Source organism: Cupressus sempervirens, chromosome 4, assembly GCF_028749045.1.
Source record: "Cupressus sempervirens isolate cs-2001-9-10 chromosome 4, ASM2874904v1, whole genome shotgun sequence".
Taxonomy (NCBI): domain Eukaryota; kingdom Viridiplantae; phylum Streptophyta; class Pinopsida; order Cupressales; family Cupressaceae; genus Cupressus; species Cupressus sempervirens.
In genome coordinates, this window is record NC_143121.1 from 39,634,404 (window position 1) to 39,706,492 (window position 72,089).

The window sequence follows — 72,089 nt, forward strand, 5'->3', positions numbered from 1 at the left end:
ATAATTATAGCGACATAGCGAGTTGGGCCCGCCGCCTTCCCTCTTAAGAAGCCCTATAGCATATCTTTCGATCATTTTCGGATCAGATCAACGATTATCGCCGCTTCCCTATGGCAAGGTGCTCGTTCTTTATGCATAACGAAGTAGCGATGTGCTGACACGTGTTATCAGTCGTCAGTGGGTCCAAATATAAGCGCCATCAAAGAAAGAATTCTGTACATGGCAAGTTCTCACTGGGTAAAATAACTGACATGGCAAATACAACTCCTAGTTTTTCTCTCTGCACCACATGATCGTAGGATCTTTGAAGATCGATGACGCAGTTTTAAATGAAAAATGTAGTGCCACTCTCTGTATTAATTAGACAAGAAAGCTTTGTCCGTAAGGAAAAACAGAGTATAATACAGAGAGATTTCATCAGTTTCATCTCACGCGAGCAAAGATTTGGAGCCATTCTTGTGCAGAAGCCATTACTGAAAGAAAAGCGTGCCAAGGTCTGATAAAATTGTCAAGTTGTCTGTTCGCTAAAAATTTGCAGGAATACAGAGGAAAACAGAGAAAAAATTCAAGTAAGTAATACTACCATAATCTTCGTAAGTTTTTAAGTTCTAAAAAGATAGCCCAAGATGCCTCCGAAGAAGGGATTTTCAGGTGCAATAAACTACTTGGATAGAAGTGTCCATGATGATTTGCTTGAGTTGTTTCCTGAGTCTACTGTAGAAACAGTGCAAGTTAAGAGGTTAACCTCACTGAACCCTAAGCTAAGGATAGCTGATGGATTGTATGATAAGGGTAATTGGGTTCAGGATGCTCAAACTTCTCAAACTGGTTTGATTTTATTTTTAAAATGGTTTGCAGAAAGGAAGTTATATGCCCCTCATGCCAATATATGGAATTTTGATCTTGGAAAGCTTGTTGTCCCCAGTGTGTTTATGGATTTTGACCTGCTTGAAGCTATAGAAAAAAATTATGACCAAGCCACTAAGGTAGTGAGAAGAATGGATGGTGAGGCTTTAGTTACCATCAGTCCCGAGGAGATTAGGAAGGTTTTCAGTCTGGGACCTCTCACTATGTATCATGTGCCCATTAATTTGATAGAGTTAGAAAAAGAATATATGTCCAAAAGGGATGTAGTTAGATCAGGTGCACTAAAAGCCCACATAGGTCGGATTGGAGGCCTCCCAACCATAAGATCATCTTCTAAAGAACCATTCAAGAAATCATGTTTTAATGCCAGGGCAGTAGAGATATATAGGACCCTGTGCAAAGTCTTCGGAGAGGGCGAAGAAGATTTTATTCCGGTGAGCTTCATGTATATGATCACCCAAATCTCCTCTTTTGGTGTGGAAATAATTTTTGATTTTGCATCTTACTTGGCTAATGAGATTCACCAGGGATTGGTGGGGATTGCAAAGGGCAAGGTGGAAAAGGTTTGGGGTCAGTACTCCCTATTGATGCATATGTTTCTTTTTAAAGGGGCCACTTATTTTGGTAAAGAAATGGTTTTAAATAGGGAACAAGAGGGGGAGGCACTGCCAGTCCAATTATGGAGTGCAGACATGACTTGGGAAGCAGAAAATGCTAGCTTTGTTAGATTTGATAGGCACTCTGCCTCCAAACTAAGATGCCTCATATTGAGTGATAATCCCAGAATTCCTAAGGCACTAATGCATCTTGTTAGGCCTATGGACAAACCCCATAGTCTAAAAGTTTCACATAATTGGGGAGATATTATCCCATATTCAGTTTCAACTGTCATTAGGGTCTATGGATTCAAAGGAACACCCCATGTACTACCCTATCAGGTACCTTTAAAGGTAGGGATAGCTGAATTTTTGTGGGAGTTGGGAGGAGTGGAGGAGGCCTTTTTGCACAAAAGGGGAACAGGATCAATTTTTCCTACTTGCACTATAGCCCACCAATTTGTGATAACTAAAGAAGGGTGGATCTTTCTCCACAAAATTTTGGATCAATATAAGATGGCAGTGTCTCATGCTCGTTTTTGTGATACAGAAGGTTTCTTTAACTCTGCTCTTAGACTTAGAATCAAGCTTCGTCCAGTTCAGCATGAATTCTATTTTCCTGAAGATATAATAAGAAATGAATATTCTCTCCATGAGAAAGAAATAAAGAAAGAAAAATGGAGATTCTATTCAAAAATTTTGGGGTTTATTAATTGTTTTGACAAAGATTACAGTCCTCTTAGTAATGCTGCAACCAATGCAGATAACATAAATAAGCTCATGAGTACTTTCTCTGAGATAATAGAAGTAATGAATGAGAAGAAACAGCATTTTATTGATTCTTTTCCAGACAAAGCCAGAGAGGTTATGAGAAAATTGGGTTTCACTCCCAACATTGGAATGGGTCCACTGGTGGTACGAAAGAAGACAGGATACACTATTGTTTGGCAGCAGATGCCCATTGTACACAAAGAAAAACAGGTAGTTGAATCTACCAGTACTGTCCTAGAAGAAAGCCCCCTGAACCTTCTCCCAAAAGAAGAAAAATAATAAGGGAAGAAGAATCCCCTGATGAAGATTACTCACCTTCTCAAACTCCAATAAGAATTGAGGAAGAGCAGCTCACCAATGAGCAATTTGAACAAATGGGGTCACAAGGAGAAATTTTTGTTACACAAGCAGAAATTGATGAAGGGAACCCCCAGGAACCTCCTATGCCAAGTTTTGAATTAACTATAGCAGATTTCAGAGGAAGGGAATTGGACCCTATTTTGGAACAAGCCAGTCAGCATTTTTTGTCTGATAACAGTTTTGTAAGATCTACTGCTTTCCATCAATTTGCATGGAGGGTAAACATGCACATTTTTGAGCAAAGGTGTAAAAATATGAAAACAAAACATCCAGAAATGGATGAGGCCTCCATTCAAAATTAAATAAAGGAACAAATGATGCAAGAGTTCCAGAATATAACCCCTGATGAGGGTAGACAGATGGTAAAAAATGCAAATGTTTTATTATTGCCCAATTGGGATGTTGTTGATGCATTAATTTTTAATTCTCTATCAAATAATTTAGGACTACAGGATCTAAATAAAGAAGAATTCTTGGGTACAGCATTCAGCAATGATCAAGTTGCCCTTGTTATGTGGTCCCTGAGAAGAGGATCCAGGACTACTTCATCACAGCCTGATGATTCAGGACTAACAGGGAGTATCATTGTAAGGAGAGTTGTTGATACATCAAATGTACAGGCAGCCCACATGAATGTGGATTATTCTAAATTTGCCTTGGCCACTGCAGAAAGAGAAGAGAAGGAAATGATTGATATGCACAGTAAATATGAAATAGTGGTGGATGCTTATAATCAAGAGGTAAAAAGGAGAATTGAGATGGAAAAAAGGGTATCTCAATTGGAGAAGATACTTGGAAAAAGGAAAGTGGGAGAATCCAGTACACTGAGAATTGCATATCCTCCACAGTCATCTGTTGGATTAACCCCTATCATTGAAATACCTAACACCCCTGAAAGACCCCAATTCTATACTGCAGAGGAATTTGAAGCAGAAAAAACCAAATTACATGAGTGGCAGATAGAATTTAGAAATCAGCAGGAAGAAAAATGGAAGCAGGGTGTGACATATTTGAGGGATAAAATACAATGGTCAACTTTTTATGATCAGTTGACAAGGATTGTAACCCTCATGGATGAGTTGAATAAAGAAAAGGATGGACTAAAATCTCTTGCACAGAAATGGAGATAGAGAAATAATGATATTACAATTATATGTATATCTGCAGTCCAAATGCCTTATCATCAAGTTGAAAAGATTTTTGATTTATTGAATAAGTAAGAAAATTTTGAGAATGAAAGAGATTCTTTACAGAGAAGATTGATACTCTGTTTTTCAAAATATCTTGCTGAAAAATTCACCCTATTTCCTTGTGCTTTAGAATCTGTTGATACAGTAAAGGAAAAAGAAAAATGGAAAAAGGAAATGGATGAATTATTCGGTAACAGAATAATAAACATCATCAGTGAGACTGGCCATTGGTTTTGGGTAAAGACAAACGAGGAGCTGGTAAAAGTACAATTGTATTATACTGCTATGATAAAAGAATTTGATGATTTAGAGGAAAATGCAAATTCTTTAATAAAGATACAAAGAGAAACTCTAAGTTTTGATTGGCCAGATGATGATACTTTTAACGAGTGGAAAAATTAGTTTAGTGAACTGATGTCAGGAGACAATGAGGAAGAAGATGCAAAAGTAATAGTTACCCTTGTAATCAGCAATGATGACATGGAAAATCCCTAGGTTAAAGTGAGTTTGCAAGTAACAGAAGATGATACATCACTTACAGACCTCATGGGTATGTACTCCGAAAGTGAAGAATGACTACAAGGTTAGATCATGCTCTTGTCTCAACAATTCAGAAGCATAACAGAAAGGGACCCGCCAAGAAATGTTGTTAATCTTTTTGTTATTTTGTTTTTGTCTTTCTTTTGAAAGGACACCTGTCACCTTCTTTAGCCTGAAGCTTGTTGCATCTCACACTATTTAAGTGAGATCCCAAGGCTAAAGAATGGTCTGAATTCTGTTTTTACTAAGTATTGTGCTTAGTCCTGTTTTTGGTCCAAACATTTGGAAAGCAAGTTTGTAGTATACTTTTCTGTCAAAATTTCTGAGAATACATGAATGTAGAAAGAACTGTGCTTCTTTTCTGAAGGTCTTTCTGGGTCTATTGTAAAGGATATACCATTTTCAAAGGAAATGAATACAAATTATGAACTGTCCCCATATCAGTTCTTTCTGAATTGTGTCTCCTTTTAAATACTTAGCTACCTTGATGTTGTGTGAGTAAAAGCTTATGCAATTGATTGTTATCTAGTAGGGTTGTACATCCATTTATTATTGCTGTTAATTCAATGGGTTAAATAAGGGCTCTGATGAATGTGATGAGATTGCTTAGGTATTGAAAAGGATTTTTGAATGATAAATTCTGATAAGAATTGCTGATAAGAATTTGTTGCAAAGCAATAAATTAGATCTAAGAATTTACTATAGACTCTGAACCCCAATGGATTAGGCACTGATCGAAAGTTTTTTTCAGCCAAAAGAGAAGTATATTATGACTGGTTTTTTCAAAATACATCATAAAATCAAATTTTACTTTTATTTCCTGTAAGATATTCAAAGTTGGCCAGCACTTGCCTGCATGGAATTTTTTAGCTTCATTTAGCCATTGCTGTTAAAAACATCTGCAAATCTATAGAAGATTTCTTGGCCATATCTGTTCAAGGGATGTGTTTACCAATTTGGTAAGAGTTATGTATATGTTTGAGGATTTAAAAATGAGAATCAAAATGAAACTAAGAATAATTCTCATACAATTGTTCCATTTTTGAACCATCCCCGAGTACACCTGCCCTGGTTTTTACAGAGCCAAAAGAGTAGAAAACCGTCTGAGGTTTTGTTGAAGTTGGGTCCTAGTACTTTGCATAGGCAAGTGACAATGAGAATTGGCTATTCTTTAGGTTGTGTATGTACTGATATCTAGGTATTAAGCCTTTTGTCACTTAGTAGTTTTAGCACTGTTTTAACATTTTCAAACACCAACAAAATGGCGACTCTGCTCGGGAATGTCTACCACATCTGTAAAAAAAAAAGTACTGCAGTTGTCTTTAGTCCTATTGTGTACGTGTGTGTCGTGTGATCTTTATTTTTCCCGTGGCTATAAGGGAATCTTTAGTGTCAAACCTTGAAGATTCATAGAAGATATAACCCAAGTACCATTGCTACACACTGACGCATCCAGCTTATCCAAGTGTCTTATCTAACAAGCAAGAATTGCAGTCTTACAACATCAGTGATTGGTCTGTCTGTGCCGTATTTTTGTTCCTACTTGTGTATTGTTTTCTTTCTGTCAATAAAAGTGTTATTATATTTTTTCCCAAAAGAGGGTGGTGACTCAGTCAAGGTTTTGAAGCTAGTGCTTATTGTAACAAAAGAAGAATATGGCTGACAAGAGAAAAAACACAAGGGCTTACATTAGAGCCAATCCCGATGTATCAATGTATACTAATCTACCCCAAGGTGGTAGGAAGAACCAAAATAAGAAAAGAACAGATCCAAATCCTACTTGGAAGCCTAGAGGTAATGCCTCTGTAAATTCCCATTATCAACCAGTAATAGGAAGAGAGTCATCTTCGCTTAGCTCTGAATCCGAAACTACAAGACTCTTAGGAGGTATTTTTCAGTACCCCATTACCGGATGAGAGAGTTTTTCAAGACAAGGACGTATCTACTATGGGAATTGCTTCATTAAGACCAGAGCCTGTAGCGGATATAAATTGTAGGCTTGGATTTAGGAGTTCACCTGATAATCCTTTTAATCCCAGAGTAGCCCCTTATATGGAACCAAACCTTATAGATCTGGATGACCCTGCTGATTCCGAGGCAACCTCTGCAGACTCTAAAGAAGTGCAATCTGAAATAGGATTTTTGAAGAAATGGATTGCTGAGGAAGAAGCTAAATGCATTCGTCTTGAAAAGGAGAGGGAACGAGCCACTTTGGATGCAATAATAGAAAGAGATACTCTGCTAAGAAGGATGGTTGTTTTGAAAGAGCAAAATAAAAAATTAGAAGAGAATACCACAACTCTCCATAAGGATGTCTTTGGAGATGTTGATAATCTAAGAGCTAAAGTTCAACAATAGGAGAAACGCCTAAATCAGAGGCAAGAACCAATTATTGCTCAAGTTCAAGCTTATAAACCCATTCAAGTTGATCCAGTAGAGCCCACTGGAACAGTTCCAGATAAAGGGAAAGGCAAGGCTATAGGAATCCAAATAAATGAGCCTCAAGCTATACCGAGCAAACCTATACAATCCCCCATATCTAAATTAGATCTAGATCTAGAGAAGGCTTGAAAAGAGAGGGAAGACCTTGCTAAAGAACTTGAGAAGGTTGAGAATGAAGCTCAGGCTGCAGAAACTAGAAGGAAAATCCAATTCATAAAGTCTAATTCTGCATTGAATTCATGGCCTAGTTTGTCTATCCCACCTACAAACCCTGCACCAGTTAGTGGTCCCATAATCCCGACTCAGACAGTACCCCAATCTGCTCCTACCTCATCTTCCAATATTGGCACTCAAGTCCCATTTGTCCCACCACAGCTGTCCCAAGTTGCTCCCCTGAGTCAAGCTAATACAGCTAGTACTTCTAATGTTCCTGGTTTCCAGAAGAAACCTATATACCTCGAAAAATATAGACAAATATCATTTGCCAGTATTCCTGGTGCCCCCCATCCCATATCTTTTGATTTAAGGGATAAAGTGGTTAAGTTTTCTGGAAATAATGTTGTTACTGGTGAAGAACATTTGAGGATTTTCATTGACATGCTGAATGATTATGAAGTTGAGCATGAGGACATGGTGATGAAATTATTTGTGCATTCACTAACAGAGGATGCAAGGGATTGGTTCAGGAGGTTGCCTGATGATAGTATTACTTCATGGAGTGATTCGGAGAAATTGTTCAAAGAGCAATATGGGGACAATACTAATGCAGGATTCATGTTGAATGAGTTCAACAATATCAAGAAGAATCCAAATGAATCCACATTTGATTTCAATGTGAGATTTCAAAAGGGGATGTACAAACTTTTTCAGTTTATGAGGTTAAATGAAGACGTCTGTCTCACAACCTATTTCAATGCTTTTGATAGCAAAATGGCCTATCAACTGAGAGATAAGGATCCTAAAACTTTAAGAGATGCCTATAGAGTTGCAGTGAATATAGAAAATAATAGAAAGGCATCTGGAAAACTAGGGAGGAGGGATGATCCTAAGCTTTTTAATCCTAAGAATAATAATAAAAGGGAGGGTGACAAAACTCCCATAGGAAAAAAGCCTGAAGAACCTACTATAGGCCATGTTTTAGAAATGCTCAAGAAGATGAATCCCACTATTTTCAATAAGCCAAATGCTGCTGAGAGAACCCCTGTGAATAACAACAATTTCAATAGACAGCCTAGGATGCAGAATTACCCTTACACCACTCAGTGGAAAGATGGTAAACCAGTTCCCAACCAGACCCAAAATATGAAAGATAAGGCTACTCCAGACCCCCTGCAAAGGAACACTGTAAATATGAATGATGATGTACCATGGTGCATTATATGCCAATCACCTCATTCTGTTGATTATTGTGTTGTTGCCCAGTCGTTCGCCCAAGCTCAAGGAGTGCAAGCAGAAGAAGAAACTGAAGAGAAAAACCATGATGATATAAGCTGCAATATGGTGAACACATGTGATGATTTGATAGATTCTGATTCAGAAGAACCTGAGAATGATGTTGCTAGCCAGAGAATTGCTTACCAGTTACATCATCAGCAAATATTTTCAGATGATGAAGAGAATGATACAGATAAGGTATGCAATACATTTTCTGACATAGGTCTCACAAATTTAAGAATCCCCTCCAAGGAGGAAATTGATAGAATTACAGCCGAAATGATTTCACAAGTCCATAGTAATTATAATTTGAGAAATAGAGCAATAAATAATGATGCAGGAAGGCCATCTAGTGTGCTCATCAAAGACACCACTCGTAAGATAAATGATCAACACAAGAAAGTCAGTATAGATGTGCCTAAGATCAAGGAGAACAAGGGTCAGAAATGGGAACCAAAGAAGAAGGTTCAATTTCAAATAGGTGGAGCAACAAAAACAATAGTGCAACTAGAGAAATCAGTACCGGATGTTGTCAAGCAAAAAGTGGTGCTTACTACTCAAAAGACTTCGATTCTAGGTACTATTGTAAAACCTACTGTGGTTGAACCTGTTGATATGATTTCCATGTTATCTCAAATTACTGTAAAAGTGCCCTTGTCTGAGCTTTTTAGAATTGAAGAGCATAAGAATAAGGCTTTGTCATGGTTGGGTGGAATAGCAAAGAACAATATTATTGATGATCAAGCTGTAGCCCAGCAGACCCCATTAATAATAAAGGACAGTGGTATTATATCCCAGATTCCTCAGATGTTTTTAGATGATTCATCAGTTGCGTTCATAGAAGATATTGATCCTTTTTTCCTTAGTCTAATCATAAAAGGGAAAACCTTAAAAAATTGTATGATAGACTCTGGAGCTTCCAACACTATAATGCCTTTCAAAGTAATGGAAGCCCTAGGATTGAAGGTGGATACTAAGCAAGGCAGATGCCGAGGGATGGATGCTAGAGAGGTTCCAGTAATAGGTACTATAAATGCCTTACCATTCAAACTGGCTACATTTCCTGAGGTAGAGTTAACCATGTCTGTCCTTGTGGTAGATATACCTCCACACTATGGGATGCTACTTTCCAGAAAATGGAGTGCTGCCATGGGGGGGAGCCTACAATGTGACCTTACTCATGCCACCTTCCATATAGGGGACAAAGCTGTCAGGGTAAATAGGGAACCAAGGGTTAACCACATCTTAGGTGAAGAAATTGACAAAGATACCACTTGTTTCCTAGACACTGGGATTAATGCTTTCAGGGCTGAATTAATTATTTAGGAAGTGGAAAACTTGTCTGCTATCATTGAAAATGAGGTTGAATGTTGCATGAATTCACCAAAATTATGGACAATGTTCTTTGATGGGGCTAGTTCTAAAGAGGGTGCAGGGGCAGGTGTAGTCTTTGTGTCCCCTGAAAATAACACCTTCAGGTATTCATTCACCTTGAAGTTTGCCTGCACTAATAACATCGCTGAATATGAAGCATTGCTGCTAGGACTCAAAGTGGCCACACACCACAAAATTAAGAAATTGTGTGTCATAGGAGATTCTGAACTAATCATCTCTCAGATCAAAGGAACCTACTCCTCAAAAAATAGGAGATTAAAACAATATAGAAATGCAGTCTGGGATCAAATAGAATTCTTTGATGCATTTGGGATCTCATGGAGAGATAGGACCCAGAATAAGATGGCTGATCTTCTGGCAAATGTAGCCATCAAACCAAAAGAAATATCATTTGCAGGAATCTCCCATATTGAGGTCCAAAACAGACCTTCTATACCTGACAACATTGAAAATTGGCAGGTGTTTGAAGATGACAAAGATATTATAAATTTTTTGCTAAATGAAGACAAGTACCATGGTCAGGAGATGGACTGCAATGGACTGATTGAAACCATAAATGGGAAGGAAACCATTTTTGGTCAAGAAATAATGCAATTAAAAACAAATAAGATGCCGAAGGGATTGGTAGTCTTGGAAAATATTTTTGATAGCCAAGACAGAGTAAAATCGGGAGTAAATGACCCCAAACCCCAGGAGCTAGAAGAAATAAATTTGGGTACGGATGAAATTCCTAAAAGGGTTTACATTGGCCAAGGTTTGCCTGTTGAAATCAGAAAAGCATTGATTGACCTACTTAGAAAGTACAGGCATGTTTTTGCTTGGTCATATGATAACCTTAAGGTTTATAGGGAGGATCTTTTCCAGCATCTCATATCGTTGAAGGAAAATGTAAGACCTTTTAGGCAAAAACAGAGGCCAATCAATCCTACCCTTGCCCCAAAAATGCAGGAAGAACTGACATAACTGAGAGATGGTGGAATAATCAAACCAATTAGGCATTCCACTTGGGTTTCAAACTTGGTTCCTGTGAGAAAAAAGAATGGAGATATTAGGCTTTGTGTTGATTTTAGAAATCTAAACATTGCATCTCTAAAAGATAATTATGGCTTACTTAATATGGAAGCCATGTTACAACAAGTGACCGGCTCTGAATTGATGTCAATGATGGATGGCTTTTCTGGATATAATCAAGTTCTGGTAAAAGAAAGTGAACAGTTCAAAATAGCCTTCACAACCCCTTGGGGAACATATGTGTATGTGAGGATGCCTTTTGGCTTGATTAATGCAGGAGCTACTTTCCAAAGAGCCATGGATGTAGCATTTCATGAGTATATTGACAAATTTATGGTTGTGTACCAGGATGATCTTACAGCGTATTCTAACAAGGTTAAAGATCACTGCAAACACTTGGAAAAAAATTTATGAAAGCCCTGGAATATGGAGTATCTTTAAACCCAAAGAAATGCTCATTTGGGGTCACAGAAGGAAAGTTATTAGTACACATAGTGTCTAAGGATGGGGTAAAAATAGACCCAAAAAGGGTAATAGCTATTGATAAAATCCCCAAACCTAAAAATGTGAAAGGTATACAGTCCTTTTTTGGCCAGGTTAATTTTCTGAGGAGGTTTGTTACCAATTTCGCTGAAATTAGTAGACCCATTTCAAAAATGCTCAAGAAAGGAGCTGTCATAGATTGGAATGGTGAACCTTCACAGGCATTCCAGGATATAAAAACTGCAATAAAGAATGCTCCAGTGTTGAGGACCCCAGATTATGCAAAACCCATGCATATTTTTTCGTTTGCATCATTCCATACTGTAGCTGCAGTTTTATTACAGAAAAATCAAGAAGGATATGAGCAGCCTATTGCCTTTTTCAGCAAATCCCTGCAACATGCTGAGCTGAAGTATGAAATAAATGAAAAACAAGCATATGCTTTGGTAAAGGCTCTAAAAGCATTCAGAAGTTATTTGGTAGGTGCTACTATTATTGCTTTTGTACCTAGTGCTGCAGTTAAGGATATATTCTCTCAACAGGAAGTGTCAGGAAGGAGATGTAGATGGATCAATAGAATCCAAGAATTTAACATTGATATGCAGATAACTAAGTTAGTAAGAGGTCAAGGTTTGGCCAAACTCATGGCCAAAACTAACCTAGAAGCTAATCAGATAAACCTGGTAAATGATGATCTCAGAGTTGACTTCTGCGACATGGACCAGTGTGACTGGTACACCAATGTTATACATTACTTGCAACATATGGAAGTTCCTTCCCATCTGCCTGATAATGAAAAAAGGAATACTAAATTGCAAGCCATCAGGTATGTAATGGTTCAAAATAACTTATGGTGGAGAAACTTTGAGGGAGTTCTGTTGAAATGTGTTGACAAAGAAAGGGCAAAAGAGATTTTGAAAGAAATGCATGCTGGAGTATGTGGAGGACATTGCATGGCCAAAACTACTGCGCATAAGATAATGAGGGTTGGATTCTGGTGGCCTTCTTTGTTCAAAGATGCTCAAGTAATGGTTAAGAAATGTGATCCTTGTCAGAGGTTTGCTAGAAAGCTGAAATTCTCAGGAAATACTCCACTGAAGCCAGTTGAAACTCAAGCACCTTTTCAACAATGGGGTCTGGACTTCATAGGAGAAATTTTCCCCAAGTCTAGCACTGGCTATTCTTGGATTCTGGTTGCTACTAACTACTTTACAAAATGGGTAGAGGCTATCCCTACCAGAAATGCAACAAGTAAAGTGGTAAATAATTTCCTATTGAATAATATTATTTCTAGATTTGGATGTCCACAGAGAATTGTCACAGATAATGCTATGTGTTTTAGGTCTGAGGAGTTCATCAAGTTTTGTGATAAATATGGAATGACAAGATCATCATCTGCTTCGTATCATCCACAAGGGAATGGACAAGCTGAGTCTACAAATAAAAGCCTGTTGAAAATCATTAAGAGAACCTTGGATGATAATAAAAGGGCATGGGATTCCAAGTTACAGTTGGCAATATGGGCTGACAGAGTAACTGTAAAGAAGGCAATTGGGGTAGCTCCATTTGATTTAGTGTATGGAATTCAAGCTAGAATGCCCCAGAACAACTTGATGGGACTATACAATTACATCCAATCATATGATGAAGATACTACTGATGAAATGAAACAAAGAATGGATGAATTGGTAGGATTGACCGAAGCCAGAAGAGAAGCATCTCTGAGGAACCAAAAGTTGCAGTTGCAAGTCAAAACACTCTATGATAAAAGAACTGTAAACAAGAAATTTGAAAATGGAGACCTAGTCTTAATGTGGAATGTCAGAATTGAAGATAAAGGAAAACATGGCAAATTTGATCCCATTTGGTTAGGCCCATATCTCATTCAGAATGCTTGGGGTGAAGATTCTTACATAATCAAAGATATATTTGATAATATTATTGAATTGCAAGTTCATGGACAGTTTTTGAAGAGGTATTTTTCTTGAAAAAATACTTATTTTCTTCCATGAACAGTAGCTTTAGGCTTTCCTGTCGTCTTGTTTTCTGTAAATCCTTGTACAGTCTGGATCTTTGTTTTTGTGTGTTGCCTTGTGCTCTCTGAAGAAGTTGTCACCTTACCGGATGTGTGGTCTGCTCTCCCATAGATTCTGAATTCTTGCATAGACTCAAGTAGTCTATCATCCCCAGACAGAGCCACTGTTGGTCTGACTTTTTGTGTAGTAGAAGTTTTCTGTTAAATCATAGAAAAGTCAAATGTTATATTCCTAAGTGAAGCATAGGGTTTTGGATAATCCATCCATAAGAAATAATCATCATGTAAACCCTATTTCATCTCTATTCATAAATTGTCGGGCGCGAAATTTTGAATTTTCAAAAGAGACGAATATGCTGTCATATTCCTTTTCCTTTCCTCCCGGGTTACCTTTCTTCCTATTTGTCCCAACCGTCAGATCCGACTAGATCTACCGTTGTCGTTACCTCGCTATGACAAGTTGCATGCTTATTAAGTATGGCGAGGTAACGAGTGTTGAGTATTTTAAGAGGCGCGACCGTAAAGTGAAGATACGGCGATCGGAGATTTGCTTATTAAATGATTTATTGTGCAGGTACACTTTGCAAGTTACCGTCCAAAAAGGATAGGGACCCACTAGAATATCTGACATCAGAGCCGGAATGATGGTTTTACCGGACGTTCCGCCACCTCGCTATCGGAAAAATCAGGCACTTCGTCGTTAGCGAAGTAGCGAGGCCACATGAAAATCTGAAGATGATGACATTGCATCTTGCTTGTATCATAATTACACTAGGTGGCATGACCAGTCATAAATACCGTTGTCAGAATCAGTTTTAATTGACAGAAGTGATTACTGGGTAACCCTTGCATTTTTCGGCACGGAATCCTTTTAAGTGTCGGAGCTCGCTACCTCGCTATCGGAAAATTCAGGTGCTTCACTGTTAGCGAGTTAGCGAGGCCCCGTAAAATGGTAAAAGATCGACAAGATCTTTGGTGACGTGGAATGATAAATGACTATGGTAAATTTTGACATGTGCCAACTATGCAGAGATCCGATTCTCATTAATGCCTATCTGACTGAATGTACAAAAAATCCTGAACGTCAGCTTGAAGTGGATCAACGGAGCTCGCTACCTCGCTATGACAAGTTGCATGCTTGTTAAGCCATGCGACATAGCAAATATAAATCAGGAGATCCTGTGTTTTTTCTTCACCTTTGATTTGGTAAGTGATCAACGGCTGTCGTCTCCTCGCTATGAAGAGTTGCAAGGGAGATAATTATAGCGACATAGCGAGTTGGGCCCGCCGCCTTCCCTCTTAAGAAGCTTTGTAGCATATCTTTCGATCATTTCCGGATCAGATCAACGATTGTCGCCGCTTCGCTATGGCAAGGTGCTCGTTCTTTATGCATAACGAAGTAGCGATGTGCTGACACGTGTTATCAGTCATCAGTGGATCCAAATATAAGCGCCATCAAAGAAAGAATTATGTACGTGGCAAGTTCTCATTGGGTAAAATAACTGACATGGCAAATACAACTCCTAGTTTTTCTCTCTGCACCACATGATCGTAGGATCTTTGAAGATCGACGACGCAGTTTTAAATGAAAAATGTAGTGCCACTCTCTGTATTAATTAGACAAGAAAGCTTTGTCCGTAAGGAAAAACAGAGTATAATACAGAGAGATTTCATCAGTTTCATCTCACACGAGCAAAGATTTGGAGCCATTCTTGTGCAGAAGCCATTACTGAAAGAAAAGCGTGCCAAGGTCTGATAAAATTGTCAAGTTGTCTGTTCGCTGAAAATTTGCAGGAATACAGAGGAAAACAGAGAAAAAATTCAAGTAATACTACCATAATCTTCGTAAGTTTTTAAGTTCTAAAAAGATAGCCCAAGATGCCTCCGAAGAAGGGATTTTCAGGTGCAATAAACTACTTGGATAGAAGTGTCCATGATGATTTGCTTGAGTTGTTTCCTGAGTCTACTGTAGAAACAGTGCAAGTTAAGAGGTTAACCTCACTGAACCCTAAGCTAAGGATAGCTGATGGATTGTATGATAAGGGTAATTGGGTTCAGGATGCTCAAACTTCTCAAACTGGTTTGATTTTATTTTAAAAATGGTTTGCAGAAAGGAAGTTATATGCCCCTCATGCCAATATATGAAATTTTGATCTTGGAAAGCTTGTTGTCCCCAGTGTGTTTATGGATTTTGACCTGCTTGAAGCTATAGCGAAAAATTATGACCAAGCCACTAAGGTAGTGAGAAGAATGGATGGTGAGGCTTTAGTTACCATCAGTCCCGAGGAGATTAGGAAGGTTTTCAGTCTGGGACCTCTCACTATGTATCATGTGCCCATTAATTTGATAGAGTTAGAAAAAGAATATATGTCCAAAAGGGATGTAGTTAGATCAGGTGCACTGAAAGCCCGCATAGGTCGGATTGGAGGCCTCCCAACCATAACATCGTCTTCTAAAGAACCATTCAAGAAATCATGTTTTAATGCCAGGGCAGTAGAGATATATAGGACCCTGTGCAAAGTCTTCGGAGAGGGCGAAGAAGATTTTATTCCGGTGAGCTTCATGTATATGATCACCCAAATCTCCTCTTTTGGTGTGGAAATAATTTTTGATTTTGCATCTTACTTGGCTAATGAGATTCACCAGGGATTGGTGGGGATTGCAAAGGGCAAGGTGGAAAAGGTTTGGGGTCAGTACTCCCTATTGATGCATATGTTTCTTTTTAAAGGGGCCACTTATTTTGGTAAAGAAATGGTTTTAAATAGGGAACAAGAGGGGGAGGCACTGCCAGTCCAATTATGGAGTGCAGACATGACTTGGGAAGCAGAAAATGCTAGCTTTGTTAGATTTGATAGGCACTCTGCCTCCAAACTAAGATGCCTCATATTGAGTGATAATCTCAGAATTCCTAAGGCACTAATGCATCTTGTTAGGCCTATGGACAAACCCCATAGTCTAAAAGTTTCACATAATTGGGGAGATATTATCCCATATTCAGTTTCAACTGTCATTAGGGTCTATGGATTCAAAGGAACACCCCATGTACTACCCTATCAGGTACCTTTAAAGGTAGGGATAGCTGAATTTTTGTGGGAGTTGGGAGGAGTGGAGGAGGCCTTTTTGCACAAAAGGGGAACAGGATCAATTTTTCCTACTTGCACTATAGCCCACCAATTTGTGATAACTAAAGAAGGGTGGATCTTTCTCCACAAAATTTTGGATCAATATAAGATGGCAGTGTCTCATGCTCATTTTTGTGATACATAAGGTTTCTTTAACTCTGCTCTTAGACTTAGAATCAAGCTTCGTCCAGTTCAGCATGAATTCTATTTTCCTGAAGATATAATAAGAAATGAATATTCTCTCCATGAGAAAGAAATAAAGAAAGAAAAATGGAGAGTCTATTCAAAAATTTTGGAGTTTATTAATTGTTTTGACAAAGATTACAATCCTCTTAGTAATGCTGCAACCAATGCAGATAAGATAAATAATCTCATGAGTACTTTCTCTGAGATAATGGAAGTAATGAATGAGAAGAAACAGCATTTTATTGATTCTTTTCCAGACAAAGCCAGAGAGGTTATGAGAAAATTGGGTTTCACTCCCAACATTGGAATGGGTCCACTGGTGGTACGAAAGAAGACAGGATACACTATTGTTCGGCAACAGATGCCCATTGTACACAAAGAAAAACAGGTAGTTGAATCTACCAGTACTGTCCTGGAAGAAAGACCCCCTGAACCTTCTCCCAAAAGAAGAAAAATAATAAGGGAAGAAGAATCCCCTGATGAAGATTACTCACCTTCTCAAACTCCAATAAGAATTGAGGAAGAGCAGCTCACCAATGAGCAATTTGAACAAATGGGGTCACAAGGAGAAATTTTTGTTACACAAGCAGAAATTGATGAAGGGAACCCCCAGGAACCTCCTGTGCCAAGTTTTGAATTAACTATAGCAGATTTCAGAGGAAGGGAATTGGACCCTGTTTTGGAACAAGTCAGTCAACATTTTTTGTCTGATAACAGTTTTGTAAGATCTAGGGCTTTCCATCAGTTTGCATGGAGGGTAAACATGCACATTTTTGAGAAAAGGTGTAAAAATATGAAAACAGAACATCCAGAAATGGATGAGGCCTCCATTCAAAATCAAATAAAGGAACAAATGATGCAAGAGTTCCAGAATATAACCCCTGATGAGGGTAGACAGATGGTAAAAAATGCAAATGTTTTATTATTGCCCAATTGGGATATTGCTGATGCATTAATTTTTAATTCTGTATCAAATAATTTAGGACTACAAGATCCAAATAAAGAGGAATTCTTGGGTACAGCATTCAGCAATGATCAAGCTGCCCTTGTTATGTGGTCCCTGAGAAGAGGATCCAGGACTACTTCATCACAGCCTGATGATTCAGGACTAACAGGGAGTATCATTGTAAGGAGAGTTGCTGATACTTCAAATGTACAGGCAGCCCACATGAATGTGGATTATTCTAAATTTGCCTTGGCCACTGCAGAAAGAGAAGAGAAAGAAATGATTGATATGCACAGTAAATATGAAATAGTGGTGGATGCTTATAATCAAGAGGTAAAAAGGAGAATTGAGCTGGAAAAAAGGGTATCTCAATTGGAGAAGATACTTGGAAAAAGGAAAGTGGGAGAATCCAGTACACTGAGAATTGCATATCCTCCACAGTCATCTGTTGGATTAACCCCTATCATTGAAATACCTAACACCCCTGAAAGACCCCAATTCTATACTGCAGAGGAATTTGAAGCAGAAAAAACCAAATTACATGAGTGGCAGATAGAATTTAGAAATCAGCAGGAAGAAAAATGGAAGCAGGGTGTGACATATTTGAGGGATAAAATACAATGGTCAACTTTTTATGATCAGTTGACAAGGATTGTAACCCTCATGGATGAGTTGAATAAAGAAAAGGATGGACTAAAATCTCTTGCACAGAAATGGAGACAGAGAAATAATGATATTACAATTATATGTATATCTGCAGTCCAAATGCCTTATCATCAAGTTGAAAAGATTTTTGATTTATTGAATAAGTTAGAAAATTTTGAGAATGAAAGAGATTCTTTATAGAGAAGATTGATACTCTGTTTTTCAAAATATCTTGCTGAAAAATTCACCCTATTTCCTTGTGCTTTAGAATCTATTGATACAGTAAAGGAAAAAGAAAAATGGAAAAAAGAAATAGATGAATTATTCGATAACAGAATAATAAACATCATCAGTGAGACTGGCCATTGGTTTTGGGTAAAGACAAACGAGGAGCTGGTAAAAGTACAATTGTATTATACTGCTATGATAAAAGAATTTGATGATTTAGAGGAAAATGCAAATTCTTTAATAAAGATACAAAGAGAAACTCTAAGTTTTGATTGGCCAGATGATGATACTTTTAACGAGTGAAAAAATCAATTTAGTGAACTGATGTCAGGAGACAATGAGGAAGAAGATGCAAAAGTAATAGTTACCCTTGTAATCAACAATGATGACATGGAAAATCCCCAGGTTAAAGTGAGTTTGCAAGTAACAGAAGATGATACATCACTTACAGACCTCATGGGTATGTACTTCGAAAGTGAAGAATGACTACAAGGTCAGATCGTGCTCTTGTCTCAACAATTCAGAAGCATAACAGAAAGGGACCCGCCAAGAAATGTTGTTAATCTTTCTGTTATTTTGTTTTTGTCTTTCTTTTAAAAGGACACCTGTCACCTTCTTTAGCCTGAAGCTTGTTGCATCTCACACTATTTAAGTGAGATCCCAAGGCTAAAGAATGGTCCGAATTCTGTTTTTACTAAGTATTGTGCTTAGTCATGTTTTTGGTCCAAACATTTGGAAAGCAAGTTTGTAGTATACTTTTCTGTCAAAATTTCTGAGAATACATGAATGTAGAAAGAACTGTGCTTCTTTTCTGAAGGTCTTTCTGGGTCTATTGTAAAGGATATACCATTTTCAAAAGAAATGAATACAAATTATGAACTGTCCCCATATCAGTTCTTTCTGAATTGTGTCTCCTTTTAAATACTTAGCTACCTTGATGTTGTGTGAGTAAAAGCTTATGCAATTGATTGCAATCTAGTAGGGTTGTACATCCATTTATTATTGCTGTTAATTCAATGGGTTAAATAAGGGCTCTGATGAATGTGATGAGATTGCTTAGGTATTGAAAAGGATTTTTGAATGATAAATTCTGATAAGAATTGCTGATAAGAATTTGTTGCAAAGCAATAAATTAGATCTAAGAATTTACTATAGACTCTGAACCCCAATGGATTAGGCACTGATCGAAAGTTTTTTTCAGCCAAAAGAGAAGTATATTATGACTGGTTTTTTCAAAATACATCATAAAATCAAATTTTACTTTTATTTCCTGTAAGATATTCAAAGTTGGCCAACACTTGCCTGCATGGAATGTTTTAGCTTCATTTAGCCATTGCTGTTAAAAACATCTGCAAATCTATAGAAGATTTCTTGGCCATGTCTGTTCAAGGGATGTGTTTACCAATTTGGTAAGAGTTATGTATATGTTTGAGGATTTGAAAATGAGAATCAAAATGAAACTAAAAATAATTCTCATACAATTGTTCCATTTTTGAACCATCCCCGGGTACACCTGCCCTGGTTTTTTCAGAGTCAAAAGAGTAAAAAACCGTCTGAGGTTTTGTTGAAGTTGGGTCCTAATACTTTGCATAGACAAGTGACAATGAGAATTGGCTATTATTTAGGTTGTGTATGTACTGATATCTAGGTATTAAGCCTTTTGTCGCTTAATAGTTTTAGCACTGTTTTAACATTTTCAAACACCAACACTCCCCACCAAGGTAACATCTACTGACATACAAATGTGGGAACTACATTGAGAACTAGCTAAAAATAAATTTTAACTAAAATGGTTAATTATCATTCTAGTTTCACGTACAATTTGGTAATGGAACCAAGCACAATACACAATACCTAGACACACAATGCTGATAATAGCCCCTCAAGAGGAAAGAATGATCTAGAATTGTTCTATTAATGTATCAAAAATGATGTGCAAAGTTATACTTCAGTATAGTAGTCTTCTGTATTGTATCCTTTGTGCTTATCTAAATCTTCTTGTTCTTAAGTTTGCAACTAAACACATAAAATAATCACAGAAAAGAAATAACAAACATCATAAATTATGCAATCTTCTTATAACTAAGACAAAGAAGCTCATTATTTTGGAAATTGCTATGTAGTAACTAAATAATCCGGATATGATTCTAGCTCCCCCTTTAGATATGAACCTTCAGTTGCGTAAGGGAAACTTTAAATCAAAAGGAAAATCTTAAGTTCCCCTGTTCTGACTGGTTTTTTTGTGATGGTGAGCGGGGTGTGGCTCTGGCTCGCTGGTTACTGGTCTGGGAGGTTTTACTGGTTGCCTTGCCTTCCAGTCTATTTACTTTCCAAGATCCAGTGTATTTCCTGGTTGCTTTTTTTGGATACAGCTGTTGGTTTCAAGTCCCTGTAAAACCTGGTTTAGATGTTCAACTGGTTTCAGGTCCTTTTAAAACCTGGTAGTGGTTCATAATATATCTTTCTTTTTTATATAAAGGGTTTCGGAACCCCTTCAAAACCTGTTTTTACCTTAATCTAAAACTAAATAACCCTGATATGATTCTAGCTCTCTACCACTAAGGTCATGGCATTCCTCAGTTGAGTTGTGCAAACTTAACTACTCGCCTCATGCATAATATCAGCGGAGCATGAGGGTTAGCTTTAATAAGAACTGATCTAATACCATGAATTAGTGTCATACATCTGAGAGCATTTAAGGTAAGAAAAGGATGCCTAAAAGTTCATCAAAACTACCATGCAGAATGGAACTGAATATCCAAGGACAGGGATCACAGTGGGCATTCGTCCACATAGAACACAATATCTGAAACAGAATATGATAGCACTACAAATCAATGTAGGCCAACGTAAAAATAGTTAGGAAAGTATGAATATATTCCAAAATAAGTCACTTGTCAACAATAACAGTGAAAAGAGTTCTACAGAATATGAAATTTTGCATGTTTCTTTCAGTGACACTTTAATGGCCCTTAAGAATTTCTGCATGAATGGTAGGCCATATCGAATCAAAACAATATAGATCAAGGAGCAGATGCGTACATGTATGATGTATATGAGTCAACAATTATATTGATCCGAAAATTAAAATGCGAAATCACAATAGTTTAACTGAATGGGAATAATAGCCTGCAAAATCCATCATTTCTGCAGGAAAAAAATCCTTGTAAGTGCCACATTACTATTTAAAAGAAGTAAACATATCTAAACTGGTTTACCCCAAAAAATGAAGGCCATCTAAGCAGAAATGATCTTGTCTACAGTAAGTATATCCTACTATCATTGACAAATTGCTCAGAATTACCACACAAAAAAATGATTTATCTCTGACAAATGGAATCGCATCGAATAATAAGCAAAACCAAATAACAAACATCAGAAACTGAAAATACTAGCATAAAGTCAACATAAAAAAACATGGCTTTTATAACAATTAAAAAAATTAATTTTCAAAACCTGTATATTCATATTAAGAGAATATAGTTTCATTCATTCAAGGTACCACAAATAAGCAATTCTTATTGCTGTGTCCTTTAGTTTCAGATCATCTTCTGAAAATAGTATAAGAAAACATAACAGCTCATACATATAATCTTTGGATGATCAATTATAGGCCTCCGTGCATCGTAAAAGAACCCTATTTTGTCCTCTCCTTTGTCAAAAATGCAAATACAAAAACAGATTATGTGCTCGCGTAGTCAAGTACTGGAAATTACACAAGCCTGGATCCAGAATGACATAAAACTCGACCTCATTATGATTCTTGAGTTAAGAACCACTACTCACAATCTCACAACTACACAGCCATTTTCATGTTTATTTTCTTGTGGGAATCATATCCAAGAAGCTGGAAATCACTCGCAACAAATGAATCGATATCCTTCTTTTCTGGGTTGATTTTCAAAATCTGCAGTACAAAATAATAAGAAATGAACAACAGGGATCTTGCCATAAAATACCACCCATCCAGCAGAAGTTTGCAGGAAAAAATACAGTTGTAAACCTCAGTTTCAAAAAAAGGTTAGACAAAGACTTACTGGAAATGGTTTAGGTAAATTCTGAAGTTGTTCTAAAAGAGGACCAACGTGATTTTTATATACATGGGCATCTCCAAGCACGTGGATAAAATCACCAGGAATGAGATCTGGAAATACATTCATGATTCAACTAAAGATAACATGAAGTGAATAAAAACCAAATTCAAAAAAACCAAACACAGATTTTCTGACTAAAATAGGATACAGTAATTCAGAGTAAATGAAGTTTAGGACATATGCAACATACCACAAACATGAGCAATCATGCATGTTAATAGTGCATAGGATGCAATGTTGAAAGGCACACCAAGACCCATATCACAGGATCGCTGGTACATTTGACATGACAATTCCCCTTTGGCCACATAGAACTGTACATGAAACATCAGAATGACATTAAATAGAAGAAAGAAATGTTAATGCAAATAGATGTAGGAGTTTAGCGTTATACAATTAGGAGCTGACCTGAGCAAACATGTGGCACGGGGGAAGAGCCATGAGTTTGAGGTCTGCAGGGTTCCATGCAGAAAGAATAATCCGACGATCTTCTGGATTGCATTTAATCTTGTGAATAACATCTGCCAGTTGATCAAAGCCTTGGCCAGTGTAATCTGCATGCATATCAGTGTACCTGTGGCAGCATATTGAACATTGAGTAATTCGTAGATAAGGAAGATTTCGTTGCTAAATACAAAAACCTACTAAATCAGAATTTCTTACAGAATACTTTACCAACCTAGCTCCAAAATGCCTCCACTGAAATCCATATACTGGTCCTAAATCACCTTCTTCTCTTTCTTTCAGCTCAATGCTGAAACAAAAAGCGCATGAAATTTCAGGGAAGAAAACTAAAATATGAAGCACGCTCCACAATTATAAACCACAATAAAATCCAATTCAGCTACTATTAAAGATCAGCTTTTATTATTCAAAGATATTATACTTAAGGGGTTGAAAGTAAACAGTTGGCATTTGTTCTTTATCTGGGGCAACCAAATCCCAAAATAAGTGTTGGTGTAATTAATTATTCACCTAATTACCCTTTACTTAAGCTTACTTAGGATAATACATAAGTTAGGAGTTTGCATCTAAGACACAAGTTAGGAGTTTACACCTTGATTTGCACATGGTGGAAAGGAAATTCCACTTTAGGTGATGATAGTTGTCAAATTTCCACTTTATGTGTTGTCTCCACCTTTGGTGCAGTTATCATCCTCCAGATGTTGCACATACTTTATTGCACAAAGGAGGATGATCCACCTTTTCTATACATGTGCTTCCACCTTATGTGGGTGATAAGTTATCTCTTGCTTATCTCCTAGTTATCATGCCTCGCCTATATAAGCAGGTATGTCTATGTTGTACTCATTCATTAATCTATTGTAGCTCAGTTAGCTTGGTTATGCATAATTGATGAGAATACAGTTTATCTTGTCCATCTGGTCTCTCTTATTGTTGTGCTACTCATTGGCCTGTAGATCTTGCATTGTTGCTATTGGCAAATTCTTAGTCTCACAATACAGAACAAAGTATCCACTGTTTAAGCTCTTCCAACTTAAGGTGACCATTCCTGAGGCTTCCAACTTCAACAACCATGGGCATTTATATGACAAGGATTTTCAATTCTTTTGTTCCACACTTCTGCATATTGTAACAGTTTATGATCAACAAAGTTCATCGCCCATTTGCAATACTCCCATCATTTGAAAAGTGTTTCCGGAGCACAAATCACATATAAGGAAAAGAAACTAATAAACTAGAATCCCTTGCATTATCATGTCACATGAAAATGTGCATTCATACACAAAGAAAGAGGATGCCCTTAATACCTATCAAGGTAATCTCTTGATGCATTTCCATCCCAGATATGTATTCCCTTTTCTTGCAGAACCTGCAATATGAGATGCAATTCTAAGAGATTAGTCAAGGCAAGCAAGATCATCTTATAGTCAATATATAAACATGACAAACTTCATATATATTTTGCTGAAGATATGAGATAAGCTCTCAAAACTTTTACAAAATAAAATTAATTTAGATCAGAAGAATTCCATAGATGAACATAAGAAGAGAAGAGCTATTGAAGAAAATGACAAGTAAACTAGGAACCTCCTTGTTCCATTAAGGCAGATCTAATGATGCTCTTATGTCCAACAATATATTATGATCCTAATATCATCTATTTATATGTATGATAAGCACTTGTGGTGCTAAACCCTATAATAAATATTAATTAATATATGAATACCTCTTGATTAGGATGAGAAGGAATGTCCATAACTAAACCTATAATTAAACAAGAACTCTCTCCCATATCATCAAACATTGAATTTATATGTTATGATCTGATTATTGGAGGCCACCCCCTTGAAGTGGTCTGCTACATTTCTGGTTTTTTTCAAACATGTCCAAAAAATATCATAACAATTTGTATCAAAACTATGACATGGACCAACATTTTGTTTCCAAATCACCCCTTATGTTTATGGTTAACAAAAAGGATGATCCATTGAGAATGTGCTCACGCAAGAAACTAAACAAGATCATTTATAAAGTTAAGTTTCACATTCCTATTGTTAATTAATTGGAAGACAATAAATATGTGTAAAACAATCCAAATGTGTCTTTAGCAGAGCACTCGAGACATCTGGTATCACCTTTAGGTGTTAAGATGGACCCTAAGAGACCAATTTTTGAACTAACAAGATACTATTGAGGATTTTTTCATACCTGTTATCCAAACACTTGTGGTGGAATGTTGAAATGCCAACATACTAAAAAGGAAATAATAAAAGCCTCGAAGCCTCTTACAAATATTAGGCACTCCAAAATCCAACACAACACTAGGTAGGAATATTAATGGACATCACTATGGGGTTACCAAAGGCAAATAATCTTAATGTAATAGACTCATTAAGAATGCATATTTTTGTGGACTCTCTCATCTGTTTCCTACTAATCCTATTAAAAAAAGTATTCATACAAATATACAAATATTTCATATGATTTCCAAAACCTGATTGCAAAATAGAGTGACCTCAAAATTCCTAATCAAGTGGAAGAATTTGCCAATTGGAGATGCACATGGAATGATACACGATTAAAACAACAGATTATAGACTTGCTAAGCATTGAGGACAATGCTTTTCTGAAAGGGAAGGGAGTGTTACAATCCTAATATGATATATTCCTAGCTAAATTAAGATATATTTCTAATTCTAATAAGGATAAGCACTTGAGGAATGCTTAATCTTAAATATAAGCTAATACGCTAATCCCTTTAAATTAGGATAAAGGGGTATGTCCCTCTACATAGTTAAACCTACACATAAAAAAGAAAACTCTGTCCCGTATGATCATATCATCAAATATCATATCCATAGATTATTATAATCTGGTTAATGAAGATCAAACCCTCAATGTGGTCTATTATATTTCTATGCTTTTACAATTATTCCCAAGAAATATCATAACACAATATTTACTTCTCCTACTTGGTTGATTTGAAATACAATGTAAGGGTGATTTACAGGGCATTATAAAGAGTATATGGTTGTAATACAAATGAGTGATGTTTTTTATTAGGTAAGCAGGGTTTTGAAAAGGCCTAGAACCTTGTACAAAGATAAGGATAGAACATAATGTAACAGAACAAAAAAGAAGAGCAAAGGGACAACAAACTACAAAGCAAGATCAACAAGGATCTTTCTCTGCAAATCTATTTTTTCGTGACAAGAAGAAAACATTCGACCATTGACAGATCCATCTTCGAGTCCCGGAGCTTTAACATAGGCATTCATTGTTGAACAGTTGTTAAAGGGTTTCTCTTTGTTTATTATTATCTTCTTTATGTACCTCCTCAAAAAAATGATTCCTCCTTAAAAATAGGAAATTGTTCCTTTTTCTTCCGAATGGTTTTACTTATTTCCCAAGCAAGCAGTTGAAGCATGAACCACTTCGCCACAAGAATGGCAAATAACCAAAGAATTTTCATATTCAATCTGTCGTACCCAAATTCCAAATTTTGAGAATCAGAAAATCTGGGTAGGGAGCACATGGTTATTTTCCACAAAAACATGAAATCTACGAAATGTGATATTACCCACATAAATTTGGTATACTCAAAAAAAATCTCCATTCAATATATTATAGTTCAAAGGCAACCCTTACTAATAAACAGAAACAAGAAATTTGAAAGTGGAATCATTCCTATAGTTAAAACTAGAGTCCAATTTTAAACACAAAGGCAATTCATTCCAAGAAACTAGGTACCATCTAAAAGAATCCTAGAGCAATCCACCAGATAGGAAAAAGAAAAAATAAATCATTCAACATAGTTGTAACCTCAACCTTGTCTTTTAGTTTCCAAATCCAAAGCATCCATCTTCTAAGAATCTATATCTGAACAATACCTATTGAATCTCCCAGCATGATACTTCCTATGCCACATAGACAACTCAGCAATAAGAGAATTGGAAATATCAAATTGAATCTGCCCTTCCATCATAACCTCAATAGAAACCATTGGGAAAGATGTAGGAATGACAATAGGAGGTGGAGAGATAGCACTATCAACCTTTAGAAAACTCAAGCTTGCTATCTCCAAAACAACATTTGACAACTCAACCAAACGTCTCCTTCCTTGTAATGAAATTATCCCACGTATTTATGGTGCTCCCAAAATTCACAAACCCGATATACCTCTCAAACCCATTGTTGGTACTTCCCACTACTGCCTACAAACTGGCCTCTTTTCTTGCTAAATTGATCTCTCCACTAATAGGAAAGGTCAGACTCCAAATATTTCATCAATTTTATTCAAGATAAAAAGGTTGAAGACAAGGATATGCTTGTCAGCTTTGATGCAGTGTCCTTATTCACTAAAGTTCCTATTGCTGATGTCATTCAGAAAAAGTGGCAGAAAAGTAATGATGGAATGGCTTCTTTGGTTGATCTTTGCCTTCCTTCCACTTGCTTCACAGTTCTATATGAACAAACAGAAATTACCCCACGTATTTATGGTGCTCCCAAAATTCACAAACCTGATATACCTCTAAAACCCATTGTTGGTACTTCCCATTACTGCCTACGAAAATTGGCCTCTTTTCTTGCTAAATTGATCTCTCCACTTATAGGAAAATTCAGACTCCAAATATTTCATCAATTTTATTCAAGATAAAAAGGTCAAAGACAAGGATATACTTCGATGTAGTGTCCTTATTCACTAAAGTTCCTATCACTGATGTCGTTCAGAAAATATGGCAGAAAAGTAATGACGGAATGGCTTCTTTGGTTGATCTTTGCTTTCACTCCACATACTTCACAGTTCAATATGAACAAACAGACGGATTTGCCATAGGTTCAACCTTGTCCCCTATCATAGCCCAACCTTTAAATAGAACCTCTCCATGTAAATTTTCAAAGAGATGGCACTTAACTGTATCCTCCTCAAACCTCGCTTGTGGAAATGCTATGTGGATAACACTGATCTGTGTTGGCCTCGTGAACATGATCAACTTGAACTCTTCCACTCCCACCTAAATAGCCTAGTTAGTTATATCCAATTTAGCAAAGAGCTTGAATCTAATAATGAACTGCTTTTACTTGATGTCCTCATCACTAACTAGACGACACCCTTGCTTGTAGTGTCTTTAGAAGATTGTAATGTCCCTCTCTAATTTCAGAACATCGGTGAAAAATTATTAAGTGCTTTCTTTCCATCTTTCTTTGCATTTAATAAATTACAAATATAACATATATTTGTATGCGCTTCAAGACAAGAGTTTAAAATTGTAAATGTATGTATTAAGAAAGTGGAAGAAAAAACAAGAATGAAAGAGTCAGAGGGATGCCAGCTAAATTTAGCTACATGGCCCAGGCAGTGAGATAGGCCCAAGCATTACAGAGTCGGGAGGCAATTTTGGGAGTCTTGGCAGTGCATAAGGAGAGTGAAAATTTTATTGCAGAAAATTTGGTCAGTAATTCACCACGTTGCCTAGGCTACTGTGGAGATACAGAGTCTTGTCAGAATTGGCCTATCTTCAGCAATGAAAGATTTGCTCAGGATAGCATTTGCACAGGAGCAGGAGAAGGAATTTTCAACAGTAGGATCTTTAAGAGTTATGTAGGTTGTAGGTAGTCTTGAACATTCATCGTCTCCCAGGAAAGAAGAAAAGTGACAGAATTGAGCACAGAGCTTTCCATGCATAAAGGTAACAGGAAATGATTTTGTGTTACAGGCTTACACTGGTATGGAACCCAATCCTCAAGATTTAGATGGAAACCACCACATAGCAGAGACGATGTTTCCAGCCACCTTGTGGATGCATGGCATGAGCAACAAGCACGCAGTTACCCTTGAAAAATCAACATCCGACCTGTGTGATGGAGCCTGGATTTTTCACAAAACTTAGTCTCCACTTGTGAAGAGATGTTGGAGATCAATGTCCCATCTTTAAGATGTTAACAAGGATTACTCACCTCAAACAAGAGCTTCTTTACGGATTCCTATTTGAACACTATGCAGATGTGAAATTTGCATGCAGCATTGACATATACGGAGAATTAATATGTTGAAAAGACATAAACAGCCATATAGAGATGACAGTATGCATTCTCATGGCAGACTTTATGTGATATTGTGTGCTTCTTAATCTATTAGGTCTGATCTATCACAAAGGATAACTTGAAGACTGATATCAATTATAAAAGAAATGATGGTCTCAAGAAGACACGAAGACTTATGATGACTGATAAATATAAGACTTGACAAAGATGTCCTTGCAGTCCCAATGAGCAGTCGACTTCACCAATAACAATTACATAGCATCGTCTTTGTCTTGAGATGGTCATCAGTTATACAGTGATATAATCCTGATGGAAAGACACACCAGGCAACATAAATTCAGAGACGAATGTATTTAGAGACTCAGCCATATAAGAAGAGCCTTCAGCAGCAAAAGACACAATTAATTTATTAAACAATAGTGATAGTTTTGATGGCAGGTATCAGTAAGGATCAATCTCATGAGAGCAGAAGAAAGATGAAGTATGTATACAGTTCTGGAAATATATCAACTAAAATCTAATAAGCACCAGGTCTGTGCAAAGTATTCAGATGCAAATACAATTGTGGTGCTGCCTGATCTTCACCAGACCAAATCATTGACCTGTACGAAGATGCTTTCTACAGAAATTAATTCCTTATCAGTACATAGCCAATTATCTCTGAGGATTTGTGTGAGTATGCAAACTCTAGATGGAACAGTGATATTTCAAACAACAGTGATTCAATCCAGGAAAAGAAGAGTTTTCAGAAAGAACACGAAAAGACAAATGAAGGCCTGACTATTTGCCTGTGTTGATGTGATATTGTTATTGAAAGAACAATCAGATATTCATATAACTCATACCCAATGCACATACCTAACACAGATACAGAGATGGCATTTAGGACAAAATGTTATTGATATCGAAGATACTTGCATATGCTGTCTACCCAGCATACCTGGGCTTGATGGTTCCGTTTAGTGCTTATAGAGTAATCTTTCCTTGCATATCCTTCATCAGAAATTTACAATAGACGTACCAAATTTCAATCAGAAAGTATTGGCTATAATAGTGAATGAAGCAATGTATCCAAATTAATGTCATAATTTTTGCTGTGTCAAACTAAATGCCATATCATAGTCCATGGAAAAATAAAGAAAGGATACAGTCAGAGATATATCATTGAGAGCATCAGATTAGTATTATTTAACCACATAAGAAACAGTAACTCTATCACTGCTGAAGCCAGACAAGCGTAAAATTTCATAACCCATGTTTGAGGTATTTAATGATCTTCCACTTCACACAGTATGGAGGATAGAGCGGGACAAGTATTATAATTTACTAAGACTTCCAATTCATCATAGAAGAAAATCATGAATACAGCGATGACGAGTCCATATGCCATCAGGAGTTGACTCAAAAGCTATCATGCATACAAAAACAGCAATACGAACATGGCTCTAACGGCAAGGATTTAATGAATAACTCAGGCATCACATCGAATGGAACCATAATCATGTCAATGACCTAGCAGCATTACTCAATGACAAATATGGCATTTTTTAGGAACTCTCTCTACATTGTTGGAAAGGCATTGAAAATATTTTTCTCAAGTTCCACGTATATGGTTGCGTATTGTTATTGTCACCTATGGCATGATATGATGCGAAGCCACTATCATTCAGGGATCATGATGAGTCCACGTGAGTGGTGCCATTAGGAAAAGTCAAAATCCGAATCCAAATACAGGGAAAATATAAATCAACAATGGAACAGGCACCATGAGCAAGAAGTATCATAAGCAATAACATACGAGTATGTGGATTCAAATATATTAACATCATCAATATCCAGCGACAGTGATAAAGAGGTTTCAGAACACAAAAAGACTCACAAAATTTGCTAGTCAAGGGTCTCCCGTTGATACCGGATACTCAATAGAGTTAAGAATAAATGTGACCATGATTGAAATGAACATAATTTATTATCTGAGATTATCGATGAAGGCGTACATATCAATTAAGTGTCAGGAGACGGATGTGTTCAATGGGTGATTTTTGGGCTTCCACATCTTGCATAGCTGTTTAAAATGGAGGGTATATTTGTGACTTTGTATACTCTTTGATAGTTTATATCTGACTAATACTTTTCTTGTGATACGAGAATATGGATTGTGTGATTAGAAGCATTTGATTACTTAATCACGAACATACTGGAGCTTACAGTAATTTCACATGGCTGTGTGTGCGTATGAGGAAGATTATCATTATGGAGAAATATATAGCAATATTCTAAGTTTGGAGATGCATACGGAAAGGTCACAGATGTCTTCCCGTTCATGTTGCGACCAATTTTGTCGCATGAGCAATGTTCACCAATACCATCAGAATATAAATCGATGATAGATGTCTGGATGTCATAGCCAGAACTGCAATCATTCAAAAGAATTGATGGAAGTAAGCTGATTAATAAAATATGGAGAGGAGGAGTCTATGCGATATCAAGCATCAGGGTTACGGTTTTCTCCCAAACCGATTATTTAATTTGGGCTTGGTTATCGTATAAGATAAGAAGCATAAATCATGAATCAAACTTACATTTAAACGTTGCAATTAGTTATTTATTAAGAGGTGCGATGGTTGAGGACATACCTCTCCATCCACTATAAATAAAAGATGTAAAATCTTACAATTGATATACATATACAATTCTTAAAATTTTACACAAGTTATCATTGCACACTGATATACTATTTTCTCATTGGTGGAGATATGGCATTTTTGAACTAAGTCTGTGGATTATGGATTATTGAATAAATTCTTATGCAATTCTGGAGTCAAACTGCATTGGATGGATCATTCGTAAGGAGTGTCTCCAGTACAATTTTATTTCCGACATGATCAATAAGAAATATTTATTTTATCTCATTTGCATGAAGCTCTAGAGTTAAAATATTATATAATTTTGTCCTTTATAATTATTATTTTTAATTTTATAAATAATTTATATGGTAGATAAGTGGACATGATCAATTATGGCATTTTAAAATCGAACATCATAAATATTGAGAAATAATTAATTGTTTCTAAATCTATGTCCGGTTTGTCTCCGAACCACAAGAGTTAAAATACACTCTATACTATTTTAAAATTGTGTCCATATATTTGATCTGTTGCAGCTTGATTACTAAATTGTTTATAATTGATGTGTGTGGAATTCTATAAAGTTGTATGTTTTAAACTAATAATACTGACTCTATTGCCCTTCGACACTGGTCTTTATATTTTTCAAATTCGCAATCGATACCCTGGCAATTATTTCATATCTTTCCTTTCAAGAAATAATATATTCATTTGTTGCAATCATCTATAGTAATTACTTTTATTTAAAAACACTCATATATTCATTTAATATTCTTAATTCATAATTTGCAAGTTAAAAACTAACTGTAGTTCTTACCATTTGGAAAACTTTCATTGTATTCGTATTCTAACCAATCTGCTATAAGCATCTTGGGATTAAGTGTTTTGTTCAAGATTAGGTACACCCACCTTGGTTTTGCAAAGCCAGAAGTGCAGGGAACTCAGATCACACTGTTCAATTCCATCAAGTCGGCCATAACCGGTTGGATATTCCAGCATCAAATTGGCAAGACTCGTAGGATTCCAATCTGCAGTTTTGAGAACCAACACAGTGTTGTGCGGATTACAAGATTGCATTCCATTTTGAGTGGCTACGGGGTCAAAGAGGTAACATGTAGGTCAGAGAGAGGAATCTAACGGAGGGAATTCTGGAAACAAGCGATATCGAACTGGTCATTGGTAGATATAAACTGGATATAGGAGAAAGTGGGAAGCCTGTTTCAATTCACGCACACTTCAGAAAGATTAGTCGGATCCAAACACAAATGTTGCAGGAGTTACAGAAGGATCATCACTTCAGGTTTGGGAGGCAAGCCGGAAGAAGAGAACAAGAGACATACTGGCAGGGAACACCAGTAACACATCTTAATCAGAAACACCAACGAGGTGGTTTTCCAGCAGACGGAAAAGACAGAAGTGCGGGCAATACAAACTTCTGATATTGGCACCAAGACTCCAGATTCTGAGCACTGTTGCAGAAGGTAGGCATTAGACAGTCAGGCTGCTGCACAGGGACTCTCACAGTTGCCTGAGGGTAGTTTTTGATAATAGTAATTACACCTTTTATGAATAGATTGTCTTAGTCGAACCATCTAAGATAATGAAATAACAAGGTTTACTGGTAAACTGTGATACGACTTCCCGTTGAGATATTGTCATTGATGTCAAAAGTTTGAATGAAATTGTCACTGATGTTAAAGACTACAGGTCAGCAAGGAATAATCTAAGGCAACAAAATAAGGAGAAATAAGCAGCAGATGAAGTCAATACACAACAAATGCTTAGCAGGATTGGAACGTATTAGTGGTGCTGAAAGTCTCCGTATATACTAATTAGGGAGTATGAGCAGTCCCTTGGATAATGGAACAGGGAAGAGAGATAATGCAGGTTAGATACATACATACATACATATATATATATATTACCCAATAAAATAAGCAAATGAACATCTATTCAACAGATTATGAGTATGGTTATAGTATCAAATAATAAAAAGTTTGAAGGTCCAAGCAGCAATCATATAACTAGCAATTTATAGCAGCGACTGTTGGCAGAGAATGTTAGATAAATGACATCTCTGGTTTGGCTTGGTTGGGAGTTCTTTTGAAAAGACATTTTCATATCATTATCAATTATTAACCATTTATTTGAACACTGAAGTTTTAAGTGATGGAATCAACATGCAATTTTTAATGGTACGATAATTATGCAGCAATATAAAGTGACAATCCCACAGGGTGCTATCAGTTTTTAGATATGATTTATACAGTGTTGTCTACCAATTCATCATAGCCCAGCAATGAGTCAATGCTGGAGTTCTATACATCAACGAAGGAGTAAATGCACAGATAAAAACGACTGGAAATCCAACCAGCAATCCTTATCATTGACAGATGTTTAAAGAGCAGAGGTTACTATAAAGATAAAAACTAATAAAGTTTAAATCAGTGATAATGAACAGAAAATTCAAACAGCGCTGTATTTATTGAGACAAACCGAACAATAAACAAATAATGAAACCAGAGATATCGACATACTGGAAGAAATATGTAGAAGGAAACAGTCATACTTAATCAAGCAATGAATAGAGGTTGCCACATCGTCACTTGATAAGCAAACCAAAAGGCATCGAATGTACATGAAGCATATACTACCGAGCAGATGAGAAATTATGACAAACCCATGCGCACGTTTACATGATAAAACTTTATATGATAATGTCACAATCAGTGTCAGCTGATAAAACTTTATATAATAACGTGACAATCAGCATCAGCGTTATTCTGTAAAGGTATAAAAGGTATCAAGCGCATATTGAATATGAAAGCCTTCCACGAAAAGGCAATAGAATCAGCCAGTGATTCTTGTGCCACTAAGCATAATGTATGCAGAATGATTTAAAAGAAGATGAGTATATAAAGTTCCCTACACGTAAGAGTATATGACAAATACCAAATTCGTTTAATATGGCAGAAGAAACTGAGGGTAAAAGAAAAGTCTGTTTTTCTTTCAACAGAGCAATTATTCTTATTGTGCCTGAGAGTGATAAAACATTCTAAGCCACGTCAAAACGCCAAAGATACTAACATTTTATTGAATGTCAGTGTAACCTGTTTTAAATGTTAAATGAGCACTTAAAGTCGAAAAGTACTACAGTAACATCGCCTGAGTATTGGAGAAGTTTGTACACATCAGAGTTATATAGCCACATCAGCGATAGAAATGAAATAAAGTCTATTGATGATACAAGGATTATCAATAACTAAGAAGCTGTGATTAGAAATCAATAACTAAGAAGCTGTGATTAGAATGATATAAATTAGGAAGTGCAATCAATAAAATGATTAAGTACTAACTATTCCTAACAAAAGGACATGTTCATTATTGAAAAGGCACGTGTTACAATGGATAAGATATAAATAATATTTCATGTCATTTGTAAAAAAGTAGTAAGAAGTGAAGAAAATGTCAGATGAAAAGTAAGCAATAAGAGTATGTGAACAGATTGAGTAAAAGAAAATGTGTGTTAATTGCAGAGTGACGAACATGAAATAAGAAAAGAAAGAAGAAAAATATAATAGAGGTGATGTTATAATAAATCAGAGAAGGTTGAAGAAAAATGAATGAGAAATTAGAAGTCAGTGATTAGAGAATATTAGAAGAAGTATGAGAAGATATTAAGAAAATAAGTGGATTGAGCATAGGAGATAAAGAGAATATTAAGACAGATGTAATTGAAATAAAGAGTATATGGAGCAGAATAATAGTCTAAAAATTATAATATACATTTAGATATATTCTGAATTTATATATGTAAAACAAGATTCAATGAAGAAATATATGAAGCGCATATATTATTGTAAAAGAAGATTTCTCTAAACATAAGAAGGGTCTGTATTGTCATAAAAGAAAACAAACAGGGAATAGTACAAGGAGTTAAAATGGGGTGTGTGCTGAAAGATACATACTGACATAAGAAGAGGAAGTTGTGCTAAGAAAGTGTCCATTACCAGTTGAGAAAGCAACAGTGTCAAGGTGGAAAAGCAGTTTGTTGAGCAGTGGGTTGGTGCTTCCACTAGGTTGGTGTCTGCGAACTAAGGAAATTGGAGCTTCCTATGAGTTGATGCTCATAAACATAGGGGTTGGAGCCTCTATTAGGTCATAACATACAAAACATTGGAAAAGAACAGTTTATATAAACATTTATTTGTCATGTTTTTCTCCCGCATTGGGTTTCCACATAAACATTGTGTTATTGTGTTCATGTGCATAATTGTTTATTTCAGTATTTGAAGGTTTTTTTGGATATAAAGTGTTAAATTGGCAAAGTTGTTATTATACTGATTCACTTCCCCCCCCCCCCCAATATAATCGCATGCTCTTCAACTGGTATCGGAGCAAGTTCCTTCTATAAAGCCTAACCACTTGAAGGTTGATCTATTGAGCACAAATGGGAAAATAGAAAGGAAATAAAAGAATAGCAAATACGAAGAAGAATATTAATAATAATGCACCGACTACTAGAGCTAAAGTGATTGAAAAAGTGATGATGCGACAAACCAGGATGACCTTGCAAATGATGGAAAAGAGATGAAAGAGGATGAAGATAATGAATCGGAAACAAAAGAAGTTATCGATGGTGGAAAACTCAAAGAAGGATCTACTACATATACAAAAGATGAAGAAGTGACCTATAGTGAGGAAGATGTTGATATCATAGAAGAACTTGACTATGCTTACAAGAAAAATGGAAAGCTTAAGAAGAGGAATGCAAAACAAAGAGCTCAAATTCAAGAATTATATGAAGCCTAGAAGGAATAAAGCAAAATAATTCAGAATTTGAAAGAACAATTAGAAGAAGCCAAACAATTCCAAGATGAGGTGATGAGGAAGTTCAATGTAAAAGAAGCGGATTATGCCAAATTAAAGGAAGAAGTCATAGTGTTGAAAAGCGATTTAGAGAAAAACACTGTTGAATTACATACCAATCTTAAGTTTGAAAAGAGTTCTAACATTCTTCCGGGTATAATTGATAGTCAAAGACCATCCACGAGAAAGACGGGAGTAGGATATGATGGAGAGGATAACAAAACAAGATCATAAGTTTAAAGGCTTTGTTAAAGAAGGTTGTTGTACAGAAGAACGATCCACCAAATCCGAAGGAGTTGAACTTAAAAAGGATAATGGAAAGGAAGGACATAAACCTAGCTTTTATGGATATTGTTACTCATGCAATTATTTTGGTCACAGAGCAAGAGAATACAGAGCATAATATAGAAACTTTCATAGATGGAAAAGAAGAACTAATGATGGGCACCTATAGCAGCACTGCAGATACAGATTCATGGAATCACATGAAGAATACAAGAAAAGTTATACAAAGAACAAGCAAAAAGGACCTATGTTTGTATGGAGAAAGAAACCTGACGAAGACAAAGAAAATAATGAAACCTCATGGACTTCAAGGTAGAATAAGCGAAAGGGGAAAACTACAAAAGTTTGGAGAAGAAAGATAACAAACGGAAAAGAAGAAATCACTGAAAGTGCATCTTGCAATTCATACAACTCTTAGTTCGAGAGGAGATGCATGAAGTTAGGGGGAGATACATATGAGATATTCATTAGTTCCTTTGAGAAAAGAGTCGATGTTTTGGAGATTTCATTCAAAAGATTGAAAAGGCAATTGCATTGATGTCAAAGTTTGAAAGCGGAATCCTCCTTGGAGGGAGTATGAGTGAACTTTCACAGGGGGAGCATTTGATGACTAGTTTTGTTGCTTATCCCTTTGCCATTTATGTCGAAGGGGGAGAGAGAGAAAGTTGGAGATTTAGAAGATTTGTTATTGCCATCCATGACAAAGGGGGAGATGGTAGAGATATTGTCATTGATGTCAAAAGTTTGAATGGAATTGTCACTGATGTTAAAGAGTACAGGTCAGCAAAGAATAATCTAATGCAACAAAATAAGGAGAAATAAACAGCAGATGAAGTCAATACACAACCAGTGCTTAGCAGGATTGGAACATGTTAGTGGCACTGAAATTCTTCGTATATACTAAGTAGGGAGTATGAGCAGTCCCTTGGATAATGGAACAGGGAAGAGAGATAATGCAAATTAGATATATATATATTACCCAATAAAATAAGTGAATGGACATCTATTCAACAGACTGTGAGTATGGTTATAGTATCAAATATTATAAAGTTTGAAAGTCCAAGCAGCTATCATATAACTGGCAATTTATAGCAACGACTGTTGGCAGAAAATGTTAGATAAATAACATCTCTGGTTTGGCTTGGTCAGGAATTCTTTTGAAAAGCCATTTTCATATCATTATAAATTATTAAAAATTGATTAGAACACTAATGTTTGAAGTGATGCAATCAACATCCAATTTGTAATGGTACCTTAATTATGCAGTAATATAAAGTGACAATCCCACTGGGTGGTGTTAGTTTTTAGATATGATTTATACACTGTTGTCTACCAATTCATCATTGGCCAGCAATGAGTCAATGCTGGAGTTCTATACAGCAATGAAGGAGTCAATGCACAAATAGAAACAACTGGAAATCCAAATAGCAATCCTTATCATTGACAGATGTTTAAAGAGCAGAAGTTACTATAAAGATAAAAACGAATATATGTTTCAATCAGTGGTAATGAATAGAAAATTCAAACAGCGCTGTATTTATTGAGACAAACCAGACAATAAACAAATAATGAATACCACCGATATGGACATACTGGAAGACATACACAGAAGGAAACAATCGAACACTTCATCAAGCAATGAGTAGAGCTTAACACATCATCACTTGATAAGCAAACCAAAAGGCATCGAATGTACATGAGGCGACAAACTCATGCATATGTTTACATGATAAATCTTATATGATAAAGCGACAATCAGCATCAGTGTTATTCTATCCAGGTGTAAAAGGTATCGAGAGCATATCAAATATGAAAGCCTTCCGCGATATGACAATAGAATCAGCCAGTGACTCTTGTGTCACTAAGTATAATGTATGCAGAATGATCTAAAGGAAGAGGAGTGTATAAAGTTCCCTACGCGTAAGAGTATATGGCAAACACCAGATTATTTTAATATGGAAGAAGAAACTGATGGTAAACATAAAATCTGTTTTTCTTAGAACAGAGCAATTATTATTATCGTGCCTGACAGTGATAAAATGTTCTAAGCCATGTCAAAATGCCAAAGATACTAACATTTGATTGAATGTCGGTTTAACCTGTTTTAAATGTTAAATGAGCACTGAAAATTGAAAAATACTACAGTATCATCGCCTGTGTATTGGAGAAGTTTATACACATAAGAGTTATATAGCCACATCAGCAATAGAAATGAAATAAAGTCTATCGATGATACGAGGATTATCAATAATTAAGAAGCTGTGCTTAGAATGACATAAATTAGGAAGTGAGATCAATAATGATTAAGTACTAACTGTTACTAACAAATGGACATGTTCATTATTGAAAAGGCACAGGTTATAATGGATAAGTAAAAAGTAGAAAGAAGTGAAGAAAAAGTCAGGGATGAAAAGTAAGCGATAGGACGAATGTGAACAGATAAAGTAAAAGAAGTATGTTAATTGCACAGTGAACAACATGAAATAAGAAAAGAAGGAAGAAATATAGGAGAGGTGATGTTATAAGAAATCAGAGAAGATTGAAGAAAAATGAATAAGGAATAAGAAGTCAGTGATTAGAGAATAATAGAAGAAGTATGAGAAGATATAAAGAAAATTTGTATATTGAGCATAGGAAATAAAGAGAATATTAAGACAGATGTATTTGAAATAAAGAGGGTGTGGAGAAGAATAATAGTCTAAAAATTCTAATATACATTTAGGTATATTCTGAATTTGTATATGTAAAACAAGATTCAACGAAGGGAGATATAAAAAGCATATATTATTGTACAAGAAGATTTCTCTAAACATAAGAAGGGCGTGTATTGTCATTAAAGAAAACAAACAGGGAATAGTACAAGGAGTTAAAACGGGGTGTGTGCTGAAAGATACATACTGAAATAAGAAGAGGAAGTTGTGCTAAGAAAGCGCCCATCACAAATTGAGAAAGCAACAGTGTCAAGGTGGAAAAGCAGTTTGTTGTGCAGTCGGTTGGTGCTCACAAGCAGTGGGGGTTGGTGCTTCCAGTAGGTCGGAGCCTACAAAATGACAGAGTTGGAGATTCTAGTGAGTCGGTGCTCACAAACATAGGGGTTGGAATGTCTAGGAAGTTGTAGCCTACAAAACATTGTAAAAGAACAGTTTATATAAGAAAACATTTAGTTGCTGTGGTTTTCTCCTGCATTGGGTTTCCACGTAAACATTGTGTTATTGTGTTCATATGCATAATAGTTTATTTCAGTATTTGAAGTTATTTTTTTGGATAAAAAATGTTAGAATGGCAAAGTTGTTATCATACTGATTCACACCCCCTCTCAGTATAATCGTGTGCTCTTCACTCCCTGCATATCTTACTTGCCAATAGATGTGTTAGACTCTGAAAATGGTCAAGTGCTAAAAACTGGATGTTAAACTGAACTCAGAAACTGCTGCAAAAAGTGGAGGAAGATTCAAATCTGTAGAGTAGACCAGGGCAGGCCACTATAAATATCTGCTCACACTGACCTCTACCTTCATGCTTCTTCCTACTATCGTCCTTACCAAATAATGGAAGTTCTTAATACTCTCACTACCATAGCCTATTGCATTTGTGACAGAGCAAATTGATCTTTAAGTTTTGCCACCTCTATCAAGTTTTTAGATGTAATGGTTGCCACAATAAGCAAATGCTTTGAGCTTTCAACCATGCTAATGATAGTGTTACTCTCGTTTCGAAACCTTTGGAATCCCAAACCTTTCAGGTTGCCACCATCCAATTTGTTGAAGGCCTCTCCAATAAGATGTCTAAAATTCTTAACAAGAATGGTATTTCTTGTGCTTTCAAACCCACCTCAACCACAAGAAGATTTGTCCCTTCTGTCAATGATCCCCTTCCTCCTCTTCTTCACTAAAGTGTTTATAAAATTGATTGCTCGTGTAACACCCCATACATTGGAGAGACTGATCATCCCATTTGCACTAGGATCAATGAACACAGTGCAGGCATTATAGATATGATCGTTTGACCAAATCTGCTCTTGATAAACACACACACAACACTAAGCATCACATCTACCTTGAGAATACCCAAGTGTTGGTTAAGGAAGACTTTTTTTTTCAAACACAAATTGTACAAGACCATTGACATCAAAAACCATGCTAATAATCTCAATAGGGACTAAGGATGGTACATTAAACTTGCTTGGCATGGTCTTTTGAACTCCCTTGTTCCAAACCTCCCTTCATAGTGTTCCTTTTCTCTTTATTTCTCCTTTCTCATCTTCCTAACAGCTTTCCTTGCTTTGTTTGTATTGTGTGGTCATTTCTTTTCATCTTGGCCACTCTCCCATGTGTTTCCTCTTTCCCTTGCTTCGCTCTTTTGTTTTGTTTTATTCAAGTTCTCAATATGCTTTTTGCTTTTCTCGTTAACTTTTTCTTACTTTTTGACGTGGTCAATTTGCCTAGTCTTCTCCTATTGCTTGATCAAAATAACTTTTTGATTTGTCTCATTTTTATTATTTTGATGTGTTTATTTTGTTTCATTCCTTTAATCTTTTGTGTTTCTGTCCAATTTTATGTCTTTGAGGTTTACTGTTTTCTTAAATTTACTGATTCTTTGATTAGTTTCTTATTTATTTTTTGTTGTTCTCTTCTATTTTTAGCTTCATTCTATTTTATTTAGTTAATTTTTCAGTTTTACTGTTTATCATTTTATTTTAAAACTTCTCATTATTTATGAGGTTTTTCTCTTTTATTGTTCTTTAAGAAGCTTTACATTTTATTTTTTCTTGTTTTAGTTTTATCATTACACTTTTGATCCTTCTCTGTTTTAATTATGTTAACTTGCTAAGTTGCCACATTCATAACTGGCAGCCCAGGGTGCCAGTCCGATCTGGCCAAAAGTCTGGTTCAGATGTGGGCTGGCCCAAATCTAGCTGCAAACCTACAAATTTGCACAAAATTCTGTCAAAAGAACCTGGGCCAAAATTTGGCCATGCTTGTTTTACTTTTTTAAAGCCTTTTTTTGTCTATTTTGCTCAATTCGACCCTCCAATCCTAAAACAGACCACTAAGATGTCCAAAAAGGTAAACATACATCATTTGTGCATTTGTGCATGAAAAATAGAACTTCTTAGTACTTAACTCTAATGCTCTTGTTTGGTTGTCATTGCCCAAGGCATGTTGAAAGGTGATTGTTGCATGCTCTGAGCCAGTTTGTGAGCTATTCCTATGAGGTTGCAAGTGCTAAGAACTCGTCAAAGCCATAGAAAAGGAAGATCCCAACAAAAGAGGTAGGCATTTTTGTTGATTTTGTTTGTTTTTCAAAAAAAAAAAAATTTGCATTTTTTTTAGAAATGAAATGGATTCTCTTGTTTATTTTTATTTTTTTTCATTTTGGTTTGTGGCTTAGCATGTTGTTTATAGATTCATAGAATGACAAGCACTTCAAGCACTAGGAACTCCCGGCTTAAAACAGACCCAAGCTGTCCACAATGGAAAATTGTGGAAATGGTTCAGCAAATGTCAAGTGGAGGAGGTTTTGTTTGGGTTTGCACTCACTGCAAAAGAGGAATATGGTAGCTCTTATAGTATAGTGAAAGCGCATTTGTGCTCGTGTGTTCTTCAAGAAGCGATGACAAATACAAGAGCAAAGGAGCCCTTAAAAATATCATTCCACAATGAGGCTAGAGACATTGTCAAGCAAGACATACTAAGATACACTTATGCAAATGGATTGGCATTTAATGTTCTTAACTCACCGCATTCGCAAAAATAGTGAGATCAATTAATAAGGTTCAAGGCTCAAGATGTGAGAAGGTGTGCACCACTTCATTGAACAATCAAATGAAACATGTAGAGGCTTCCTTGAAGCCCATCACGGATTCATGGATTGACACAAGTGTGTCAATAGTATCTGATGAATGGAAAGATGCAAGAAATCTCCTTTTGCTCAATATTGAAGGTGGGTAGAGACGGAGAAAACTAAAAAATAAGAAAGTTGTTTATTATTACTTCTTTGCCTGATGAATACATCTATAACATCTCCCTCTATTTATAGAGATCTAGGAATAATCCAAAATCATACATAGACACAGCAAGAAAATTCTAGAATACACAATAGTCAAAGAACATATGTGAAATATGAATAAAAAAGAAAATCTAGAAGGGCGATAGGAAGGTTATATATTAAATATTTGGGTTGACTATTGCACATTCTCGATGGGAGAAATTAATATTTCTATCTAACATTCTCCCCTAATTTCTACCACTAATTACATCAAAGTTTGCAATATTCATTTGATCTCTTAGACATTCAAATTGTTCTTGTACTAATGCCTTTGTAAATATATCTGCCAATTGATCTTTGGATCTACCATACTCCAAGCTGATTTCTCCATTATTGACCAATTCTCGAATAAAATGATATTTAGTATCAATGTGCTTTGTCCTCTTGTGAAAAACATGATTCTTTGACAATGCGATAGCAGACTTGTTATCACAATAGATTGTACTAGCCTCCTCTTGCTCATGCATTAGATCTTTCAAGACTCTTCGCATCCATACTACTTGACATGTTGCTCATGTACCAGCTACATATTTTGCTTTAGCTCAAAAAATAGTCACGATAAGTTGTTTCTTTGATGCCCATGCCACAAAACTTGTTCCAAAGTGAAATGCATATCCAAATGTGCTCTTTCTATCATCAATACTTCCTGCAAACTCACTATTAATATATCGAACCAGCTGAAAATCATCTGAAGAAGAATATATTATGCCATAATTTAGAGTCCCTGCAATGTATCTCTATATTCTCTTTCTTGCTCGCCAATGTGAGTTCTTAGGTGAATCCATAAATTTAGAAATTACACTCACTGCATACATAATATCAAGCCTAATTATTGTGAGATACATCAAACTAACAACCAACTTTCTGAACTGAGTAGAATCAAATTCAGTCTAATTATCTTCTCTACTTAATTTTGTGCCCATTGTCATAGGTGTAGAGACTGGACTACAATTTACCATTCTAAATTGTCTCATAACATATTGTGCATATTTATTTTGACAAATGAAAATACCCTTGTCATTTTGTGTTACTTCGATACCAAGAAAATATTTCATCAAACCCAAATCCGTCATCTCAAATTCTTTCTTCATTGTTGATTTAAACATATCAATGGAAAGATTACCAGTAAAGATCAAATCATCAACATACAAGCAAACAATCAAAATTTGACTTTCCTTATTGACTTTGGTGTATAGTGTTGGCTCACTAGTGCTTCTATTAAATCCATTCTTAATCATATATGAATAAATTCTGCTATACCATGCCCTTGGTGCTTGTTTCAACCTATAGAGTACCTTCTTCAACCGATAAACCTTGTGTTCGTGTCCTTTGATTTCATAACTTGGTAGTTGTTGAACATAAACTTCTTCTTCCAAATACCCATTTAAGAAAGCTGATTTTACATCCATTTGATAAAGCATCCATTTGTTTTGAGTTGCAATAGCTAGAACCATTCTAATAGTATCTAGTCTAGCTATGGGTGCAAAAGTTTCATTATAATCAACTCCATATTCTTGTGCAAACCCTTTAACTACTAATCTTGCCTTATATTTATAAACTTCTCCATTTGTTTTATACTTAGTTTTATAAACCCATTTTACACCTATGCATTCTTTATTCTTAGACAAATCAACTAACTCCCATCTATCATTTTTCTCAATAGATTCCATTTCATCATTCATTGAATTAATCCATTGTCCTTCCTCGATTGCATCTTAAAAATTTATAGGCTATTGCGCAAATAAAGCAAAATTTGATTGTAAATCTATTTTGTCCCCTTGTTCATAAATCTCTTGCAAACTTTTAGTTTTATTGTTCTTAATCCTTGATCTCAATGATGAAAGTGTAGGATTAGAGTCATTACTTACTTGTGGACTTGAAGAGTCTCCTTGCCCATCTTCCATTTGTGTGTTATCTCCATGTGTACTTCTTGACAGAGTTCCCCCTTGCTCATTTATTTAATCTACTTGGTTCTCTTGGTCTTTTCCTTCTTGGTCATCATATAGTATTGGAGTTGTTCCTGTAATTGTCTTGTCTATATTGCCATCCCAAGATTCTCCTTCTTTGAACACAACATATCTACTTATTATGACTTTTCTAGTTATAGGATTAAACAACTTATATGCCTTGGATTGTTCATCATAACCAATAAAAATACATTTTTCACTCTTATCATCCAATTTACTCCTTGTTTCTTTAGGAACATGTGCATATGCAATACAACCAAATACTCTAAAATGGGAAATACAATGATGCTTACCACTCCATGCTTCTTGTGGGATCTTGTCTCTTACAATCTTTGTTGGACTCCTGTTCAAGATATAAAAAGCACAAGCTACTGCTTCAGCCCAATATTCATTTGGTAGATTCTTACCTTTCAACATGCTTCTTGCCATCTCCATTATTGTTTGATTCTTTCTTTCGGCAACACCATTCTACTGAGGTGTGTAACTTGTAGTGAACTGCTTCTTTATTCCATGATGCCTGCAATAATCCAAGAACTCATTTGACATGTATTCTCCCCCTCTATCTAACATTAATACCTTAATGGATAGACCACTTTGTTTCTCAACAAATGCCTTGAACTCCTTAAACTTGCTAAATATTTCATATTTATATTTAAGAAAATAAACCCATGTCTTCCTACTAAAGTCATCCATGAATGTTAGAAAATAAATGCTCCACCCTAATGATGGCACTTGCATAGGACCACCTATATAAGTATGCACAATTTCTAAAGGTGCCCAAGCTTTATATGACATTTCTTTTGGAAAACTTTCCCTATGTTACATAGCTAAGATGCAACTTTCACATGAACTGAATGGTGCTTCAATGGGAAAAAACCTCTTACCATTTCCTTTCTTTGCAATAAACTCAATCCTTTGAAATTTAGATGACCATACCTCAAATGCCATATCCATGACTAATCTTGACAAATCACCTTGAAACTCACTCCATTCTCCTCCATCACTCCACTTTTCATGTGAAGTGGAAACATTCTATTATCTGTCATTTCAACCCTTGTAATGACCATGGTACTAGGAGAAATATCAAATATAGCATAGATGTTATTTTCAAAAACAACTGTATAACCTTTTTGTGTAAGTTGTCCCACACTTATAAGATTATGCTTTAAACCGAGTACAAAATACATGTTAGGAATAGATTTCTTACCAATATTTGTTATCACAACAATTGTACCTTTTCCACTTACTTCCACTATGTTATCATTGCCTAATTTCACTTTTGATTTGATTGAGGTATCCAAACTTTCAAATATATCTCTATTTCCTATCATATGATTGCTACAAGCACTTGTCTAGAAACCAAATATCACTTGAGCTCTCTTGAGCTACATGACATGTAATGAACAATATCCCTAGACTACTTTCAGAAAAATTTGCATTTTGTTTGCCTACATTTATTTGCTTCTTCCGACATTCATTGCTAAGTGACCAAACCTCTTGCAATAATAACATTGGACATTTGATTTGTCATACCTTTTTGATGCTTGATTGTTATTGCACCCCCTTGAGCTTAAATTTTGATTTCTACTTACTCCTTGATCAAAACTCCTCTCCTCTCTTTGATAATTATTTCGTCCTCTTCCTCGCCTTCTAAATCCTCAATTTCCTCTTCCTCTGCCTCTGCCAAATGTCATTTGTGTTTTGAATGCGTTATCCAATGAAGTATTATCATGCGTGATCAACCTATATTCATGGTTTTGTAATGACCCAAACAAGTCATCTATAAATAATTTTGACAAATCCTTAGATTCCTCAATTGCCACGATAATATTATCAAATTTAATAGGCAAGCTTCTTAAGAGCTTTTCTACAATTTTTTGATCTGTTAGCTCATCACCATTCAATCTTATTCGATTAACCACATTCATAACTCGAATTGAAAATTGTTCTATTGACTCAGAATCTTTCATTTGGAGGTTTTCAAAGTCTCTTCTTAATGACTGCAATTTAGATACTTTTACCTTGCTTATACCTTGATATGTTGTTTCAAGGATCTCCCATGCTTTCTTGGTTGTTGTAGCGCCATTAATCCTTGCAAGAACAGTGTCATCCAAACCTTGTTGAATAATTTGAAAAGCCTTTATATCCTTTTTCCTATTTTCCTTGAGTTCATCCTTTTGATCTGCAGTTAATAACGATTCATCCTATGGCTCTACAAATCCATTCACTACAATCTCCATTAACTCTTGGGAACGAAATACTGTTATCATTCTAAATGCCCAATGATCATAATTTTTGCCAGAAAATATAGGAATCATAAACTGATTCATGCTTGATGCCATACTTTAAAAACAAATACAATCTTTTTTCAAAATACTTGAATTTATAAGTATGGCAGCAGAATGAATAAAATTATCTCAATTAAAAAAATTCAGATCTCCAGCTCCTTTCAAAAGTAATTAAATCAAGAAAACAATTTAAAAGTCACAAAGGTGCCTCAGCTTCACAATAAAATGCAATACCTTATGATTGGATTGATCTCAAGCGTCTGCCACAAACATTGACAATGACTCCATTAAGATTTTGCACCCCTTTAAACACACAGCATACCTTCTTTCTTGCAGCAACAATCTCTTTTTTAACTCCACAATCTGCCTGGGCTCTAATACCACTGTGAAGGTGGGCAGAGACAGAGAAAACTAAAAATAAGAAAGCTGTTTATTATTACTTCTTTGCCTGATGAATGCATCTATAACATCTCCCTCTATTTATAGAGGTCTAAGAATAATCCAGAATCATACATAGAAAGGGCAAGAAAATTCTGGAATACACGACAGTCAAAGAATATATGTGAAATATGAATAAAGAAGAAAATCTTGAAGGGCGGTGGGAAGGTTCTATATTAAATATTTGGTTTGACTGTTGCACATTCTTGGTGGGAGAAATTAATATTTCTATCTAACAAATATTATTGCAATGTCCAGAAAAGGTGCAATGTTTTTGACAATAGTGGATTGTGAAAGAGAAATGAAGGGCAGTCCATTCATTACAAACATGCTCATCTAACCCATTGAACAAGTTGGCCCTTAAAATGTTGTTCATGTAATAACAAACAATGCCAAAAATTTGTAGGGCCATCCAAATGTTCATCATAAACCACCATATGTCGCAAGCCATATTTAGACAATTCTCAAGACGAGAGCTCTTGAAGGTCAGTTAGATCCAAAGTTGCACAAGGATGGGGGTACTTGGGTACTTAAGGTACATGAACGGGTATGGGTGCGGCTATTTTTTAAAATAGGGGAATGGGGTACTTGGGTACGTCAATTTTCTTAAATATAATTTAATATTTGGTAGAAAATTTGAAAAAATGTCTTAACAATTAGTTTTCAAAACAAGAAGATTGATAAAGCTTGCAAAATGTAATGTATTATTTACAGTTTCAGATTTGCAATATGTTTGTAGTAATAATATATTCTACATGTTTAGATGCATAACAAAGAAGACAAACTTTAAACGTGAAGTACATAAATCACATAACAATGAAATATTGCAAATGATAAACTTTTGAACAGAATAATGATAAAGTTTACCATTAACCAATATTGTATCAAAGTTTCAAATTGATTATTTATTGAATTAAGTTGATACACAAACAAAAAAAGATACAAAAATCATAAATCAAAATCAAAATCCTAGCTATGATGCTCTCCACTGAGTAACCAATGACTATTTGGTACTTGGGTACATGTACCCAATACTAGAGTACACGTAGTAGTACCCAGTATTCGTCACAGGGGTATGGGTACAAGTACCCATGCAACATAGGTTAGATTATTTAAAATTTAAATATGTTTTACGCTTTAGTAAACTTTCTATGTTTTTTATTTTTATTTTTATATTTAATTTGTATTGATTTGATTTTGAAATAGGTTGCTAAGACCTCTTTTGCCTCCAACAATATTGTTTTAAGATGCCTTGTGAAGGTTAAAGAGGCATCATCTAAAATGGTACGAATTCAAGCATACATAGGCAATCTAGTAGTACAAAGGCAACTCCCAAAAAGGCAATGATACTGGATGACTCTTGGCAGGATCACGTTGAGTACCTCTTGAGATTCACTCACAATGTATTCAACATGATCTAATATACTAAGATGAATATGTTAAGAATCTAACCTAGATAATCCACAGGTCTAATGGTGCAGATCGTACCTAGCTTTTCTATTTATATATTCTCAATGAATGGCATTTAAAATAATTCATATGTTCTCTATAGGTGCTGGCGATCTATAGGTAAATACCTTAGTTTGTCCCTGACTAATCTTAGTTAGACATAACTAATATTTGCATTATGGTCGCCGGCTTAGGGATGACTAATTATTAGTTATATGCCAAGGGTTATGTCCCTTGAGGGACATACTCTCTAGAAGAATATATAGGCGGGTTAAGAATGTAGTCTGGAGACACACAGATATAATACAATCTGATCTTGAAGCATTCTTCTTCCCACGGATTTATAGCAGTGATTTTCCAATCACACAAGTTTGTGAATAGAAGCCTGGACCTGCAGTTGTCTTAAATATATTCGCCTTAAAAGATTTGAATATACAAATTGTAGCAAGGATTATTCTCAGCAACTCTGAGTTTGCATTCAAGGCTCTCGAATTTGCAGAACTGTACATGGTATCAGAGCCTTGTTATCAGATCTAGGGCTCTGCAAATTTTCAGCAATCAGATTTTTTTCTATTTCAGTAGTTGTCTTCCATTTCCAATGGCATATACAATCAGGCCTGAGGACAGATTCGATGGGAAGGAACATTTTGAAGCATGGAAATTCAGAATCTTGTTGATTCTTGAAGAAAATAATGTTAAACAGTTTGTTGATGAAGCATCCAAACAGCCACCAGTTGAACCTCACAAATCCATATAGACCAATGGAAATAGAAAAGTCATTCAAATCATCTTGGATGGAGTTAAGAATGACAACATACCTATGCTTATAAAACACCAAACTGCCTACGATATGATGAATGCATTACGGAATGCATTTGAAGTAAATAATGCAACGAGGGTACTTGCACTAAAAAGACAACTAAATCACATCCAGATAAAGAAAGGAGAATCAATAAACTCTTATTTCCTAAGAGTTGCTGGCATTAGAGATGAATTATCAAGCATAGAAACCATCATTAATGACACCGAACTAACGCTCATGGCCATAGATGGATTGTCAAAATCATGAGAAACATTCGCACAAAGGAATAAGTGCTAGAGATCAGCTTCCGAACTTTAACAAACTCAAGAATGATTGTCTTTGGGAAGAGTCAAGAAAACTAAAGAAAGGAGGAAAACCAAAAGTGGAAGATGAAGAACTTCACGTTCTTAATGCCAACTCTTATAAAGGCAAGAAAAAGCACTTCAAGAAGAAAAAGGGAAATCAGAAAAATGGAAAGCCCAAGAAAGACCTTTCTAAAATAAAGTGTTTCAAATGTGAAAAATTTGGACACTATAGATCAAATTGTCCGAAAAATTCCAAACAACAGGCAAACTATACAAATGTTGTTAGAGAAGATTAAACTTATGACCCTAAGAACCGTGTCTTGTATTCCTCTCTATCAAATGAAATCTCAAATAAGGCATGGGTAATTGATAGTGGATCCTCCAGACATATAATGGGATACAAAGAAACTCTAGATTCTTTGTCAGAGAAAGTTAACGATGAAATTACTATTGGTGATAACTTTGCACACTCAGTTGAAGGAATTGGTAGCTGCACTTTGAAGCTAAAGACAAGAAATAATCTTCTTCTTAAAGATGTACTTTATGTACCGGGGATTAAAAGAAACATAATCTGAATTACAGCATTAGAAGATGATGGACACAATGTTGCATTCATGGATGGCAAACTATTAACTTGGGCTAAGAACTCTTCCATCAAGAAAGCTAAAGTAATTGGTCAAAGAAAAGGATATTTGTATGAACTGAATATAGAACCCAGTAGATCCATTCAAGTCCTAGTTCACGAAGCAGAAGATTCAAATGAAATATGGCACAGAAGATTAGGGCATCTAAACTTTAAAACCTTATCAACGATGGAAAAGATGGTTACCGGATTACCTAAATTAAATAAAGATCACCCTAGTATTTGTAAAGGGTGTGCTCTGGGTAAAAGTACTAGAAGTCCCTTTCATGATAGTACTAGGAAAACAAATAATGTAATTGAGTTAATTCATTCAAATTTATGTGGACCTATGTCTGTCCCCTCTCTTGGAGGATTCTAGTATTATATCTTGTTCATAGATGACTACTCTAGGAAAACATGGATCTATTTTTTAAAATGCAAGGAATCAGAAGAAATCCTACAAAGATTTAAACAATTCAAAGCATTAACTGAAATTTTTTCAGCACATAAAATCAAAACCCTTAGAACAGATAATGGAGGAGAATATACCTCAGACTTATTTAAAAGATTTTGTAAAGAATCAGGGATCAAGAGGGAGTATACTATTCCTTATAACCCTGAACAAAACGAGGTAGCTGAAAGGAAGAATAGGACAATTATAAAAGCTGCTAGGGCTATGATTTTTGACCAAAATCTAGTATACTATCTTTGGGCGGAAGACTTTTGTACTGTTGTATATATTCAAAACAGAAGTCCTCACTCCTATCTTAAAGATAAAACCCCTGAAGAGGTATTTACTAAAGTAAAACCCAATATATGTCATCTCAAAATTTTTGGATGTCTTGTATACATTCATGTGCCAAAAGAAAAGAGAACCAAATTAGAACCATCTGGGAGGAAAGGTATCTTTGTAAGGTATAGTGAAACTTCTAAAACATATCGAATTTTCATACCTGGACAGAAAACTATTGAACTTAGCAGAGATGTAATCTTTGAGAAAGATCTTGCATTCAAAAGAGCAATAAGTTCCAATGAACCCTCTCCTTTATCAAGTGCTGAAAGAATTAGTGAATCCGAATCCTAGAGGGAGAACTTAGAAAAGGTCGAAGATGAAATAAGCCTTGAGGAAAGTTCAAAGAAAACACCACTTTGGGTCATAAAAACAGTTGAAGCAACTCAAGATTTTGTTGCACCTTCAAGATCAGTCAAAGAAAGTAAAATACCTAAAAGATTCTCTAGTTATAAAGCAAATACGATTGATTTATCCAAAATAGAGCCAACCAATCCTTCTGATGCTATTAAACATCCAGCCTGAAAAGAACTATGACAAAAGAATATCAATCAATTATGAAAAATGATGTTTGAGAAATAGTTCCAAGGTCAAAAGGAAAATCCGTTGTTTCTTCCAAATGGATATTCAAAATAAAGCATGCTGCTGATGGAAATACTGAGAAATATAAAGCCAAATTTGTGGCCAGAGGTTTTTCTCAAAAAGAAGGGATTGATTATGAAGAAACATTTGCTCCTGTTGCTAGATATACTACCGTTCGAGCTGTCTTAGCACTTGCCGCATCTAAGAGATGGAAGGTACATCAAATGGATGTAAAGACAGCATTTCTCAATGGAAAGATTTCAAAAGAAGTCTATCAGGAGCAAGCAGAAGGATTTGAAACCCATGATCCTTATGCCTTTGTTTGCAGACTCAAGAAAGCTCTTTATGGGCTTAAACAGGCTCCCAGGGCCTTGTATGAAAGGATTGATAAATATCTCACCGACTTAGGATTCTCTAAGAATGAAGCCGATCCAAACTTATATTATAAAAGAGATAAAGATGGTATGGTAATATTGATATTGTATGTTGATGATTTATTAATCACAGGTGATGACCATCTTATAGATCAATGCAAAAATGATCTAACTAGAGAATTCAAGATGAAAGACTTGGGTCTTCTCCATTACTTCCTAGGATTAGAAGTACGACAGAATGTTGATAGTATCATACTGAATCAAGGGAAGTACACTTTAGATATCTTGAAAAAATTTGGAATGTGGAACTGCAAGTCCATGTCTTCTCCAATGGAGACCAATTTGCATAAACTTAAAGAAGCAGCTACAGAATCACCTCCAATAGATTCTACTCTCTACAGGTAGATGATTGGGTCCCTAATATACCTAGTAAATACAAGACCTGATATTTGTTATGTTGTTCATGCCTTAAGTCAGTTTATGTGTGAACCTAAGGAGATTCACCTAGTTGTTGTGAAACACATTATGAGATACTTCCAAGGCACTCTTAATTATGGAGTCAAATATGAGAAAGTTGCTTTAGATTTGCATGGATTCACCGATTCAAATTGGGGTGGAAGTGTTAAAGACAGGAAAAGCACTTCAAGATGCTGTTTCAGTTTAGGATCAGTTATGATTTCACGGATATGCAGAAAGCAATCTTCAGTAGCTCAAAGCTCCACAAAAGCCAAATACATTGCAGCAGCAATGGCTTCTTGAGAAGCAATATGACTGAGGAAGTTATTTGTGGGATTATTTGGGCAAGCCATGAATCCTACAATTATTCATTGCGATAATTAGAGTTCCATCAAGCTCTCAATGAATCCAATTTTTCATGATAGATCCAAGCATATTAAAATTCCTTACCATTATGTAAGAGATATGGTAGACAGGAACTCTGTTAAATTGGAATACATTTGTACTGCAGATCAGACAGCAGATATACTCACCAAACCTCTATCTAGAGTAAAGATAGAACATTTCAGAAAGAGACTTGGTGTGGTTGAGTTGTAATTCATTTGTACTCTTTTGATTATTAATAAAATAATATTTTTTTATTTTGTCAGGCTATTGACTGTTATGGGCTCCACCATGTGTAATCATTATTTAAGAGGTGACGATCTCTGAAATAATGAATACTTGTGCAAAAGGCATTATGAGAGGTGACGATCTCATAGATAATGTCCTAAACAGTAGATTTTACTGTAAGATCCAAATGAATTTTAGATCGTCTTGTGACATTGACATTGCTATGTTCATGGGTCACAAATTGGATAAAGGAAGAATTCTAGAAATTCTCCGAGTTTATCCTGTATTCTGGTAGATCTTAAATTCAAGATCTAGTTGTGATTTAGAAATACCAGTTTCTATGAGTCACAACATGTGTCTTATCACTAGTAGCAGTGATTTGTCATATCACAGGTTTAGTAATATGACTTTGTATCATGTGTTCTATGTTACTATGTACTAAAAAAAGACAGACAGATATAGAGTATTAATTCTTGCTTAACATATGTATTGATGTTACTAGATATGATCTCTCTTTATAGGATTATCAGGTTAAAAGGGAGTGTTAAGAATCTAACCTAGATAATCCACAGGTCTAATGGTGCAAATCGTACTTGGCTCTTCTATTTATATATTCTCAATGAATGGCATTTAAAATAATTTATATGTTCTCTATAGGTGTCGGCAGTCTGTAGGTAAATACCTTAGTTTGTCCCTGACTAATCTTAGTTAGACATAACTATATTTGCATTATGGTCACCGGCTTAGGGATGACTAATTATTAGTTATATGCCAAGGGTTATGTCCCTTGAGGGAACATACCCTGTAGAAGAATATATAGGCAGGTTAAGAATGTAATCTAGAGACACACAGATACAATAAAGTCTGATCTTCAAGCATTCTTCTTCCCACAGATTTATAGCAGCGATTTTCCAATCACACAAGTTTGTGAATAGAAGCCTGAACCTGCAGTTGTCTTAAATATATTCGCCTTAAAAGATCTGAACATACGAATTGTAGAAAGGATTATTCTCAACAACTCTGAGTTTGCATTCAAGGCTCTCAAATTTGCAGAACTGTACAAATAGGCCTTGCTTGGGTGAGGTATACAATGGCATCGACTCTATGATTGAGAATATATGAAAGATCATAAATGATTAAGAGTCAAATAAAACATTAGTAAATAAAAGGGGTGCTAGTTAACACTACCAATAATGAGGTTGGCCAGCCCAGCTTCTAATCAGGAACATCACATAAAATGCAGATTTAGAAAACTTCTCCAAAAAAGCAAGACTATGTGCATAGCCATAGTTGGAAAAACTCTTCATAGAAAAGAAAGAAGATGTACATAGCCATAGCTGGAAAACTTGCCAAGACCTAAAAACAATTTGGAAAAAACTCGTCTAGTTTTCAGCAAACACTTATAAAATTGCTTATTTAGTTAGACATGCATTTTGTTTTTTTACAAAATTAAATGAGAAGATGCATCCAATGAGTCAATAAATGAGAACACAAAAGAAATAAACCTAGTCTAGATATATTTAAACACAAAGTGGAGAACAAAATTGCATTCTCGTGAGGAATGTCAATTGCTGGAAGCAAACTAAAAGTAAGTATATCATTAGAATTGAATCTTCCTCTTTCCAGCTCTAGAAAAGACTAAGGGAGAGGTAGAATTAGAGTGTCTAATCCTAGAAGTCTGCATTGGGCGAGATTGTGCCTCCTCACTCGGTATGTCTAACTTAGTCTATGGCTCGTCTTCCATCCTAGATATAGCTTTGCCTCTAGCTTCTCCTGGTACTAGCAATTATTTCTCATTCAACTCAATGTCATCCATTGTGAAACCAAACTCACCCCCCTCCTCCATAGTTTGCCTTCTCCAAATCATCAATGTCATCCTCTTCAAGAAACCACCTCAAATCCGCTTCAAGTCCACCTCCAAATGCTTCAAGTCAATAGAAATCAGTTTTCAAGTGTTTCTCAGATTATTTTCCACCTAAAATACAAGTGAAGAAATAAGAAATGAAATTAATTTGGGTCTTCTTTTGCCTTTGAGTGCTGTTAGTTTTTAACAAAAACTCGTTGAGTTGCTAAAACTCAACAAGTACTCAGAAATTTTTCCGAAAATTCGTTAAGGTTTTGGTGCCAGTGAAAGTTGTAAAAACTCGCTAGCCACAAAACTCGGCCAGTTTTTGCAACTCGGAGAATACTCTGCCAGTAGTACATCTATGTGCACAGCACATGAGATAGAAAATGAGATAGATTTCATTGAACGAATTGCGTTGTTCAATGTTATGGTTCTTTTTATGACAGAATACAGAAATATTACACATTGTAATTGAGGAAAGAATCAGACTTTGTCTTTTATTTTTGTTCGATGTTGCAAGACAACTACCATGCTGGTCAATTGGTCAACTAAGTATCTTCAGCTAGCATATGAGATATCCTTGGAATACTGGCACCTCATTTGCCACATTTACTTTCATACATCCTAATCAGTATAACAAAAAAAATTAGAGAGTTTAATGCCACTGTATGTAGCAACTTGAATTTTACCTTTGCATTCGTTGAACCACTTATGAACCACAGGAGCTCCTCGACCACTCCACGCCAAAAAACTCGCTATGGTCATAAATGAAATGGTATAGTCAATAATACAGACTTCCAAACCATGAAAAGGTTACAGAATACACTGGTAGCCATTTTTGCATGTCTTTTGCAGATAAATGAAAACATTGACTGCAACATAAAATAACAATAAGAGAATACATTATTCTGAATGGATTGGGTTTTAACAAATAATCCCATTGAAAAGGACAAATGGAAATCATCACCTTTGTTGTTAGAAGTGGAAAACATTTGCGTAGATTAAACCGCATCTGGAAACAAAAAATTTTATTATGAGCCTCTTTTGGTTTTGCAAGATATTTACATCACAAAGAGGACTGATAATTCCAAGAGTTTATACAGATAAACAAATCCAAGAAGTCATTTATTTACCTCTGTTAAACAAGTAAATAATATATCAATAATCAGTGCAAATTTGATTCACTAAAAAAAAAAAGAAAAAAAAACCTGACAACCAAATTTTGACAGTGTGCCAGTTCCTGTCCGATCTCCCTTGTCAATCCCATTTGAAATGATATCCTGTATCAACTTAAGATAAAGATACTCCTCATGTCTTTCAAAGATGAATTTGGGAAGAAACTGATACCGGCGAGATTCGAAATCATCGTAAGTATTCATGGTCGAAGATCCATTGTCAACACTTTCAGAAGAGTTTGCAAATCGAACATAAGTTGTGAAAGAGAATCGAATATCATTTTCCACAGAGGGCAATGACGAGTACCAAGGCCGAAAGTTAGATTTATCTATGGGAGGCATGAATGTGTCACATTCAAATGAAGTCTCTATTTCAGTGATGTGGATTGCATCACAGCTGGGATCAATGAGGGCTTCCCTGAAAAGAAAAATCAAAAGATTGAACTATTTTAGTGCAATCTTATGACATAAGAAAGCCAGATAAACCACAGCATTTGAGATGGGTGTACCTAAAAACCTGACCACCCCCAATGACAAACACAGCCTCTATAGATAAAGCATACGGAGGAGCTGCAAGCATTTGAAGGGCTGAATGCAAACTGCCACACATGACTACATTCTCCATGGTCGCAATGTCAAAGCTACCTGACCGACTTAGCACAACATTCAAGCGACCTGGAAGAGGTCGGTTGTTGTTTGGAATGCTTTCCCATGTCTTCCGCCCCATTATGATGGCATTCTTCTTTGAAGAAGCTGAAGTGTGAGATGTGACTTCCTTGAAGAACTTCAGATCCGAGGGTAGTTTCCATGGAAGCTTCCCATCCTTTCCAATGCCCATTGCTGATGTGGCGGCTACCACCACTTGGAAGGTTCTCGTAGGCTCTGAGGGTATATCAGAAACTCCTTCTGGGATGCTAGAACTGAAATTATTCGCCAAAGTTGCCATGGCAGAGATGGAAGGAAAGATGAACGAGTAAGAAAATTGTTGCAACTGTTTCTGGACAACAGAACCCGTTTTTTTGGAAATGGCCAATGTCGAGTTCTTGTAATTCTCTGCAAGCCAAAAAGGAAATTAATTTAGTACTTGACAACATAAAGTGCTTATCGCAGATTCTAGGCCACAAAATGCAACTATTAAATCTTGCAAATCATACAGAATACTGACACACAAAATGAAAATTCAGAGATAGCCAACACCAAAGAGACTACCAAGGGGAGAAAACAGACGGTATTTAAAACCTTCCACTAGTTAAAGGCAGTGAATGCATAGACAAATTCTTAAAAATGTGTACATATTGTAAGAAGTAATAAACCGCGAGAGCAGGTGCGCAGTAAATTCACTGCTAAACACGACAATGAAACCATTAAAAGTTCTACGGTTCATCAAACCTGGCTACAGTTAGCATGTTAAAAATTCAATGTGTCAATTGGAGATCTGAAGGCTATTGTGAATACCCAATAACATCAAAAGGCATTAGAAAAGGCCAAGGGTTTTTTTCCTGACAAAATGATTTTACCGGCATTTATAATGTAAAGGATATGTACAAGCGTGTAAATTCGAAGTTGTAGAAAGCAAATGCATTTCCTTTTAAAGTGATTTTTTTTCAGCAAATAAAACAGATTCTTCCGATCTTAAATCAGAATCAATAACACAAAACCTTGCGTATTTATTTTAGAAGTTAATTTTCAGTAAAAATATTTATATCAAATTATAAGCATACATTGATAAATCGTATTAAAGATGAATTTGATTTGAAAATATGGGATATCGTTTTAAGATTTCAAAAATAGAAAATGCTACAGATGATTTAATTTATTTTTAAAAATCACCTGTATAAAAATAATATTCAGAATAATTAAAATAGCTCGTTGGAACAATTAGTACGGATAATATAATCTGTGTAAATAAAAGTTCAGGATGATAAATTCATCCTATATGTACCTCTTAAAGAATTATTTTTGAACGCTGAAAAGGGGCTAATCGGCCTTAAAAGAGGCATAAACCGCACCACATTTTTTACGGGTAACATCAAACTCAGCGATAATGATATGTTTTTGTTGAAAGAAAACAAGGCTGGCAAAAGGGCATTGCAGTAAGCAAACCTGGAAAAGAAATTGGATTTTTGTGCAGAATCTGGGCAAGAACGATTGATCCTGGACCAAATTCAACCGTTCGCTTCGAGGGTTTAAACAAGGGTAAATCTAACTTGGCGGATAAAAGATCGTAGAGCCCGATATGATAAGAAATTCATAAATTTTGCAGGAGTTTGCGACGCAGTAACGCTCTTTGGGGTTTTGCCCTCGTATCTTGAGCTCCGATGGCGGGAGATATGTTCGAAAAAACACAAATAATAGTGATTTTTCAAAAAATATATATATTAAAAGTAAACTGGGTGACAAAACACATAAGCTTGTGGTTTTCTCGTGAAGATATTGATAGGTAAGTGGGGGCTTGCACTTGGTGAAATGTTGGCTGAAACATCACTAATTTCTACACTAAAAGTATTAACTAAAGGAAGTTTGAAAAAAAAAAACTCAAACTTAACTTGTTCTTTAGTGCAATTAACTAATTAAAGTTGGTTGCTTCCTCGTCTTTCTAAATAGCCTTTCTCTTTGGAAAAACTCAAAGACCCAAGGAAGTTACTTGATATGCTACTGTTGGTTTATGTGTTGATTGGTGTTGGTGGGTTGTTGGTCTTTGTTGGTTTCAGGTATGTTGCTAGTTCACCATTTGTGATTGTTGGTTGGTTGTCAGTTTATCCAATATGTTTCTCTTTGTTTTTCTCTAGATTTTTGTTTTAGTTTTTCAACTAGTGTTTGTTTTGTTTTTGCAAGGTGCCACTACTTCTGAACCTATTTTCTTCTATCTCTAGAACTTGATGTTAATTTTTTGTTAAGAGTTTGAGCCCTCTCTTGCTTTACTTAATCAAAACTAATCAAAGTTGGCAAAAAAAATTAAGCTTAATTTGTTCCTTAGCGGGTGATGTTTAAGGGTTGTTAGAAGTAAATGTTAGATTCTTGCTTGGAAATAACGTTGAATTGGAGATAAATTAAAGTGCATTTAGTGAGCATTACTCTTGAAAGTGTGGGTCAGTAGTCTATTATTTTCAGATATTATGTCGATAAGAGACTCTTTTTGGCTTTACTCTTCAGAAGAACATAACTGTGAAGTTTATGCAGTATATTATTTATTTAACATATAAAAAAATGCACGAATTTGTTTCTAAATCATGATATTCATCTAGGTGTACTAATTTTTTACTCTTTATGATCATATTTGAAATTGTTTTTTATGCTCTCACTTGGAGGTTGGTGTCAGAGACCAATTAAAGACTAGCAATCACTTGGATAGAATCAAGTGCCTAGGGCTTCAGCTTCGAAGTTATGATACATTATGTTTAAAACACCTTCAACAAATGTTAAAATTCAAGTTTTGATTGAGTATTGTCCAAACCTCTCATGCCATAGTTTACTTTGTGAATTTGAGTGGGTCAACAAGGCAAGGGAAGTGGACTTATGCACAAAATGAGAAAAAGAATAAAGTCTTGTCTCGTGATTAGCCTTTCCAATTGCCACCATAGAATCATCTTTGTAAGAATTTGCCTTACGGTGAAATTCAGCCAAGACCAAGAAACTCAAGCACAAGCACAATAGTAGACCAAAAGAGTATGATCAGAATAATGATATGGTATGATATTCAATGTAATTGATTGGTATGATAAGTACACTATAGGTGCCTGTATATAAAGGTCTCTTAGATGCATCTAGAATGTTTAGGAGTTAGCTATGTGAGCCGATAAGGCTCGCAACTAAGCACATGTCCATTAGAAGTGGATTATCCTCCACTAAGCACAAGAGTAAGTGCGATGATGAGAGAATAAGCTTACAAAGGTGTAACACAAAAAATTATGTTGTAGACACCATGTGCTTAATTAAGAGTGCAAATAACTGTGTTGTCTACATGACAACTCATTTAATTATGCAAACTCTAGTGTTGTATACACCATGTGTTGAATTAGAGTTGCTTACTTTGGTGTTGTCAACATGACAACTCATAAGAGTATGCAAACTCCTAAGTGTCTCACCTAATAAATAATAAAATAATGCATTGACCTAAGTAAACTTAAGTAAAGTGTAATAAGTAAATACTAATTTACACCAACAACCCCCCCTCCCCCCTTAAGTGCAACTTAGGGGAATGCACTTAAGCTTGTGAAAGCTAGGATGAAATGCAAGATGGGTCCCAGCTACTAGGCCATGTAAGGTACCCATGTACATAATACAATGAAATCTCTCATAAAGTGGAGAAAGAGGGAAAACCTCATGGGAAAAAACCTCCTTCAAAAAGAGAGATGAAAAAATAAGATGCATGGATGGACGGAGTAATCAAGACCCCCCCCATTACAACATACATTGAGTATATACAAAAGAGAAGTAGAAAGACAAAACCTCATAAGAGGAAAAAGTCCTCCCCATAAAAGAGAAGAAGAAGGAGACAAGTTAGTCCCCCACTTAAATGTAGAATGTCAATCAATGATAGCTGCTCCATTTTAGAAGTTGATCCAATGCTGTTGAATAATGGTCCTCCCCTTTGGAAGACACAGTGGCAGAGGTACAAATGAGATGCTTCCCCTATTTGTAGAAAGAATATCGATGATGAATGGTGTCTTTGAAACCTGCTCAACTATCCCTATGTCGATACTGATGGTCACCCCTTCCAATACAACAGAAAAGAACATGTGCAGATCGAGCAAGGATGGATGTAGAACATGTCCCAAAGAACCAATTGTCTCCTCAAATGATAAAGAGACCTCCTACAACTTCTATACATAGGAATCCACAAGCATATCAACCTATGAAGATTGATCATGTAGAGAATGGACAAGAGGTTTAGAGTGAGCCCTCGCAACAACTGAAGAAGGATCTTCTTTATCAAAGAGAAGATGTATATCATCAATGATGTCTCCCAAATTTGCTATGTGTGACTCAACAAACAAACCTAAAATATATGTCAAGAAGTCATCCACTAATGCTAGAACTAGAAGGCAAAGTGTACCCTATTGTGCTAGACGTATCACTGTGACAATGGATGAAGTATTTGCCTCAACAAAGAGAAGATGAATATCATTAATAATATCTCCCACATCTTCAATGTGGGACTCCACGAACAAGCTTACAATGTCTGGAAGGAAGTGGTCCCACGAAGCTAAAGTAGGAAGACATGGTATTTTCTGTTGCACTAAATCAAAAGCATCTATGGCTTAAATTGGATCAACAATAGCAACAAGAGCATCAAGAGGTGTGATCTCATCTGGACTTGAAGGAACCATAGCTAAAGTGACTAATGATAGAATGTCTTCTGGAAAAGGAGGAACTGTTGAATCTCCATATGCTTCCCAAAGAGCCATCCACATATCATAAGGGTGAATGAGCTTTTTAATGACAAGCCAACAATCTGAACTAATATTCAATATAATGATATCCAAAAGTCTGTTAATAGGTGTTTGTTCTTCAGTTTTGGAGATTAGTTTGTTGGAACATAAATAAGAAAATACTTCCTTATGCTCACTTCTTAGATGATCAATGATTAAAGCTCTCCATTTGTGATAGTTCCTTTTTGTCAACAGGGGTCTAATTTGCCTACATGTGTGACAAAACTCCTCCACAAGATCAATGAATGTATGCACCCCCAAAAATGTAAGAGAGAATCAAAGAAACCCCCCTTAATGGATGATTTAGGCACTTTGTAGTCACTTGCCAATTTAGGACCTATTTCTGAAAGTAGCATTTTTTTCCACACAAACCTATAATATGATTGCATATTTGGAAAGTAGACAAAAAAATATGCACTTTCAAAAAAATGGAACCTGATTATGCATCAAGATGAGCCCATACTGAGCATTTGAAGTGGCAAAAAATGGAATTTGCAAGTTGCAGAAAAATTCAAGAACAAATATCTCAAACCACCTACACCAATGTGTAGATCATGAAATTCTACCCTAAAACAAAAAAAATGCTTGAAAAAAGGAGTCTGTACGAGGGAGATATCACTATTTGAAAATCACCTCTGTTATTATTTTTCATGAATCACTGTCGTCGTGCCTCCAAAAATCAATTGACTCTAGATTTGGCCTCAAATGTCCGATTTGGATGAAACAAAATCCGATTTGGGGGTTTTTTGACCTTCTAAATGTGATGCAAATATTTGATTTGCACTAGCAAGCTTCAAGCTTCACTTGTAAAAAATCTCTCCTCTACAAGCCTGATGGCCAAAAATTTTCTGGACAAAATATATAGATCTAAAAAATAATGCAGAGCAACTACAGAGAATGAAATAATAAAATATGCAGATTTGAAAATTAAATTTAGAGATCTAAAATGATCAATACCAATTTCACAAATTGGACCTTCAGGTTCCAATTTGCAAAAAAAAATTCTCAAATTTGACTGTTGCCCAATATAGGCAAATTTATAGTCAATTGTCATCGAATCGATGCTTCGGACGTGATCTAGTGAGGTTCACTTTGACTTTAGACACTCCCAATGACTATGGATTCTCTGGATTTGAGTTGTGGTGTCCTCAAAGAGGTGAAGAAAGATTGGTCTTGAACAACTATGTGCAGAGAATTTTCCTTAGCTCTGATACCATGTAAGCATTTGAAACTTAGTAGTGCAAATTGAATACTAACTATTAAATGAAAGCATTAACAATACTAAGCAAGCTAACACTTAAGATAGGACCAAGGGTTATCACCACAAAAGGAAGCAAACCAAGAATGGTAGGCTCCTAATGGCATAACACATGATATGAAGGATTTGTCCCTGATTGAAATATGTATGCTCACATGTATGCTCAAGCTTTAGATGGATGGATGGAGTGGATGAAGCTAAGTTTCAACAAAGAAGTCATGGAGTGATTTTGCCATTATAATGGTATTTTGGTAGTTTATGAGCTCTTAAAATAGCATTATAACTTTGCATGGAGGATGGATGATTTCAGTGAAGGAGGAGGGTTCAATTTATAGGCCAAGGGCTTGAGGGATGGAGGGCTAAGATGCAAGGAGAGATGAAAGCTTAAGGAGGGCTAGGATGCACCTAAAGCGGAGCACACGGATTGTGCTTGTTTAGCACCAATAGGGAAGTGACACTTGTCACAAGGAGGATGAGTGTGAGAGGATAGGATAAGGGTTGGTCAAAGGCTTGATGAGGGTGGTTGAGTATGTAAGAGTCATGAGTGAGGATGTAAGAGCCGTTTATGGCTTTGTAAGAGCATTGAAGGCTTATGGTTGGGATATTTTGGAGGGAGTTGAGATTGTTGACTTTGCTTGGTTTAGAAAAGTCTTAAGCTTACTCAGGGAATGTGACAAGGTTAGGGGGGGGGATTAGGCTTGGTTTAGGATTAGATTAAGGATGTTAGAGATGTGCAAGTGGATGGCATTCATGAGGGTGGGTAAGTTAGTGGCTAAGCTAGGTTAGTATGGGTGGATGGGGTGGATTAGGCTAAATGGAGGATTTAGGTAGGTTAGGGGCTATTTAGATTTGAGGGCTTTATTTACTAAAGTGATTTATTTAATAAATGAGGTTTTTGTAATTAGATAGGAGAATAGGATTTAATTGATAAATGATGGGTTATTTGATTTACCAATTAGGACTATAGATGATTAATTAAATTAATCAGCTAGGGGATGGTAAAGGATTAATTAAATAGGAATTTAATTAATGATGCCTTTAGAGATAGCTAAATAAGATTACTAAAGCGGTGTAATCAAATTTAGGTATCTACAGTTTGAGATCTTGGTTCCTAAATTTTTTTGCAACTCGCAAATCCCAATTTTTGCAACTTCAAATGCTCCGTACGGGCTCATCTGGACTCCAAATCAGGTTCCATTTTTTTAAAAGTGAATTTTTTTTGTCTACTTTCTAGATCTGCAATCAAATTATAGACTTCTATGGATAGAAATACTACTTTTAGAAATAATCCCTAAATTGGCTATTGCAAATGCACTACCTATAAAGAGCCAAATCATACATTAAGGGGGTTGATTGATTATTTCTGCATTTTGGGGGGTGCATACATTCATTGATCTCATGGAGTCTTGTCACATATGTCAGTCTGGTATAAGATTGAAGTTGACAGCGACGAACTATCAGAAATGGAGTGCCTCAATCATTGATCATCTAAGTAGAGAACATCTAGAAGTGTTTCCTTATCTATCTTCAAAGATAGTGCTAAATACTTATTTACACCAACAATCTTTTAGATTTTTCACCATAACTAAATCAGGAAAGAACTCCACTTTGTTGCCACATCCATAGTGAGTTATTTGGTATACTGAAAGAAGGTTGGTGCTAAGGTTGGGAACATGAAGAACATCCTTAAAGGCTCCATTGTCCAACTCAACATTCTCTTTTCCTTCAACTTCCACTTGTGTGTCATTTCCCACATAGATGTAAGGTACATTTGATGGTTTCAAAGAGGAAAATTGCTCCCTTGAAGCACCCATATGATGTGTAGCTCTTGAATCAAGAAACCATTCCTCAAAATTGCTTGTACTTGCTACAAAACTTGTCCCTTACCTTTTGAAGTGTTTTAAGATCCCTTATCCTCATAGGCATTTGGTACATCAATTTTATGTTTCCTCATTAAGTTTAGAAATTCATCAATTTGCTTATCCTTACACTCATGTTCATCATGACAATTCTTCTTACAATAGGCACAAGTTTTCTTCTCCCTTTTGTTGAAGTTGTTTCCCTTCTTATTGTTTTTGGAAAAAGACTTTCCTTGTTGTGAAGAAGATTGTTGTGTGGAGGAAGATTGATGCAAGGAGGTAGATGAAGATTGTTGTGTGTTGTCTTGTGGCTTTGCCTTTCACTACTTTTGCTTCTTGTTGAAATTTTTACCACCTTGATTCCCTTGATTAGCTACCAAGGCTTTGGTGTTTGAAGACTAGAGAATTCCCATACTCACTAACTTTTCATGTTCTAAGACCAACATTCCTAAAAATGACTCAAATGAAGGCTTAGTGAAGGCACTACCCATTGTTAACTTGTGAGTATTATAACCAGAAATAGAAGCTACATATTTAGGAGAAAGATGAGTCATCGCATGTTTGATCAACTTTCCATCCTTGATGGGTTCATCATAATCCTTAAGTTGTGCCCTATACATGTCTACTTGGGTAAGATAATCTTTGATGGTGTTGAAATTCCTAGGATCCAATTTGAGAAGATTATCCTTAATGGTGTAGGCCATATCTTCATCTACTATCCCATACAATGTTTCAAGTTTATCTCATACTTCTATTGGATTGTTAATGTTCTTGATGTGATATTTGACAAAATTTGAGATATTCTTTAACAAGGTTCCTAGGGCCATTTCTTGTTTTGATGCCCAGTCTTCTTTACAAGACTCATCAGCATCATCATTAGGTTTCTTTCTTGCACTAGTTACATAACGCAGTAAACCTTTTTCAACCAATGGTTCCTTTATCTTTTCTTTCCAAGTAGCATAATTACGTGGTGTTAATGTAGAAAAAGAACCCATAATGCAAAATAAAGAGCACAATATCAAGGAGACACAAGAACACAAGACACCCCCCCCCCCTCACTCAATTAAAGAACCCCCCTCCAAATGAATGGTTTTGGCACTTTATATGTAGTGCATTTACAATAGGCCACTTGTCAAAATAGAGAATAGTGGACTTCTGATTTTGCTATTTACAACATCCTCCTAGAGCTCAAATTTGGTACTTAGCAATGTAGCTCTGATGTACAACAATTTTGAAGTTTGATCAAAGTAATACAATGCAAAAAAGGACCTATTTCTAAAAGTGGTATTTCTATCCACACAAGCCAATAATCTGATTGCAGATTTGGAAAGTAGACCAAAAACTAAGCACTTAAAAAAATAATAGAACCTGAAAATGTGTCCAGATGAGCTCGTATGGAGCATTTGAAGTTGCAAAATGTAGGATTAGACAGGTACAGTTGCCAAAAATTGAATTTTCTAAAAAATCCATTCACTAAAACTAAAAAATAATAGCACCACTAAAAATTCAAGAAATTCTAGCCTAAATAAAAAAATTGCACCTGATTCGGAGTCCAAATGACTAAGATATGGCGTCCTAAAGTTGGACTATCAAATCAAAACTACATATGGTAAGGGGTCTACTTAGCAAAACACTATGTTAAAATTGACTTCCAAATGGCCATCACAACAGTGCAATATGAGCTTCTTGTAATGGTCAAACGACCATCAAATTAAGGATCATAAAATGTCGATGTCAGTAAAAAAGGCCAGGCAGGCTGACGTGGCAATCTGTACTGTACAGACTACTACCTGGATAGGTACAAACTATTGACATATTGCTAACTCTACACTAATGTGGTACTAACCTATCAGATGATGTGGTTGTGATAGGGATGCTAATGTGTGGGGGGTTTTTTATGCTGACTTGACATCTGAGTTGGCATTAAAGGTCTACGTGGAGGCTATAGAGAATGTCGTGGAGGAGGATGTGGCATCGTGGCGGTGGAGTAGAGCTTGGTACGAACGTCGACAGAGGAGGGGCTGCGGAGTTTGAGTAGTGTTAGAGAGGGGCCAGCATTGGTCACTGGGTGTTGATGGAGCTGGGTGCCAGTGGAGGAAGGGTGTCACCGACAAAGTGTTGGTGAGGCCGACGATGGTGTGAAGTTGTTCAACAACAGTGGATGTGGGATTTTTTATCCCGCATTCACCAAAATGGTGAATGCCAAGATGTATAAGACGCAGAGTCCATGGAGTATTAAAACAACTTAAAGCAGCCTATCTCTTATGTGATCGTTGGTTGGTGTGTGGTTTGATTTGAAGTTGCCAGATCCTGGTTTGGTTGTAAAGTTCGATATGGAATTTTGAAATGTCGTTGATTATGAATGTGATTTCACCGGTTGGAAGGAATATGCCATGGAATATTCTGCGGGTGCCGAGATTTGACCACCTAGTTAGCCTACAAAAAAAAAGCTCCTCTCCAAGCCTAATAGGCCAAAAAAATTCTGAAAAAAAATGCCAAGATGCCAAATAATAAAAAAATTGCAGATCCAAAAATTAAATTGCATAGATCTAAAAGATCTTACCAAATTTGTAAATTGGACCTTCAGGTTCCGGTTTGCAAAAAAACTTTGCATCAAATTTGACTATGGCCCAGATGTCAATGTCAGTTTTGTACCACTACATAACATTTAGCGATTGAATACTTGACACGAAATGTTGAACACTCAATCCCTATCTTGAAAACTTAATACTCATGAAGACATGAGAAAAAACTCCAATGGTCCTTAAACCTATGGATACTAACTCAGTTATCAATGTGATTCGTTGGTAATCACGTAGGCAGCCATACGTTGTTCATTCAAAGATGACTTGGGTTTTCGGATGATGGTGATGATTTTGTATGAGTGTCAGATGATGTTGACAGTGACAATGATGGTGAAGGGCATATTCAAATGACTTATGCCTTCCTAACTTTCTTCTTCAAAACTCAACTACTAAACTACTTGCTATTCTACTCCTACTCCTATGAATGGAAAGATTAGCAAATGGATGGGGATCAAATCTGCTAACCAACAACTCTACCTCCATAGATGCAATGATTCAAGGGAAAAGACTAGTTTACCACACAAGGCTTCCTAACAAGCTACTAGGATGCTAGTGGCCTAGTTACAGGTCCCTATCAAACATCCACTAATATCACCATGCAACTATTCATCTACTCTTACTCTTAACAACTTTCTTGAAATAAAATCTACTTTAATAGCTTCAAAGGAAATCTAATTCTAACTATTGGAAGTAGAAACCATGCAATAATACCAAATGTTCTTAATCACCATGCAAGTCACAACAGTGATAAAGAGAGGCAATTTTGCTATTATCTTAGCAACAATTTTCTTTGACCCTTTACAAATGAGAGCAAATGGCCTTATATAGAGGCCCAAAATTACAACCGAAGGTAGAGATAAAGAGGCAAAACCAACGATCCAAATTAGATCCTAGAAACCCTAATTAGGGTTGCCACCCCATCGACCAATGAAAATATGCCACTTCATCAATGGACCAATGAAAAAAAGAAAAAGTGGCAACCAATGAGAAGGCACCAAAAAGGTAGCCAATCACAATCAAACATCTATCCTACCCAAGAAGAAGGAGAATTTTCCACTTGGGCTTACATCAATTGATCTTCTAATATAGTTCTACCCCTTTCTTTCATCTTTTTAGCCAAAGTAATGAACTTGCCTAGCTTGTCGTTGACTTCCTTCATGGGAGGGCAAGGTGTATGTTTCATCTTGAGCTCTACTAAATTCATCATGCTGATCGCTGCTTTCAGTATTTTCTCATGATCCTTCTCATATGCTTTTGTGTATTTGATAAAGGCATTGTTATACTCATTTCGATCTACTACCTCGCTAACTAGCCTATTTGCTGACTTAGGAGGAAATCTCCCTTGGTGTTCTTCATATGCTTCAAATTCTGGTAGAAATGAAATCTCCTCAAAAGTCAAGCATTGATCATATCCCAAGGATGGGACAATTTCATACCCTGTGACCTTAATATCTTCCTGATTGTTTGACTCATCTATTATGTTCTAAAATAGGTTAGATGCCCTCTTGAACTCAACACATCCTAACTCTGAATGTTGATCAATCTCATAGAATCTGCAATATTCAGACATAGTGGACTCAGCTGGAAATATTCTATCCACTGGCCTACTATCCATTGAGGCTTGATTATCCAGTGGCAACACCACATTTCCATTGTCTGGGCATGTGTTCCATGTCATCTTTTGGTTAGATTGATTTTTATATCCTCGATCTTGTGATTGGCCATTACCTTGATGATTGTTATTTTGATAGTTCCTTTGATAACCACCACCTTGGTTGTTTCTTTGGCAGTCTCTATCTTGATAGTTTCTTTGATATTCACCTTCTTGATGATTTCTCTGATACCCTCCTTGATAACTTCTGCCATAATTTTGATAATTATTTCCTTGATTATTTCTATGGGAACTTTGGAGTTGATTTTTTTGATTTCTCAAATAAGTAACTTCTATAGATAGCTTCTTGACTTGGTCAATCAATTCCTTCATTTCGTCATTTTCTTCTTGCATTCTTGTGGATGAACTTTCACTTTGCAAATAAACTGGCATTGATGGTGGCGCCTGAGACAAAAGATGTCTCGATTGTATGACCAATTGATTTGTATGTGTTTGGTATGTAAGTTGTGGAATTAGATTGTTTGGATACCTAGCACCTAGAGATTCCATTCCTTGTTGGCCCAATTACTTCCCCATTTCAATTGCTTTAGTGTAAGCCGCATTCAACATTGTGGGAGCAGGGTTTGCCATCCTTGTAAACATAGTTGCCTAACTATCTAAGGCACTATAATATGCTTCTAAAGCACCTGCCTCCATCATTGTGTAAGGGGCTCGCAATCTTGCATAGGCCTTATGGAAATGATTGTTGAAGGAACTTATTGACTCTTTATCGTGTCTCCTAATATCCACAAACATCCTATGTAACTCCAATGGTGTGGTGGGCACACCAAATTTTGCAATAAACACTTCTCTGAGATGAAACCATCCTGTTATAGATGACATTGGCTAATTGACAAACTTAAGGGTCTTCCCCCAATGACTAAGGGAAGAGCCTGCATGCTACATCCTTGTGTTGAATCCTTCTATTGCACAATGCATCTTCAAATACTTTGATATGCTCCTTTGTTGTACAATTAGGGTCATTAACAAAGAACTTGGAGTAGAATCCCACTGAATTCTTTGGTAAGTCATGATATTGTTGAAAAAGAATGGGTGAGGCATTGTTTTGAATCTACGGTGGTTGAGCCATCACTACTTGATTGACTTGAGCTTGAACTGGCTGACTTGAGGAGCTAGCAAAACTTGGAGTATTAGCTATCCAATGATTCCTTGATTTCTTATGAAATTCTAACACAACTAAATCCTCTTCTTAGTGTGGTGTAGACCTCAATATCCTTTGCCTCCTATCAGATTGAAATTTATCAAACCTTTGGGGGAAGAAAGACCTAATTCATCTATCTAGCTTGACTATAGTTCAGATCCGATTGATTTTCTTAATTTGAATTTTCCCCAAGAGCAACCTAAGCTTGTCTTTGTACTTTCCTCTCTCTTTCAAGCTTCCTTCCAAGTTCTCTTTGATGTTCCAACCTTTTCTAAATTCTCCATGCTTTTCTAAATTCTCCTTTCAATAGCTTGTGCTTTCCTTTCTTCTTGATTCAATATGTCAATGATGTCCAGATACTCTCTAGCACTCTTGCTTTCCTCCCAAGCAGTTGAGCACAAACTGGCTACAATATGGTCTTGGAGTGTTCCCCAAGTTGCTCTAGGTTGATTTGATCTAGGAAGCACCATTCTTCATCATAGTTAAATACCAACAAATCCTCAAAAGGCAAAACTACTAGTATGATTTTCTAGGAATGAATTTTGATTCAGCCTTCCAATGAACTTCAATTTGCCCTCCTTCAAGCGCTAGATAATGTTGATGTTAGTTTTGTACAACTACATAACGTGTTAGCAATTGAATACTTGACATGGAATGTCAAACACTCAATCCCTCTCTTGAAAAGTTAATACTCATGAAGACATGAGAAAAAAATCCAATGTTCCTTACACCTGTGGATACTAACTTTGTTATCGATGTGATTTTCTAGTAACCACATAGGTGGCCTTATGTTGTTCATTCAAGGATGACTTGAGCTTTGGGATGATCATGATGATTTTGTATGAGTGCCAGATGATGTTGATGGTGGGGGTGATGGTGAAGGGTATATTCAAATGACTTATGCCTTCCTAACTTTCTTATTCAAAACTCCAACCACCAAACTACTTGCTATTCTACTCCTACTCCTATGAATGGAAAGATTAGAAAATGGATGGGGATTGAATCTAATGAAAGCTAACCAACGACTCTACCTCCATAGATGCAATGATTCAAGGGAAAAGACTAGTTTACCACGAAAGGCTTCCCAACAAACTGATCGGATGCTAGTGGCCTAGTTATAGGTCCCTATCAAACATCCATTAATATCACCATGCAACTATTCATCTACTCTTACTCTTAACAACTTTCTTGAAATAAAATCTACTTTAGCAACTTCAAAGGAAATCTAATTCTAAATATTGGAAGTAGAAACCATACAATAACACCAAATGTCCTTAATCACCATACAAGTCACAATAATGATAAAGAGAGGCAATTTTGGTATTATCTTAGCAACAATTTTTTTCAACCCTTTACAAATGAGAGAAAATGGCCTTATATAGAGGCCCAAAACTACAACTTGCAGTAGAGATAAAGAGGCAAAACCAATGATCCAGATTGGATCCTAGAAACCCTAATTAGGGTTTCCAGCCCATTGGCTAATGAGAAGATGCCACCTCATCAATGGACCAATGAAAAAAAGGAAAAGTGGCAACCAATGAGAAGGCACCAAAAAGGTAACCAATTATAATTAGACACCTATCCTACCCAAGAAGAAGGAGAATTTGCCACTTGGGCTTACATCAAATGATCTTCTCATATAGTTCTACCCTTTTCTTTCATCTTTTTATCCAAACTAATGAACTTGGCTAGCTTTTTGTTGACGTCCTTCATGAGAGGGCAAGGTGTATGTTTCATCTTGAGCTCTGCTAA

The 72,089-nt window shown here is 35.9% G+C and overlaps 1 protein-coding gene across 2 annotated transcripts; it reads right to left on the reverse strand.

The window, feature by feature from the left end:
* Positions 1 to 21,693: 21,693 nt before the first annotated feature.
* Positions 21,694 to 58,736, reverse strand: LOC149559834 (bifunctional dihydrofolate reductase-thymidylate synthase 1-like). 2 transcript variants are annotated; one of them, XM_089824328.1, is made up of 11 exons: positions 58,494 to 58,736; positions 56,900 to 57,443; positions 56,424 to 56,808; positions 56,183 to 56,227; positions 55,905 to 55,970; positions 24,118 to 24,179; positions 23,025 to 23,099; positions 22,754 to 22,919; positions 22,536 to 22,659; positions 22,289 to 22,395; positions 21,694 to 22,158 (listed from the first exon to the last, which is right to left on the reverse strand). In XM_089824328.1, exons 2-11 carry the CDS (start codon positions 57,334 to 57,336, stop codon positions 22,048 to 22,050), a joined length of 1,578 nt encoding a protein of 525 aa, XP_089680454.1. In that variant the 5' UTR covers positions 57,337 to 57,443; positions 58,494 to 58,736; the 3' UTR covers positions 21,694 to 22,047. The 2 variants fall into 2 exon arrangements, with proteins under 2 accessions (XP_089680454.1, XP_089680453.1); XM_089824327.1 differs by having other exon boundaries at positions 58,333 to 58,736.
* Positions 58,737 to 72,089: the final 13,353 nt, after the last annotated feature.

Bases quoted from the DNA above. Each gene is read 5' to 3' on its own strand.
- LOC149559834 (XM_089824327.1), bottom strand. From the start codon at position 58,420: ATGTTACCCGTAAAAAATGTGGTGCGGTTTATGCCTCTTTTAAGGCCG. The intron at 56,809-56,899 runs GTACACCCATCT...TTTTCTTTTCAG, and splicing joins GGGGGTGGTCAGGTTTTTAG to GGAAGCCCTCATTGATCCCA. The intron at 22,159-22,288 runs GTAAGTCTTTGT...TTTGTACTGCAG, and splicing joins ATTTACCTAAACCATTTCCA to ATTTTGAAAATCAACCCAGA.